Here is a 72,089-nt window from a genome sequence, read left to right as displayed (position 1 = left end):
ATTAATTTCCATTGTTTCCAACACTCACTCCTCTCTTTAGTACGATTTTTATCGAACATGACACCCTCCTTCTATCATAAATAATTGCACTACAGTTGAAATCCCGCCAGTAACTTTCCTTCGCTTTTCCCGTCCTTTTTTTATACTATCACGTTTATAATTTTTTTCATTGCATTTTTGTGTGTGCGCTTTACAACTTGTAAAACTTCCAAGCACCCGATTTCAATGGTTCGATACCCCATAAATGTCTCAGTTATTGTAAACATTCCCAGGAGTTTGTCACCTTGAAAGTCGGTGTTGACCCTAAAGTGCGTTCACCTCTAATTTCTGTGGGAAAGAAGAAGCCATTAACTATCTATTTCATTGCCCGATCCAAAGTTTATTCCTTTGTCTGTCGTAGACACACTCCCCTCCGCTCACTGATTGGTTACTCAAAATTTTATAGCTCTTTGTTCAGATCTAATTGGTTGACAAAATTCAATGTTTATTTTTAGGCCTAGGAAAGGGGAAGTACCAGTCGTCCTAGACGATTTTACGACCTCTCTGCTTTCGTCCCGGAACCTTGATTTAATTTCAACTATTACAGGTGTCTACTGCAAGCAAGCTGGATCAATTCTTTCTCCGCCAGATGTCGTTAGCATGTCCGTTTTCATAAATAATTTGCATATTTTCTTGCAGCTATGGTTTATCTGTTTTTTTTTTTCACTGTGATTTAAAGCCTTTCATCACACACTTCAGCTAATGTGTCGCTTACCAACAACCCATTAGTTAAAGAAAACGCTCATCATAAATCATTGATTGTAGAAATAAAATATCCACTATTGCAACCCTCTAAACTCATCGAACAATAAAATTATTCTATAAAGCAGATTATGCAGAGATTAATAAGATACTGATAGAAACCGATTGGTCAACCGTTATAAATACACCGGATGAAAATACAGCGCTAAATTCGTTTTACGTTATAACAGATTATTGAAGGGTTTATAAGCGTTTTTAAGTTATGAAATCTGGAAAATAACCACTATGGTACACGGCAGCCTTAGTAAAAATAACAAACGAAAAATTAAAAATCTTTACAAAATTGAAGCGCCATTTTCTAAAGATTTTTTATCAGAACCCTCTTGATTATATCTCATTATCATTGCTTGGCTAAAGGCAAAAAACAGTCGCTTTAGCAGCTTACAAAATCTACATTTCTACGATAGAATCCGTATCTGTTTTTTATTAACTGTATCTTATTGCTAACCTGTACAAACCTGTTCAAAATAACCTGCAGGAAATGCCTGTTTAAAACACATATATAAATAAAAATATTGTTGAATTTAATTCACACAGTAAGTAGGTAGAAAATATAAATATAAAAATTCAAAATATTGTTTTTTTTTCAGCCGACCAAATACTATAATACTATATGATTTAAGATTTTCACGGCCAAAAGTATCATGAAAAAATACTTCAATAAGGTATGCGCATACCTTATTGAAGTATTTTTTCATCAAGCAGGGGAATATTTTGATAAAGCTATTTGAATTGACAGTATTATAGTATTTTTGTTATTTGTTTTTGGGGTATTATGCCGTGTTGCGCTGAGGTCTGCAAAGACTAAGTTTCCTCAGGAAACAGATGGAGTGTATAAACTCAGCTGTTCCGGATGTGACAAGGTTTATGTAGGCCAGACAGAGCGGACTATCTCCAAAAGAATTTCAGAACACTTCAGAGCTTGTAAACTCGGCCACCCTGACAAATCGGCAATTGCCGAGCATTTGATTGACACCGGGCATTACTTTGGATTTGTTCCTGAAATCCTGGGGAGACCGAAAACTTATAGAGCACGGCTGATTACGGAGGCCATTGAAATTCATAAAAATCCCGTAAACATTAATAGAGACGATGGAGCTAAGCTTAATAGTTCTTGGTATCCGGTAATTGACGGATACACCAGAGCTAAACGAAGAAAACCACTTTAAATAAAAAAAAATAAAAATGATACGTTAATGTTAGCTCAGAGGGTTGGAGCTGGCAACACGGTATCACAACCTCATACATAAGCTCACATTTTAACACAACCTCAAATAACACATCTGCCCTGATGATGGACACTGTAATGCTGTCCGAAACGTTGGCTAAAGAAGGAGTTAGCGCAACACGGCATAATACCCCAAAAACAAATAACAAAAATACTATAATACTGTCAATTCAAATAGCTTTATCAAAATATTCCCCTGCTTGATGAAAAAATACTTCAATAAGGTATGCTTTGGACGGGTTGTTTCGAAGTATTTGAACAATTCATCAAATTTCAACGTTCATTTCTGGGATCTGTGAAAGTCCAATTCAAGTTCTGTTATTATATCATTATAGGCTAGTTGCTTGACAAAACTGAAATAAAAACAGAACTGGAAAAAATCTTTCACAGAACTTGAAAATGAACGTTGAAATTTGATGAATTGTTCAAATACTCCGAAACAACCCGTCCTTATTATAATGAAATTAATGTACTAAATATATCAACAGCATCGGTGTATTTGTTTCCTAGCTGTTGAATTCGTCGCATAGGAGTGTAATATTGGCACGTTGATATAGAATTGCTACAGTAATTATGGAAGTACTGTCTTGTAACTGACCTGCTTGGAGTATGAAAAGAGATTAGATATAATAAATAACTTTTCTAAACTAACTTAACCTAACCTAACCTAACCTATACTAACCTCAACCTGTACTAACCTAACCTGACCTATACTAACCTTTCCTGACCCATACTAACCAAACCTTATCTTTTTAAAAACTTTTTATTTATTTAAAAATATACCTAAATACCTTTATATAATTTTATTTTATTTTCAAGTAAATGGTAATAAAGTTTCTTCTAGCCACTCGTATAGTATAAGGAGTACCAACATAAGAAAAATGCATCAACGGAAATTATTTTAAATGGCTATCATCTCATCTACATTTTACGTAATTAAAAATTAGAATTCTAAAAACAAAATATGCCCAAATTTCAGATTGTTCCCTTTTATAATAATTAAGATGAATCAAAATGTTTTCTTAAAAAAATGTATTGAGCGTGGCCAGCGATCCCGAATATTGTGTACTACAGTAGTTATTGTGTTATATAACTAACTATAACCCAGGAACCAAGCGAACTCATCAAAAATTAAGTTTTCATATACTTATTTTTACTTTTGGCTCTTTGTGACAGTTAGTATTACTGAAATGCAGATTTTTAAAGGTGATTTATTTAGGTAGCAAACCTTATGAATATTTACTAATAATCTTATGGAAGATGCGTTATTTAATACATCGAGTTATGGTAAATTGTAATTCAATTGCAATACGAAACAACTTTGTTGCATTCATTCTCTTGGATTTGTTTTATTTGTATTCAATGTTTATTTTGAGGTCGGGACATTTAATATCATTAAAATTATAATAATAATGATGATTTTATTCCGGGGACAGGGGTTGTGCAATCTATTGAGCTAATTTAACATACATTAAAATATAAAAAAAGGAAGAACTAAATTACATTATATAACAAATAAAAAGAAAATAAGAAAGTGATATTGAATTAATATTATGTCAGTTAAGTGAACAATATACATTATAATGTGCCTTCCTAATGGTATACATTGTATCATATTGTACTGATATTGTTTTAGTAGTAAAAAAACACTATTTCAGGAAGAAGATTTTTCTGGTAAGACAAAATAATATTAATACTTATTTTGAAGTTGGATTTTTAGAACTCCATTTAATTTAAAGTTATTTTTTAATTATCAATTAGTATTTAATTTAAAAAAAAACTTAGGTAAGGTTAAGTTAGGTTAAAAATATTTTTTATTCATCTCTAGTTTCGCCTTGTTTAGCCTTTTGTATTCAAACTAAGAGTTTGATAATGCTCTAAAACCGTTATTTAAAAAATATTAAATAGTATTATTTTTATGAAATATTTTTTTTTTAATTATAAGATTTGAGGAGTATTTCACCATACTCACGATAACTTTCCATTTTATTGATAAAAAAAAAAAAAAACTAATCAACCTTCACGCCGTTTCCCCGCAGGGGTGGGCAAATAGGACCGACCGCACAAATAACTCGGTCTTGGCACACTCTTCTTTCCTCATTCACATGCATACATCGTCTCGTACATACTATTATTCGGACTATTTACATGGCCACCATTACTTTGTTCATTCGGTCTACGTACCCAAAAAAATCTAAATAATGGTAAAAATTAATATTGGCAATAGGTAGAAAACTTCGCTAACTTATCCAATATATTACGTAGGTATGGCCATTATTTATAGGTTCGAGTACAATTGTTAACTCGTATATGTTTAAAACCGAAAATCAAAAATAATGCTTATCATAAGGATTGTAAAGTATAATCATATAGATGGTGAAATATAATTCATTTCACTTAATTACACACACAAAATTAAAAAAAATAATTGCCTTTGGTAAACAGAATTAAAATGCTGGAAGTAAACTTAAATATTATACACGTTCTTCAATAATTATCCAAAAATACATACACTCATATATAAATGTGTGTTTTCATGTTTCAATTTATGTCTATGAAAAAAAAAAACTTTCTCCAACAACACATAAATACCTGTCACCCTTAATCACAAAAACGTTAACACCTCAGCACAGGTTCTCCTAGTGAGGTGTTCACGTAACATCTAATATCACCCACACACACCACAACCCACAACCTATGTTCTTTATTTTTTTACCTTTTTTCTGTACTTTTTTCTCTATACTACAATATAAACCACTGTAATCATTTTTAAAATGTGTATTCAAGAATAGACATACATAAATAAATAAATAAATATTGTTTAGTGTTCTTCGTGGTTGACGTTGATGGCGAATGCCACTGAAGGCGAAGTGAAGGAACGGGAGACGGAATGGGAGAGTTTTCACACTTTAATGGCCATTAGCTGTTAGCATTAGCATAAGCCGAGTTTCTTACTTTATCACATAAATTTATCCTCGATGTTGCTCATAACACTCTATCTAGGCTATGTGTACAAGTTCCATAAAACTTGCAATCAATATTTCAAAAAAGATACAAGGAGCAACAATTATCAATTTTTGTTATTTGTTTTTGGGGTATTATGCCGTGTTGCGCTAACTCCTTCTTTAGCCAACGTTTCGGACAGCATTGCAGTGTCCATCATCAGGGCAGATGTGTTATTTGAGGTTGTGTTAAAATGTGAGCTTATGTATGAGGTTGTGATACCGTGTTGCCAGCTCCAACCCTCTGAGCTAACATTAACGTATCATTTATTTTTATTTTTATTTAAAGTGGTTTTCTTCATTTAGTTCTGGTGTATCCGTCAATTACCGGATACCAAGAACTATTAAGTTTAGCTCCATCGTCTCTATTAATGTTTACGGGATTTTTATGAATTTCAATGGCCTCCGTAATCAGCCGTGTTCTATAAGTTTTCGGTCTCCCCAGGATTTCAGGAACAAATCCAAAGTAATGCCCGGTGTCAATCAAATGCTCGGCAATTGCCGATTTGTCAGGGTGGCCGAGTTTACAAGCTCTGAAGTGTTCTGAAATCCTTTTGGAGATAGTCCGCTCTGTCTGGCCTACATAGACCTTGTCACATCCGGAACAGCTGAGTTTATACACTCCATCTGTTTCCAGGGGAAACCTAGTCTTTGCAGACCTCAGTAAGTCCTGTATCTTTGTTGTTGTTCCGAAGACAGTATTGATATTTTCCTTTCTCAATAGCCTGGCAATTTTGTCTGTCACATTGAGCACATAAGGCAGGAAGGCACAGCCTTTCGACTCTTGTTCAATTCTGTCTTCGTTTGGTGCAGATTTGGCTCTTATGATTTGCCTTGTCTGACTTGCTGGGTAGCCGTTACGCTCCAGTGCATCGGTCAGCTTCGTAAGTTCCGCTCCGATTTTATGTTCTTCACATATTCTGGTCGCTCGGGTCACCAATGTATGGATAAGTCCTCTCTTCTGCGCTGGGTGGTGGTGCGAATCAGCGTGTAAGTACCGATTCGTATGGGTTGGTTTTTTCATTTATTTATTCATTTTTTGGGAAATCAACAGTTTATATTTTTACAGATTGTACATAAGTGAAATAGCCAAAATAAAACCAATTACGGATTTCCTCCTTGTGACTTTACGTAAGACAGCATTAGAAGAAATAATTAAATTTATGAGAAATGTGAAGTTATAATTATATAAAATAAAAGAATTGTATAAAATAATAGAACAAAATAATACAACAGAAATAAAGGGGAAAAAAAACTAAAATTTATATAAAATAAAGGATTATCGATACATTGGTAACCATAAGAATACAAAAAATATTGCGCATATAAATCATATCATAACCATAACCATAAGAAGACAATGTTGTGCATATAAATCATACCATAACAGGATTATAAATATATAAATACTAGAAACATAAACATCAGAAACATCAATTCAAGAAACCAAGTAAGTAACTGAAAATTACTCAAGTTATTGTGAGTAATTTTCAGTTGTATGTTACTTAGAGCTAAATCAAGAATGCGATTATTTATATTATTACTCTGAGAGTTATATTGTTGCAGATTATTAAATGATAAAAATTCTATAAAGTTAAAATGGGCGGGATTTAATGAATTGATGGGTTCAGTGTACATATAATCACAGTTGTCATTTATTGGTAACCAAAGTAAGTGAGGTAGGTTGTAGTCTCCCACTATAATGAAACTGTCATTATTGTTATCCGTCATAATCTGTGATACTTTGTTTATGTGAGAAGTAATATTTATAAGATGTTTATTGTCAGGTGGGATGTACGAAGTACATATGTGAATTTTTTTACCAGGAAGTGATATAGTTACCCATATGTCTTCCGCTTCAGAATCCCACTCTAGTTTTTGATCAGAAATTAATTTACTTTTGACTGCAATTAAAACTCCACCACCGCGATTTTGATTGAGGTTATGATAATCTCTATCTCGTCTGTAAATATGGTACCGTGGATCGAAAAGTTCCTCATTAAAGATTGAATTGTTAAGCCATGTTTCACTGAGACATATAATGTCATAGTTGTTTAGTAATACATTTTGAAGAAAAATATGTGTCTTGGTTCTGAGACCTCTTAAGTTTTGATAGTATAATTCTAAAGATTCCATTGTAATAAGTATAAAGCGCAGTTAATATAAAGTTGCTGGAAAGTTAGTTGATGGAAATATTGTATGTTTTTAGTTTTTCTAGATCATTATAATTATTTATGCAATGGTGATTTGTGTTTTCATTATGTCTTACATAAATTTTACAATTTTTGATCCAACAGAATTTGAATTTATTAATTTTGGTAAACTCTCTGACCTTTTTGTAGAGTACTTTGTTTTTATGAGTTAAATGTTCATTTATATAGATCCGTTGTTTTCCATTAAAGTTAATATCCTCTGCTGTTAGGCCCCTTCTTGTCCGGATTGCTGCTATGATTTCGTCTTTCTGATTCCTGCCCTTTAGTTTTACTATAATATTCCGCGGTCTTCCTTCAATCTTCTCCTTGGGGGTGACTCGGGTGGCGTATTCAATGTCGTCGCTTACTATATTTAATTCTGAATAGATCCTTTTGATAATCTCCGTCAGGTTCTCTTGTTTTTTTTCTGGTATCCCAATGATCTCTATGTTATTAATGCGTGCGTGTTGTTCGTTAGCATCCAATTGTTTTTGTAATTCTTTAAATTCACTTTGTATTACGGCGTTTTGTTCCAGAGTTTTTTCAAGGTTGTTGTTTTTTTTCGTATCAATTATTTTTCTAGAGTTAATATTTTATTTTTTAATTCCTCGATTTCTTCTTTATACTCGTTTCTGATGATTTCCAGAAATTGTACCTTAAATTCTTCAAACTTTTTGTCAAGAAGTTGGAGGAGTTGGGTGTCGGTAGTATTTAGTGTTTTTGCAGTTGCTCGTGTAGTCATTTTGGCACGAAATATTAATGAGTATAACTTCACTTCACTATTAAAGCTATTAAAATATAGATATTTAGATTTTAGCTAGAATTTTTTATTTTATTTTGAGATATTTCAAGAGTGAAATAAAAACACGACAGCTGTCGTTGAATGTTATTGTTGTATTGCTTTCCTATATACAGTATGCCCTAGGCTACCATCGTGTTTCCGTATCACCTCCACATCTAGAAAGGGCAGGATTTTATCTTCGTTTTCCAGTTCTATTGTGAATTTAATTTTGCTGTGGAAAGAATTAAGATGGTCCAGGAATTCGTTTACTTTCTCCGTTCCATGAGGTCAAATGGCGAAGACATCGTCGACGTAGCGCCACCATACTTTAGGGACAGCCGAAGCTGTGTCGAGTGTGTAATGTTTTCGCCTTTTCACCATTTTCTTTTATTTTTATTTGTTTAAAACAATATAAAATTTTCTTCTCTCTTGGCTATGACCGATATTTAATTTTTTTCTCTAAGGCTTTGCATATGTGTTCGCAGGGATGGAAAATTCCTCCCCTACAACACATAAGCCTCCATGAAAATTGGACCCTTTTCTTTGATATCTACAGAAAGCTACTTAAAGCTCTCTTGTACTATATATCTTCATAGACATATGTACTCAACTAATTAATACGTTATTTACGAACTTGAACGCAAATATTTCCGTATTTATATTGTAATTTTTAATTGTAGAAACTTTATATTGATAATAAAAAAAAAAAAAAAAAAAAAAAAAAAATTAAATTCCATCAAACGTTGTGTAATTTTTTTGATTTATGATATAGGATTTTAATTACCTTCATTTTTGTGGTAACCCCCTTGGTTCTGATCGAGGTGTTGAGTTAAACAATTTTATTGGTCTTTCCATTGCAAACCTAGACTTAAATGAATTCTCTGGATGAGCTAACTTTCCTATTGTAATTATTCTGATTCCCTGCACCCTAACAAAGTCGTAGTTAAACGCTGATAAAAGATATTATACATGTTTATTTGGACAAGTAATTAAATATAACTCAAATGGTTAATTGTTAGTAAATTTGATTTTGGTAAACTCTTGGGTCTGTGTGGCGCCACTCCTTTTTGATTCTGCTGCTATAAGGTACATGTAAGGATTGATTTAGTAGGTTAATGTAATTAGTTAATTGCATATTTGACGAACTCGGAATAGCCCATTTGCTGGCATAATTTGGCTCCAAATCCTCCTGCAAGTAAACGAGATGATCTTGAGTCAACGAGAAATTCGCACAATCCTTTGACACGGCTCTTTGATTGATACCTAAGTTATCGCGTCCCAAAAAGCCTTCCACGTCATCATGTACTGCATTCAAGTTTCCCCTCGAGTCCCGATACCCCCAAATTCCGACCCCTCCTTGGACTACAATTTACTTAGGGCGAACCGGTTTCGTCCTATATACAATCATATACTCACGGTTGGTGTGGACTTACGGGTCGTGAATCCTCATTCCACGTTTAAGAGAAAATGCGAGTGTGGTCTATAAGACCTAAAATGCAAGCTGTATGCAGGTCCGCATTCTCCAGTAAACAGTACATACGAATAAATATATGTATACATACAGTTTGGGAAAGGTTTATAACTCGCAATACGAGGCTATCTACCTCGCATCCCGAGCTCGGATCTCGCGCCAAGAACTCTGCGAAGCTCTAGGTCTGGTAACCGAATATATACGTACTAATAAGGTGATACTAATAAATACTAGTAGAATAAGGTCATATTTGATAGTTTGTTTTGGAGAGCTATCGAACTCCAGGCTTTTGTTTGTTTGGTTTTGACGTTTTTATTTAAGAGAATCGCCATCTCTATTTGATTTGGTTAATGGTCTTGTTATAGGAGCGACCACTGCCTCCTATTGATGAACTGTATTTGTTTTAAATTTTACCTCCAGGGTTCAACATTAATTTTTGTTCATCCTATCCCGTGATTTTCCAATTGTTTCAAGTGGTTGATTGCCACATTAGAGAGTACTCGACCCTCAAATATCTCAGGCAACTGATGGGGTTTTGTATGAGCACCCAATCAATAAAATTCAAATGTTTCGTATAATTATTCGATATAAATCTGGCTAACCCGTGATTTTTCAATTGTCGATTGTGAATGATAAGTATTTGTAAGCACGCAGCTTCCAGCAGTTTCAGGTAACTAATAAAAACTGTGCGATTATCTAATCAATGGTATTCAAATGTTTCATGTAATTTTTTGATATAAATCTGGCTAACCCGTGATTTTTCAATTGTCGTTTGTGATTGATAAGTATTTGAGAACACGCATCTTCCAGCTGTTTCGGGTAATTAATAAAATCCTTTGTGACTAACTAATTATGGCCAAGGTCGTTTTCAAACTATGCGGTTGACCCAATTCTCCAGTGATCCTTTGTTTTGTAAACAAATAATATAAACATCTCCTGACACACTAACCTAAATGTGAGATTTGTTTATTTTAAAATTCCTTAGAAGTCATTTGTGCCTCTTTACTTTTATTGCGCACTATTTATTAAAATATTTTTAAATCCTTTATTGAAGTTAAACTATTTATTTCATTTCCCGAATTTAGTAAATTTACTAGGTTTAATTGAAGAATAAATATACATATATAAGTACACATATCTCGATTATCAAAATATGTTAACTAAGATTACATATATTAATAAATAAATATAAGGTATATGATTCTACATGGTCTTGAATATTAATAAATACATATTTTCTTTTTCAATAATATAGATATGTCCTCGGGTAGGTATTAAAAATCGCTACCATTTCGATGCTTCGATTAATAAATAAAATACATATATATAATTACATTACTCATATATATATTCTTTATATACAATATTTTACTTTATATTTATAAATATATATACAAATATACAATATACATATATTAATGTGTAATTCTTTGTTTTGTTGTTTTAATTTAATATTCAATTGATATACTTCCACTTCACAGCCCTCCTGTGTCTCCTGGGACCTGAAAATTATTTATAAAAGGAAAACTCACCCACGTCAAGGTATTTCCGGTCGGGTAGTACACAACAACCTTGATGAAGAAATCCTACCTAATTAATTGTATTTTTCAACTAATTTCAAAATAAATCTTTTCGACTATTTATTCCTATTTAATTTTTTTATTCTCGCTTGAATCGTATAAATTAGCTGATATTTAATTTTTCTTCCGAACGAAATCCTAATTCAGAAAACCCGTTGATTTAATAACACCTTTCTAGTTTAGGCTTTTGAATGATAGCTGTTTCAAATTCTTTTTCGAAATGATAGACTGATGATTAAAATTCCGGTTAAAACGACAAACACTTTTAACACTGTCGCTATACGCACGATGGATTTTAATTGATCAAATTTTTTTGATTCTAAATTTCTTTTTATATATTTTTGTAAGAAAATTTTTTTCCGAATTGCGCAGACTTTTAATTATCTCGATTCTTAATAAATTAATTTCTTTTCCGAACTGTTAATTTTAGAACAAAGGTTTAAACGTTTATTATTATCGAATCCTTTTTTTTTGTTTTGTGTTTCTTTTAACCTAAGATGAAGTATTTACTATTAATAATTTTAAACAAAATTATAATCTATTTTTAAATATCAATTCACGAGCACATCCACTTTAATTTAACGATAACAAACTTTTAAATTTAATTTGAATGTTTTCACTTTGAATGAAATAATTATTTTTAAATTTTAATTAAATTCTTAATTCCGTAATCACTTTCTGCACTTCACTTAACACTTTTAAGCACTGAGTTTAAATTATATTTATTTTCACTGTTTAACCAAATTAAACTGATTTAACAAAACTTCACTGGTGGGGTTTTCAAAGAAATTTAGAAACTGAATTTAAGACTTTTTTTTACAAAACTTTCTAAGTCCAGGGACTTGTTCAGAATTTAACACTTAGATTATTTCACTAGAATTTTACCAATAGACGTAGTACTGCCACGTAACAACTTTTCAAATCCTCGGCGCGACTCCCTCCTGACTGATGAGTTCCATCTTTTATACCCCTCTCAGGTTCCAAAAGACGTATCTGAATGTCTCTTGATGCTTAATTCTATCTCCTATCAACTCGTAAATCCAAACACCCCTTCCATCAATATCGATCGTTCCTACATACGATCTTCTGTTGTCCGGCTTTGGGTGGCGGTCAATTTTTATCTCACGTCGCTAACTTAATAGGGTCCGAATCGGGTGAGTCTGTGTTAATCGCCCAAGCTCCTTTTGTCCTCTGTTCATACAAAAATGTAGTTAAAATCTCATGATTTTGCGTTCCTTTTTTTTCTCAATTCGCGATAGGTCCGTCCTCAATAACATATATACAGATCTCAATTTTATGCATCTCGTGCGAAAATTGTTCAAATCCATGTCGAAATCTTTACTACGCATTTTTGAATTTCGATTTGTTTAAATTCTACTTAATTTTATTGTTACTTATGTGAGCTTTTCCATTTCCACCCGTACTTTCTATCTCCCTGTCGCAGATTTGAGTTTTTCCTTTATCTTTGAATTTTATTTTTATCCGCGACGTTTTCTTGCACAATTTCTTCTTGATTCTTATGTCATTTCTCATAACTCTTATAATTACTCATTTTCCAAGTCGTATTTATTAATTTCACGGATAAATTCGAATTGTATCACTTTTTTCCACTTGGATTATTCTTTATCTCCGTTCTTTACCCTTCCTTTTATCTTTTCTCCACTTTTCCCGATGTGTGTAGTCTGCTGGGAAATTTCATACTTCATTTATTATTAATTAATATATAGTTTTCCACACTTCCATGGGAGATATACCTAATTAGACTCTGGGATATCTGTCATTTTTATTGCCTGACCCAATCTCCGCCCAATTTTCTATCTTTCTCATACCAGGATTCACATAAAACATATGCATTGACATCTGTTTATGTTTAAAATTTTGGTACTAGACTCGTAAATTTAGTTTAATTTCAAACCTATTAATTTTAATCTCTTTTGTCTAATCTTAATACTTCCATAAGGTCCACGTTAAAGTTAATCGCTTTTCCAATCGTTTATTACCTTAACGTAAATAAAAATCATGTTCAAATTCCGATTGTTTATCCTTCAAAATATACATGAGACCGCCAACCTTTTATCTTGTTTCGATCCCTCCGTAATATTGGGTAACTCTAATATATATCTAACCTAATAATCATGAAAATGTCTACTTTTCCTGAATCTAATCTATCGATATATGTTTAGTTTTACTGTCTTCTTCTGATACTCGATTTCCACGTCCCTGGGACCTTCGTAGCAGTCCAAAATATCTGTATTATCCTTCCATTCGATCGCCGCACTTTTCTAAAATGTGTATTTTTTTTGCGAGATTTTCATTCAAGATTGATTTACCAATATGTCCGTTTCATCTTAAATTGATAACGATTAATTTCCATTGTTTCCAACACTCACTCCTCTCTTTAGTACGATTTTTATCGAACATGACACCCTCCTTCTATCATAAATAATTGCACTACAGTTGAAATTCCGCCAGTAACTTTCCTTCGCTTTTCCGTCCTTTTTTTATACTATCACGTTTATAAATTTTCCATTGCATTTTCGTGCGTGTGTTTTTCAATTTGTAAAATCTTCAAAGCACTCGATTTCAACGGTTCGATACCCCATAAATGTCTCAGTCATTGTAAATATTCCCAGGAGTTTGTCACCTTGAAAGTCGATGTTGACCCTAAAGTGCGTTCACCTCTAATTTCTGTGGGAAAGAAGAAGCCATTAATTATCTTTTTTATTGCCCGATCCACAGTTCATTCCTTTGTCTGTATTTGGTGTACGCCTCTCCGTTCACTGATTGGTTACTCAAAATTTTATAGCTCTTTGTTCAGATCTATTGGTTGACAACCTTCAATATTTATTTTTGGGCCTAGGAAAGGGGAAGTACCAGTCGTCCTAGACGATTTTACGACCTCTCTGCTTTCGTCCCGGAACCTAGATTTAATTTCAACTATTACAGGTGTCTTCTGCAAGCAAGCTGGATCAATTCTTTCTCCGCCAGATGTCGTTAGCATGTCCGTTTTCATAAATAATTTGCATATTTTTTTGCAGCTATGGTTTATCTGTTTTTTTTTTTCACTGTGATTTAAAGCCTTTCATCACAGTTGCCACTTCTTCAAACTTCTCCATAAAAAACTTGGCTAGTACTGGCGATAACGGACTGCCCATCGCAACTCCCTCCAATTGCTCAAATAATTCACCCTGAAACGCAAAGTATCCCGTTTTAATGCAGTGTTCAAAAAGTTTGCAAATGTCTTCCTCATATATCTCCCTTAGCATTGTCATGGAGTCTTCTAGAGGCACATTTGTGAAAAGTGACACGACGTCAAAGCTGACCAGAATATCTCCTTCCTCAGTCTTAACTTTCTTGAGCTTACTAATCAGATCTGTTGAATCCTTAATCCACGATTCGGTTTTTCCAGTTTGCATCTGCAGTAATCTCGAGATGTATTGGGAAAGTTTGTATGTAGGAGCACCAATAGCGCTGACAATCGGTCTCATTGGGATTTCCTTTTTATGTATTTTGGCCACACTGACAAATCGGCAATTGCCGAGCATTTGATTGACACCGGGCATTACTTTGGATTTGTTCCTGAAATCCTGGGGAGACCGAAAACTTATAGAGCACGGCTGATTACGGAGGCCATTGAAATTCATAAAAATCCCGTAAACATTAATAGAGACGATGGAGCTAAGCTTAATAGTTCTTGGTATCCGGTAATTGACGGATACACCAGAGCTAAACGAAGAAAACCACTTTAAATAAAAAAATAAAAAATGATACGTTAATGTTAGCTCAGAGGGTTGGAGCTGGCAACACGGTATCACAACCTCATACATAAGCTCACATTTTAACACAACCTCAAATAACACATCTGCCCTGATGATGCACACTGAAATGCTGTCCGAAACGTTGGCTAAATAAGGAGTTAGCGCAACACGGCATAATACCCCAAAAACAAATAACAAAAATACTTTTGGCCGTGAAAATCTTAAATCATATTTAACAATTATCAAGGCTTTGGTAAACGAAGTTTTTACGGCAATTTCTTAAAATTTTCGTATTGTCAGTCTCAATTGCATAATATTATCGTCTATAAGTTGAATAGACAAAAAAACGTTGTTGTTGACGCCTAAAATTGATAGGTTAATACTAGAAGTGCATAAAACACTATTTTGATTGATTTTATGCAATTTGAAATTAGTTGAAAATTAGGCTATTTATGTCGTTGTATTATTAACTTTTTAAAATATTTCTTCTCCCTTCCTCTAAATATTATATATAGTAAGAAAAAACATAGTTTCAGGAATCCAGTGAAATTTTTTTTTGTGGTGGGTACCTATGTTCTGTGTTGGTTTTCTGGACAAACTGACCTTTTCTCTAGATGTCAGAAAATTCTATTCTAATATTTTGTGCAGGAATTATAAATTAAACAATGTTTTGATGATAAAATTATTTAAAAAATCAGGAATAATAAGAAAAAAAATTATTTATTAAAAAAGGTTCGATAGTAATATTACAAACAAACAAGAAGCAATGGGGTCTTGATAATCTTGGTGCTGGTGCTGGAGGAGGTGTCCTTGATAGCTAAAAATATAAAAATGTTCTTTTTTTTTTACAAATGATAGTTTGAGAATGTTGGAGGACAAATAGATTGATATTGCATTCAATCCATTTAGAATATCAAAACAAAAATCGTTAAAAAAATAATAAAAATGTTGTCTTTAAATTATTCCTACCCTAGTTTATCCTCCTTGTAGCATCGATCCCCCTCCTGTCGCGGTCGTCAATGTACCGGCGGCGATCCTCGCGAATAGAGCGCATGTGACGGCTCCTATCCCTGTCGTCATCACGCCTGGAAAACAAACATATTATTAGGTATTTTTTAAATTTTGAAGTATGTTCAATGTTCATTGATATTAAATTATAAAATTCCAAGAATCTATGCGGTGAATTTCCTCAACAGTAGTAGTGGAAAATCTTACTCCAATATCCTCCTGATCTCTTCCCTGCGACGATCTTCCCTCATGGTGCGCTCGCAACGGGTTCTCCTCTCATCTTCCAAACTGGAATTAACCAAACATATTTAAGGATTCAGCACACCAACAGTGGCCAACACACGTGGTGCCTAAAAGTTTCCCCTATTTCTGGGTACATTCGGGATGTAATTATTTATTAGTAGTATATTGCATAACTTACTCCCTTTCGAACTCCCGCCTCCTTTCTTCCCTGCGGCGTTCTTCGTGCAAAGAGCGCCTGTCACGGTCATCCGTGCGGTACCTCCTCTCCGTGTCATCGTCACTGGAAGCACATCACGATTAGAAAGATTTCCAGAAAGGTACCAAAAGTTTAATTTTAACCGTTTAATACAATGATTCGAATTCGATTAGGCAATGTTAAATACAATCAATAATGTGGCATCATAAAAATAAAATTCAATTCATGCAAAATTGAGGAGAATTAGTTCGAAACTTACTCTCTGTCGCGCCTATCATCATCGTCGCGTAAGGCGCGCATGGCACGGTCGATGATACGTCTGCGGTCTTTTTCACTAAAATTTTCACTTCATTGTTATTAGAAATATCATCTTCATTTCATGAAATCTCTTCATTAATCACCCCACTAGAAGTAACACCGATCTATTTATATAACATATGATGTTAAATTGTTAATGGTATGAAAATATAAATCCCCTAAGGTCAATACTCAAACAATCCATACTCACTGCAATTTATTTTAACCATAGGATTCAGGATGTTAACTTACTCTCTATCGCGTCTGTCATCTTCCCTGCGCCGATCGTCCCGCAAGGAGCGCGGTCCACGGATCACGTCACTCGTGTCATCTTCCACACTAAAATATTATATTTAAATGTTATTAGTAAATTGTATTAGCACCTCCAAAAGAATTTATCTAAACGATTTAAAAATAATATACGCAAGATAAATAATAAAAGGAAATAATGCAGAGTAAATAAAAAAAACAGACAATGAATCAGAAAAAGTACAGAGAAAAATAGAACGAAAGTTTAAGTGATGTGAATAAATTAAGTGGTAAAACCAGGGAATTTTTTAAATAGCTGATCGATAAGTTAAACGGAAGTGTTTATGGAACTTATTCCAGAAAGAAACACATACCTAATTAGTTAAACAATGGATGCATGGTCGATGGATTAAACCAAAGTGTTTTTTAAATCATTCCATTTTTTTTTTGCTTGCCTTTTAATGGGATCGATAGTCCGCACTCCCGCCTCCCGTTTCTCTACTTCTCAGTAAGCAAACCCCAAATAAAGCCTGCGACATAAATAATAATTATGAAATCTTCAACATCAACATCAAAAGTTAAACAAAAAATTTCAAGTTTACTTTTGAATATTTAATATTTCATACAACATAACCTACCACGAATATCTTCATGTTGATGAACTGCACAATCTGAGAGTGAAGATTGAAATGTTTTCTTATTTCTTGCACACAAAATTTATACTCTGAAGATATTAATGTTTAAATTTTTGCACTTTGAAGAACGGAGCAGTCAATAAAGAAAATATAAATCTCTATTTTCTTTTTTTGTTTTTAATGAGTTTTTATTATTCACAATGTACATTTGTTACGTATAAATTTTTTATAAAATTAGCGACCGGTTTCGACACGTCCGTGTCATTAACTAGCTATTTTAAAAAATGTCTAGAAATTGTTACATAGTGAATGCCAAAGAAATACAAAAAACTCTATTTTCTTCTTTACATTGTACGTCTAATTGATACCACATCTCTTGCCTATCAAGCAGGTAATAAAAATTGAATCAGAGGGCTTGAGTATGATTTACATATTTATCAGTTTCGTAGTTAAAACATTTATTTTTTCAGTAATATAATTGTAAAATTACTATTTCGCATTGTTTTTCATGAGACCTTTATGCACCGGGACTGGTTTAAATAAAATTTTAACCAATATCATTTCTATGTTTTCCGGTGACACACCGTGTTCGAAATATATTATTATTTTTTTAAATTTCAAGTTTCATTTTGTGATCACCTTACCTGAGATCTATTAAATCGTCTATATGTTTCAAAACCAATGGTTCTTTCATCAGGTATGATTTATCCTGTCGATGAAACCATTGGTTCTGAAATATGTTATATTATCATAGAACAGTGTTTAAGAGTTTTCACGATTATTTGATTTAAAATGTATATCTTATTCTATCTATCACCTATCTACATACTTCATACGGCAATTTGTCTCGTATCGTATATGATTTGTATCCTAATTTTTTTTGGATAAAAGCGGAGATATCGGGATTAGGATTGATCAGGATTAAATCAGTCGTTGCGACCGCTCGTTTTTACTTTTCCTCTTTACCTCCAATAATTTCTTCCTTAAACCTCTTCCTTAACCTGCTTTACAACGACGCTCATCCGGAGAGTAGATTTTGTTTTTTAGTTTTATACACTATCTGTATCGACACGGGTGTTCTTGCGAGGTGTCACATAAAAATAATACTGATATTATCAGCCGTTTTTTTACGAAAACCGCCCAACAGGAAATGGGGAAATACCCACAGAAAGTATTTTTATTTAATGTAAATAGTTCATGTGTAACTTAGGAATATTCAAGAGAATAAAAATATTGTTTATTACGGGTAGGTACTAAAAAACCAGTACCTCTCGGTATTTTTTTCTTCTTCGCGAATATTTGTTTGGTTGGTAGCGCCCGGGAGCGGGAGTGGAGAGCGGGGAGAAGAAGGCAAGATGGAGTAAGATGTTAATTGGTCGGCCTAGTGGCCGGAGTTCTTCATTTTTTTCTGGCGTTCTCTACAAGAGCCTATTGCTGGTGAAGTTTCCTAGGATTTATGTTAATTCCTGAGAGCCTGTTTATGTTTGGTTTTTGATTAATTTTCGCCCGCGATGCTGTGCGGCGAATTTTTTGAGCGGGTCGTCCACTTGTCAGTGACCAGGAGTCGAGAACTTTAACTTAAGGTGCTGGAATTGGTTGCGAGAGATCAACAGATCGCATAGCCTTCCTACGTTGCTGTTTCTGATCGATGAGTTTCTTGCTGGACGGAAACCCTGTTACATGTGGAAGTGAAGTCCTTCTTAATTTATGGGAGTTGAGGAACTCCGTCGTGACTCCCTTGGGGATCAGACATTTGAAAGAAATGAAGTAATTCTCTCTCTATCTTTCTCTCATTTCCAAAATAATTTTTAATACTTTAAGAAGAATTTAGACTCTTATTTTATTTGCACTTTTATTTCGAAATTTTGTTGGCAATATTTGCCTAATAAACTTGTTTCTTTGAGACATTTTTTCATTTATCAAAAAAGTTGAATTCATCCTCCTTGTTAATAGAAAACTGTTTTAGCATGTCCCTCGTGTCCTTAGATGATTTATGATTCATGATTTCGGTATATGTATTAAACACACGTAAAAAGGTCAGTGATAGTCAACTATCGTGACATTTGATATCATTGCATGCTATCTAAATGCAGACACTTTGCATTACACATGGGTTACTTAACCCTTTCAGAACAAGCTGATACGATCGTGAGAGTACGTTTATAAAAAAATATCTCTCGAAAACGGTTTTAAATATCCGAGGTATTTCGGCCCATTTTTTATTATTGCATTCAACGTTGGGTTACCTATTGTATAATTTTGGATCCAGGTAGAAATTTAAACCACTTATTTCGCCAGAAATGTTTATTGCAGAAGAGGAAGAAAATTATAAATCAACCTATTTATTGACTTTTAGCAGGGGAGCATTTATGGCGACATCTATTGAAAAAACTATCAACTTATTTATTAACTTCAGTCCGTTGGAAAGGCAGAGACATCTATGCAAAGCCAACAAACTCCAATTTCTAACATAAACTCCCCCCGAAAAAAGGATTGGAGGTCATTTTTTCTGAAACAAACCCCAAAACATAAGAATAAAAATTAAGCAGCTAAATATCTACATATATGCCAAAATTAATTTGGAAGAAACAAAAATAGTAATTATTTACTATTACTGTTAATACAAAAAAAAATTGATTAACAATAAATATTTGAAATAATAGGTAACCTATTTCTAAGCATAAGTTTAAACATAAGACTACTCTAAAAACGAAATGACAATTTCAAACTAACTAAAATTATACAAATTAATTATGAGATTAAAATTATTACTTTCGTTCAAATCAAATTCATGCAATTCACTAAGCTATTCTATACTATAATTTAACAACTAAGATAATTCCAATAACCTTGTTCTAACAGAAATCATAACAATAATCAAACATAAAACAAATAATATAGACAACACAACATGGAGCGCTGGTTTCCTGGTCATCCTTCTTAAGGGTTTGTGTTTTTCTATAGTTCATTACCACATTTATAATTAGTTTCTTCAGATGTATTTGTGTAGTTTGAAATTACATATAGCCAGCAGGCTATCTCGGTTTATAAGCGTTCATTTTTAAAGTGTTTTTTTTTTTTTCTTGGTATATACGGATCTACAATCCTTTTTTTATTTTGTACATTTTTTATCAAACTCGCAAGTTTTATTGTTATCCACTTTTTTATGCACTGTTTTTACCTTTTATTTATTATTATTTCTTCCTTATCTTCTTTTAATTTATTATTATTATTTTTTATTTTTATTTATGATAATACACAAAAATTTTATATTGTTTTTATCACGAAACTTTTTATATTGTTTTGCACAAAACCTTTTTTTATTTTGCGCTTACTCAGCGTCTGGTCCGTTGGGTGGGGGTGTCGACATTTTCAACTCCTCGTTGTCATCTATTGGCAACAGACAGATCTTTGATATGGCCCTCTGGATGATGCCTTTCGACGTGATGATGGTCGCCACGCGAACTCTTCCATCAGCGCCAGGATGAACGGCGCTCACACGTCCCAGCCTCCAGTAGCAAGAAGGGACGTTGTCCTCCTTTATTACGACCATGTCGCCAGACCGCATCTGCCTTTGATTCCTATTGGTCCATTTGCTTCTGGTTTGAAGTTCTGCTAAGTACTCCTTCCGCCACCTCGACCAGAAAAATTGTACAATCTGGATTAGTTTTTGGTAATTGTTTAATCGATTGAATGTGATATGTTCCAAATTTTGTTCTGGAATCGCCGCCAAACTAGTTCCTATTAGAAAGTGACCGGGAGTCAAGGGATTAAGGTCATAAGGATCATTTGATAAGGGAGACAGTGGCCTGGAGTTTAAGCAAGATTCAATTTGATACAACACCGTATTAATCTCTTCATAAGTTAATGAAGCGATACTGGTTATTCTTTTTAAGTGATGCTTAACTGACTTTATCCCAGCCTCCCAGAGCCCCCCAAAGTTCGGCGCACGAGCTGGTATAAATTGCCATTGTATTCCTAATGTGGATAAATAATTATCAATTTTATCATTAGACATATTTAAAAAATTATAAATTTCTCTTAGTTCATTATTAGCCGCTTTAAAATTGGTTGCATTGTCCGAGAACATTTTGCTTGGTCTACCACGACGCGAGATAAACCGTTTCAAAGAGTTTAAAAAACTCTCTGCGCTCAAGGACAGCACAGCTTCTAAGTGCACGGCTTTAGTGACCATGCATACGAATAAGCAAATATATGATTTAACGCTATGTGATTTTCTGTGAATACCCGACTTTATTAATATTGGTCCACAGTAGTCCACTCCTGTTATCTGAAATGGCCTACATTCAGTTATTCTTTCAGCTGGCAGGTCGGCCATCAACTGCTGTTCGGATTTGGGATTACATCTATAACAAATTATACATTTTTTTATTATTTTTTTTACAATATTCCTTCCCTTAATCGGCCAAAATTTCATTCTAATCAACGCCAATAATGACTGCGTTCCCGAGTGTAAGTTCAAGTAATGATAGTGTTTTACAATTAACTCTGTTAATTTATGATGCGAAGGTAACAAAATTGGGTGCTGCTGGCCCTCGGTTACCATTTTACCTTTGGAGAGCCTTCCCCCCACACGAATTAGATCCCTTTCAATGAAAGGATCTAATGACTTTAGTGCACTATTCCTAGGTATATTACCTCCATTATTTAAAACTCGAATTTCGTCTCTGAAACAGTATGATTGCGCCCGAGATATTAATTTGTTTACTGAATTTTCCAACTCACTAACTGTCAATTTACTATAGCGGCGCTGCGAAGGGTTTCTACAATTAAAAATAAATCTATTAAGGTATGCTGTTACTCTCTGTAATTTGGAAAAATTGGAATATCTATCAAAAATGTCCCAGTCCTGTTTCACAGCAGACAACAGTGCCGAGCTTGTTTTGATCTCTGGTGGATCAATACAAAATGAGTTGGAATTTGGCCAGCACGCTGAATCCAACGTCAGCCAATCTGGACCATGCCACCAAATGCTGGAAATTAATAACTGTGAAACGCCGATTCCTCTGGAAAGCACGTCTGCTGCATTGTCTTCTGACCGTACATGGTTCCATTGCTCCGGCTGACTGGCTTCCTGGATTTCCGCCACTCTATTAGCAACGAAAGTGTTCCATCTTACCGGATGATCCCTGTCTTCGGGTCGCACCAATATTTGACTGTACATTTTCTCAATGTCGGCTGTTATCGCGTACTGGTGTTTTCTGAAACATATCAATTGTGCGGCTAAATCTTTCTGTAAAACAGGTCCTATCATGAGAGCATCGTTTAATGATATACCATTGGATGATTTTGCTGAACCGTCAAATACCACTCGAGTCTTAGTGGTAGTGCTCGATTCTTTCAATACTGCATGATGTGGCAAATAAAAATAACAATCTTCATTAGAAGGTGCTTCGCACTGGGTCATGTGACCCAAGTCTATATATTCCTGCATGAATTCTTTATATTTTTTCATCAGGTCAGGATTTGAAGAAAATTTCCTTTGCAAATTGCAAAGTCTTTTTTCCGCCATGGGCAGCGTTTCTCCCAACTGTTTAACACAGGGGCGCTGTGGTAAGCTTACCATGAAACGACCATTGTCATTCCTTTTATAAGTGTCCTTGAAAATCTCCTCGCACGCTCGCTCCTCATGGCTCCGGTGCTTCACCGGTTGGAATTCTTCTAATTTCCAGAAGTTTTCAATCTGTTTATGGATTATATTTAATGATAGTTGACAAGATTTTACTGGCCTTTTTATTTTTGTTGTGACGATGGGTCCTGACACCAGCCATCCGAATTCAGTTCTCTGTAATATGGGTCCTGAGTCTCCATTTCGAAGTTGATCTTGCTTCATAATTTCCCAAAAGATTTCCGCTCCGAGTAGCATATCTATGGAGCTTGTTTCATAGAAGGCAGGATCCGCTAACTGAAGACCATCAGGTATGTTGGCATCCTTTCTCTGAAAAGAAATTTGCGGCAGATGACTTGTTACTTCTTTCAAAACGAGACATTCTATGTCTCTTTCATACGGTGAATAGTTCGAGAAAATTCTTAAATTTATGCTATTTTTAATATTCAATATTTTGTTTTGGATTCCGGTAATCGGTATGTTTGCCCTTTTGGGTTTTAATTGCAACCTTGTTGCAAATTCTTCTGTTATAAAATTGGATTGAGAACCACTATCCAATAAAACTCTAGCCTTAATCAAATTTCCGTTATTATTCAACACTTTAATAACGGCGGTAGATAACAAAACAAAACTATTAGATATTTTCGTAGAGTGATTTGTAACTAAAGGTTCATTATTTGATGTTGATGGTGAATCCTTATCCTGAGACTTCGAATTATCTGTTTCCTTTTTTAAATGCAACAAAGTATTGTGCGAGTTATTTTCGCATATACGACAATTGTATTTACTTTTACATTCTTTTAGCTTATGACCCAAGCACAAACATTTCAAACACGCATTTACTTGACGTATCTTTATAATTCTATCCTTAGTATTTAATATTAAAAATTTTTTACAATTATAAACCTTATGATCGCCTTTGCAAATAATACATTTTGTCATTTGAGGCGTTAAAGAAATCATAGCTTCTTTTCGGTATTTGAAAGGAAAAGTTTTATTTTGATTAAATTTTCCTTCAGTAATCCCAGCAAATTCTAAAATCTGAACTCGATCTGATAAATATTTTATAAACTCTTTATATGTGGGTAGATTCTCTTTTGTGGCAAATACTTCCCAATGATGTCGAGTTTCACTATCTAGTTTTCGCGACAATAAATATATTAACATGATATCCCAATTTTCGGTGGGTATATTTAACTTATTTAACGATTTTAAATGTAATTCGGATTCATCGATAAGATTCCTTAATGCTACGGAATTTTCAAATTTTATTTCAGGCAATTTAAATAATGCTTCAACGTGCTTATGTATAATAATTTTTATATTTTGATAGCGAGAAGTTAACATTTCCCATGCAGTATGATAGTTCTCCTGGTTATTTGGAAGTGAGGTTAATAATTTAGCTGCGTCACCTTCGAGGCATGATCGCAGATAATACAATTTTTGAATAACTTCTAAAGATGGATTATTTTCAACTAAAGCAACAAAAGTATCCCGAAAATTCAACCAATTTTCGTAACTCCCATTAAATTTTGGCAACTCAAGTATAGGCAAACGTATGTTATGTGATGTTGTATTCTGAACTTTATTTAACAATTTGTCTTTAGCCTTAGCAACAAGATTATAATATAAATTTTCAAATGCTTGCCTTTCTGTTTTGGTTAATTCTTCCGGCGAAATTGCTTCTATGTTATCTTGTAATGAGTCGAAAGTGTCTAAAATTGGTTCAAGTTTCTTCAATCTGACTTCAATTTCAGATTGCGACAAATTATCACCGTTTATATATTCATTGAACCTAGTTAATTTCGCCTTGCAAATTCCACGCTGGTTAATCAAAGTTTTGAGATCCATTTTTAAATATCAAGAAAGGAGGTATTCACAGAACGTATTGTCAAATGATAATCACTTGTAATCAATCACTACACGTGCACTGTCCTTGATCACAGAACTTTACTAACTAACCGATAAACAATGAATTTTATCTGAATTTTATAAATGCAACAGCTCGATGGCTGTCAAAAAGAAAACAATTTGACACTATTGTTATTCTCTCCACAATCTCCACCGCGCATGCGTCAGCTTGCTTCGCGGCTGGGTTGGTGTTTTTACCGACTCGCGGTAACTTTCGAAATTTAAACTAACGGATTTTCAAATATAACCGCTCGTAATAAATCTTTTAAGAAATTTAAAATACTTGCTTTGTATTCTAACTTCTTTTTATATTGTTGTAACAATTATTATTGCTTACTACAATTTCGATGATGGGTATGAAATCAATTCAAACAACACTTGGTAACAATCAGCCCGATTCAATTTTAAAACAAACAAAGAAATACGGCTGTGTAATAAATCATGCTCTCCTGCCTGGGAAAATAAGGTAGGTATATGGGATATGGTCACTTGCCCGTTTTTCTGAAGATCCCCTCTGATGTTGGATGTTGAAGATGTTTGCTGGTTCTTTTATCATCCGCGATTCAATCGATAATACGGATGCGGCACGAAGGTCCAATGTATAATTTTGGATCCAGGTAGAAATTTAAACCACTTATTTCGCCAGAAATGTTTATTGCAGAAGAGGAAGAAAATTATAAATCAACCTATTTATTGACTTTTAGCAGGGGAGCATTTATGGCGACATCTATTGAAAAAACTATCAACTTATTTATTAACTTCAGTCCGTTGGAAAGGCAGAGACATCTATGCAAAGCCAACAAACTCCAATTTCTAACACCTATTAATACAAATATTTACACCACCACTAGCATGCGGGTCAGGACTAATCTTATACATTTCATTCCGATTTTCTGTGATAAATATTTTCGATGTGTAACAGCTTTCTCATCTTTTTAACCATTCAATGAGATAAAGTCACTCTAATCACACCAGATATTGATTAGATATTAATTTAGCTATGTTTGAGCACGTAATGGCATTGTGTTTGGGTATGTTTTTGAGGTGAAACTTTTTACGCGCGTTATGCAATTTCGAGGACCGGAGTAAAACCAACTCATGACCGTCATGAAAAACCGTGATCATTTCGCTATAGGAGCCTAGCCAATATTATATACCTACTTTAGGTCACTCTCCAAACTCAGCTTTGCGGTCTAGAGGCAGAACGCCCGATTGTCGTCGTGAAGAACCGAGGTTCGATCTCCGCTTTAACTATTTTTTTTTTCTTTTTGTGATTTTTTTAATAATAATTTTTTTAAAAGTGATAAAATGCTCTCGTGCTGCGACTTTTAGATATTTTGACTATATGATATTTTGGTCGAATACGTAATAACCGCGGTCTAGAGGCAGAGCGTTCGACACTCGTTATGCAGGACCCTGGTTCGAATCCCATATTTTTATAACTTTTAATTTTTTTTATCAACGATTTGTAATAATGTAGTAAAAAATTAGATAAATTTATTAATTTAAACTTAATTTACTTTACGGTACCTATATGATATTTTGGTCGAAATATAGCTTACAAATCGAGCCGGTAGAGTCGCTCGGTATTTTGATTAATTATTTTTATTGATCAACGATTTGTAATAATGTACTAAAAAATTACATAAAATTGTTAATTTACCTTTACTTTAATTTACGATACCTATATGATATTTTGGTCGAAATATAGCTTACAAATCGAGCCGGTAGTGTCGCTCTGTATTTTGATTAACTATTTTTATTTTGAATCATTAAAATTACTAATCAAGGCCGATAACGCCGCGTCGCGCAAAATATCTCCCCTCGCGGTCTAGAGGCAGAGTGTTCGACACTCGTTATGCAGGACCCGGGTTCGAATCTCATATTTTTATAACTTTTAATTTTTTTTTTCTCCTTATAAATATGTCAATAGACAGAAAAAAAGAGAGAATGAATTGAAAAGAGAGAGAGAAGAATAATAAAAGCTTCACTTCCGTCGTGCGTAGGCTTGCCACACACTGTATTTTTTATTTTTATGGTATGATTGCACATGCATCAAATACAAAAAAAATGAATCCAAAAAAACATAACATACTTTTTGGACTTGGTTTTGGTAATTTTTTGGGGATCAGGCAAGGAGGCGAATGACAGAGGTTATGAGGTCACAGCGTTTATTGAGTCAGTGTAGTGAGAGATAAATCCGGAACGATGCTCATGCAGTTGGTGAACTTGATCGATGGCGAATTCCCCGGTTCCAAGATGTACACCACATCGGTGGATGTAGTCAGCGGCGAATCCTCCAGATCTTTGTTCAACACCAAACGGCGACGACGGTGATGGAGTGGTCATTTGGTAAACATATGTGTGGATGCATGTAGGTGGTGTTCATCACTGGTGAAGACTTTAAGCCTTCCTGTTACTCCAATGTGAAATTAGAGCCAAAGATGCTGTGGATCTTGACGGCGGATGATGCGGGGCAATGGCGGGAGTCGGTGCAGCGTGGAGCGGGGGGCGGTTGCCTCACCGTGGTTTATACGGTGGTCCGGCTGGCGACTGACGGTATGCAGGTGGAGTTTGGATAGGCGGTGCGCGGCACGGGAGCCAGCGTAGCTTTGCAGAGGATACACCATAGGGGTATAACTCGGATCCAAATTTGAAACCGAAGAAAAGACACGGAAATTTCTATGGTTATTTTAAGATGTCTTCACAGCCTACCAATGAAAATCCGCAGTGGTTTGATTTCTCACTCTCTCCACCATAAGACCCGTGTAACAGAAAGAGAAGCTACCCGCTTTACTTCCCCGGAAACGACGCCAGCGCAATTACCATTGAAGTGTTGAAGTTCGCCATTGATTTGGTTGTGAACGTAAATATTCTTATCTGTTTGGGTGAAAATGCCTCCCGATAAAGTTAATAAGCCGTGTTGTGTGAAAGACTGCACTGTAGACATTCTACTCGACATAAATATTCGACCCACGAAAACTTTGAGAGTAATAGCTTCCGTGAATGAATTATAATTGTTTTATTTTATTCTTGGCTACATGCAGGGATTGTGCAATCAATATTGGGATTAAATAACATTCAATAAAATTTGAAAGTTAGTTGTGGTAATAATGTTGCTGGTAATGTAGTGTGGTAATAGTAATAATGTCAGTTGAGTTAAAAATATAATAGCGCGCTTAGCTAATTCCACTTACAGGTAAAATAGGGTTCGACAAATGACAAAATTTGTGCATTCATGATATTTGACCAAATATCTTCCGAGAAATGTCTAGTGGTGAAAATCTTCTCTTAACCCCCCCCCCCCCCCCCTTCCCCTTCCCATAGAGAGGTATTCTTCCACTTTTTTGACCGATTCTGCAGATCTTCATTAATTATGAATAAATGGTTTTTGGTCTTGTACTTTCTGTATTGTGGTACAATTTTACCTATACTATAACGTTATTTTTTAATGATCTTTAACACCCCGTCCAAAAAACTGTTTCAAGTAGAAGAAATTTCTGGTAAGTATTATCAAATATATATATCTTTTTAATTGAATTTGTAGAACTGCATTTTAATTTAACGTTTTATAATTGTTAATAACAAGTAGGTATCAATATTTTTGATTTACTTGATTTTACTATATTTACATAAAAGATTATTGTGCGTAGAAAGCTTTGTAAATGGCTATTGCGTTTCTTATTTTCAACAAAAAAAATTCTGGAATAAACTCTTATTATTATTTATTATTAAAGAAAGGAGCGAAAAACAAAGAAATGTAATAATTATCAAATGACACGATGCTCTGGTAAACGAAGTTATTATGGCAATGATTTCAGAATTGTCGGTCCCGATCTGTGTCTGTAATTCTTTAAAACTACTGTGATTGATCCTATGCAACTAGAAATGAGTAGAAAATAGGCTATTTACATTTTTTTAATTTTTTTTTAAACGTTGTTTTCTGATCTCCAAATATTAAGAACAGTTAGAAAAAAAAGGTTTTGGGAGTTTCTATGTAGTACTTTGGTTCCGCGTTAGTTTTATGGAGAGACGGACAAATTATCTAGGAATCTAAAGATAGTATTCTAAAATTAGGTGCAGGAATTATAAATTGTACAAAATTTATAATGTTATGAAATGACAAAATAATAAAACAAACAGGAATAATAAGGAAAATATTTATTTATTTAAAAAAAAGTCCGAGTTCAATTTTAAACAGTGAATTTAGGTAAGTATAACATAAGTTTAAAGATTTTTAATTAATGGCAACAGAATGGAAAAGTGTTATAAGTAAGGTTTATTCATTGTTCTTCGGAAGATACATTTCTCTAGAAGCAATGGGGTCTGGCAAAAGTCTTGGTGCTGGTATGTCGGGGTAGCTGAAAACAGTAAAAAAATCTTAAAACATATCAAACTTCAATTAGATTTAAATGTCATTATATCTCCTTAGAACATAAACAATTATAATCGTAATATTTATTGTCTTTAAATTATTCCTACCCTAGTCCATCCTCCTTGTAGCATCGATTTCCCTTCTGTCGCGGTCGTCAATGTCCCGGCGGCGATCCTCGCGCATAGAGCGCATGTTACGGCTCCTGTCCCTGTCGTCATCACGCCTGGAAAACAAACATACGATTAGGTATTTTTTAACTTTAAAATATATTCACTGATAGTAAATTATAGAATTCCAAGGATATATCTATGCGGTGAATTTCCTCAACAGTAGTAGTTGAAAATCTTACTCCAATATCCTCCTGATCTCTTCCCTGCGACGATTTTCCCTCATGGTGCGCTCGCGACGGGTTCTCCTCTCATCTTCCGAACTGGAATTAACCAAACATTGTTAAGGTTTCAGCATACCAACAGTAGCCATCACCTACAAGTTTCCCCTATTTCTGGGTATACTCAGGATATAATTATTTATTAGTAGTATATTGTATAACTTACTCCCTTTCGAACTCACGCCTCCTTTCTTCCCTGCGGCGTTCTTCGCGCAAAGAGCGCCTGTCGCGGTCATACGTGCGGAACCTCCTGTCACTGGAAGCAAATCATGATTTGAATCTTTCCACAAATATAACAAGTTAAATTTTAATCGTTTTACGAAAATTCGATAAAGAAATTTTAAATACAAACTATAATGTTGGTTCCATAATGCGTTTAATTAGAAATACGAGTATATATAAAATTTCATGACAAGTTGAAAAGAAATAGATCGAAACTTACTCTCTGTCGCGCCTATCATCATCGTCGCGTAAGGCGCGCATGGCACGCTCGATGAAACCTCTGCGGTCTTCTTCACTAAAATTATTGAATATTTTCAAGTTAGAAAAAAATATTGCTTTTATTTATCACTCTTTTACGCATGCATTCGTTTGTAAATTTCAGGATATGTAAACTTTCGGAAAAGATTCTGGAAATTCCACTCTTGGTCTCCTGATGCAATTGTTCTATATGCATAAAGTCACCTAGTTGTGTTCGTAACGCTTCAAGTTTTTTTACGTGATTTAAGATTTTGGAAAGTATGTAAATTTTTTGACGAAAAGACAATTAAAATCCCCAAAGTTCAATACCCAAACAATTTCTACTTACCGCAATTTGTTTTAAGGATTCAGGATGTTAACTTACTCTCTGTCGCGCCTGTCATCGTCCCTGCGCCGATCGTCCCGCAAGGAGCGCGGTCCACGGATCATGAAAGTGTCATCTTCCATACTAAAATATTAAGGGAATGTAATTTATTAATTATATGCAAAAAAAAATTGTGTAAACGAATCAATTAATTAGTTAATTAGTATCAACTATTATTAATTAGTTTCCGAAAAGATTGGATTCTTCAAAATGTGTTAAATGTATATTAAATTAAGTGGTTAAACAATGGATGCATGATCGATGGATAAAAAAAAATCTTACCTTTTAACGGGGTCGATAGGGAGCACACTCGCCTCCTGTTTCTCTAATTCTCCCTCAGCGGCATTGGCCAATGCTGCCAGGAAGAAAACCGAAAATAAAGCCTGCAACATAATTAACAATTAGGAAATCTGCAACATAATATCAAAAGTCTTAAAAAATGTAAAATATGAAATGGGAATAAATTTTATGTTAAATGAAATAAAATTTAATATTCCATTTCTGCAAAACCTACCACAAATGTCTTCATGTTGCTAATCAAGGAACCTACTGTACAATCTGAGGGTGCAGATTGAAGTGCTTTAATATTTCTTGCCCACAGTATTTATACTCTTAAAATATTCATATTTAAGTTGTTGCCCTTTGAAGAATGAAGCAGTCAATAAATAAAATGTTTATCTGTATTTCCTCCCCTACATTGTATGTCTAATTGATAGCACATCTCTCGTATATCTAGTATGTAATAAAAATTGAACCAGAGAACTTGAATAAGATTAACATATATTTTATTTTATAACTAAAATATTTATTTCTTCAGTAACAAGTACTTTGTAGCACCGCGGCACCGTTTTAAAATAATGGCACGCTTAGTTTGGCCAATACCCTTGATATAAGTACATTAGACTGGGGCGAAAAAAGTAAATGACTGCACATCACCTTTCAAAAGTGTGTTGATATGCTACTTTCCTGAGTTGCCATGGAACCTTTTTATTCTTATTACCGGAAGCACGTTTTTCACACTCTAGCTATTCGAAACGAAAAGTATTACTTTTTTCGGCCCAGTATACATATTTCAGAACAAATGGTTACACATGAAGGAAAAACGTACTGAACGTACTTTGTATCCTGTTGAAGGAACCACTGGTTATGAAATATGTTTTATCATTAAAAATCATTAAGTCTCATTCCTTGCAATATTGGTGTGAAATATTGTTCCCGTGTGGGAAGTAGGAAGGGGAGCGTGGCGGCTGTCAATGTTGCCCGAATCTTTCCGACCGCGAACGAACTCAACGAACGAGTCGAAGGTGATCGGCGACTGCGCCCTACACGAGTTTTTAACATCAATAAGTTAGTTTACACGATAACTAATAATCGTAAAACCCTACTTACCGATGAAAGGATATACCATTGCTTTCGTGATATCTTATAGTACGACTTGTACAATATCTCAGCGTGAATGCCGGCATTTTGAAGTTATCGACGGAGACCTATGGCTGGCGAGCGCTTATAACCGACCTAACCAACTGATGCCCGAGATATCTCACATCGGACAAAGTTTCGAAATGTGTGGCCCATACTTTGAACGCCAAAGATGACTATTTCTATACACCTCATTGTTAAAAAATATTGTAAAAGTGTTTTACTATTTATTTAAAGATAATAAATAGCCTGCTATCTGGAAATGGGGAAACACCCACAGAACGCATTTTAATTTAATACTATCTGTTCGCCATGCGTTGCTTTGGCTCACTGTGCCTGTTCAGATAGAGAAACAATAGTACGTTTTGATTTTACGCCCAACAGATGGCGCAGTTTTCACCTGTCCCAGGTGACATCGACATAATACAGGTATATAAAAACACACGCGTATTAGAATGAAACGTTGTGTCAAAAAAAAATTTCAAAGCAATCGGTGAAGAACAAACGAACATCTACATTTTTATTTGTAAAGATAGACAGATAAACAGTTCATCACACAATATCCACAAATATATTATTTTATTACTAAAATGTACTTACTACCTGTTTGTTCTGATGTGAATGAAAATAGTTGATTTGAAAAAAAAGAGTTATTATCTTCTTATGAAATAGCTCAAATTTATCAGACTTAAGGGGAGTATTTTCATTGCAACAATAACATTGGCTGTTATCAGTTGTTTTATTTTGATTTAACATTCCGAGCGTGTTTATCCAACATCCACACGTTGGCCAAAATGACCCCTCATTTTTAAACCGGCCGTTAAGTTACATTTCATATAAATGTATCCAACACCCAAGCCATATCTTAGCCTATGTGTGAAATTCAAACTCTCCGTTACGGGCGTATTACTCTAAGGACGGGTTGTTTCGGAGAATCTGAACAATTCATCAAATTTCAAAGTTCATTTTCAAGTTCTGTGAAAGATTTTTTCAAGTTCTGTTTTTATTTCAGTTTTGTCAAGCAACTAGCCTACAATGATATAAAAACAGAACTTGAATAAGTCTTTCACAGAACCCGAAAATGAACGTTGAAATTTGATGAATTGTTAAAATTCTGCAAAACAACCCGTCCTTATAGACCAAACAGCCAATATCAGCACAGCGGTAAGACCACGTGATTGATGTTATTCCAAACATTCGCTCGTTAGCGCCAAAAGCAAATGTCTTCACTTGTGATTTTGCTATTTACAAAGTTATTTTAGTGGTTTTCCGGGAGATATCAACACACACAGTGTCTTACGATATACGCTGTAGAACCACCATCATGACAGGCAGTGGTTTATATGGTAAATACCTACCATAATGACAGGCAGTGGTTTATACGGTAAATATCTACTATAATGACAGGCAGTGGTTTGTATCGTAAACACCTGCCATCATGACAGGCAGTGGTTTATATTGTAAATGCCTACCATCATGACAGGCAGTGGTTTATATTGTAAATGCCTACCATCATGACAGGCAGTGGTTTATATGGTAAATACCTACCATCATGACAGGCAGTGGTTTATACGGTAAATACCTACCATAATGACAGGCAATGGTCTATATGGTAAATACCTACCATCTGCCAATTTGCCAAAATACAACACAATCATGATGGCATCATTCTTCTCACAAACTGATTTTTTGGTAAACTTTTATTTTTTTATTTTTTTTTTATTACAAGATAATACATTACAAAATGATAACAAAGTAATAATGTATTGTTCCCAATGAGTTTATAAAACTCATTTCGGGAAAGACAACATTAGAAAGGACAAGGCAAATAAATAAAATACATTAAAATAAATACATTAAAATAAATAAACGCAGATATTATTATGGAGTACCAGAGAAAGATTGTGTTAGTCATTAATGAAACTGCTAAGGAAATATCTTTTAAGAGCTTTTGTCAATGTTTTTTTGTTAGTTGCCGGAAGTTTTAAATTACTAGGTAATGCGTTATATTGTTTATGTGCAATGTATTGTTAGGATTTAATTCCAAATTTGGTCGTGTAAGTAGATGACGATAAATGTATTTGATTTTGTGATCGTGTTTTGATCGATTGGTGTATGTCAGAATTAAAGACTGGTTTAGTGTTGGTGTGTGAGGAGTGTTGAATTATTTGTAGAATGGCAGTTGTGATGTTATTCTTTGGCAGGACTGTAAAAGGAAGTATTTGTGTCTGTGAGTATATATCTTTGACATGTGTATCCCATGGCAGATTATATATATTACGTACGGCTCTATTTTGAATTACTTGTATTTCGGAACTTTTTTTTTGGTAATGGTTCCCCAGATACTAACTAGATAACTCAGGTGGGAGTGTATCATAGCATAATATGTTGCACGCAGTAAAGATGTGGGAAGTACACCTTGGAGTCGATAAAGTACACCGGTTATTGGGGAAATTTTGGATTTTACATTATCAACATGGGAGTTCCACGAGAGGTTAGAGTCTATGAGTAACCCCAAATATTTCGTTACTTGAACATGTTGTGGCTTTTCATTTCCAAGAATGATATTCATACCCATGTTATCTTTTTTTCCGAAAGTAAGGTAATGGGTTTTTTTAACATTGAGTCTTAATTTGTTTAATCGAAGCCATTTAGCCAGCTTTGCGAGATCTTTATTGATTAAAGCTTCAAGTTCCTTCAGATTTTTACAATGGTAGTAAATAACAGTATCATCAGCGTAAAGTTGAAGTTTTCCCGAGATGCCACATTTAGTTATATCATTGATGTATAGTAAGAAAAGTAGAGGTCCAAGAATCGAGCCCTGTGGCACTCCACATGTGATTTTTCCAACGTCGCTTAGGTTCCCTCCGTTATCGACAAGGCAAAATCAATCAGCTAGGTAACTTCGGAGCAAATTTAAAGATTTCCCGACTATTCCCAAATGTTCCATTTTTTGTAGAAGTATTTCATGATCTATCGTATCAAAGGCTTTTTTCAGATCTATAAATATAGCTGCCACATATTTGCCCTGGTCTATGTACTGCTGAATGTTAGAAATGAAATCGAAGGTGGCACATTGGGTATTGGAGTTTTTCCGAAAGCCATATTGCTGTGGTGTTAGGATATCGTTGCTAGAGATGTATTTTATCAGTCTATCTTTGATAATTGACTCGAACACCTTTTAAAATACCGATAAAATCGATATTGGACGATAGTTAGAAATACACTTCTTGCAGTCTTCTTTAAAAATTGGTATAATTTTTCCTAGCTTTAACTGGTTTGGAAATATTCCCGAGCCTATGGAGAAGTTGATAAGTTGGGTTAGGTGCCCTGCTAGTTTTTCTTTACAGGTTTTAAGAATGTACGGTGTTACTCCATCGATTCCTGCCGCTGCATTCGACCTAAGTTTCGAGATGACCTTTATTACCTCATCCTTATTCGTCCTAGTCATATATAAGGATTGCCGTGCCTTTGGTTCTACATATATTGTATTACAGTCATCCGGGAATGACGGAATGGCAGCTGCCAATTTTTCTCCAACTGACAGAAAAAATCATTAAAAGCCAACGCTATTTCACGGGGTTCCCTAATTTCACAATTATTTACGATGAGAGATTCAATTGTGTTGGTGGGTTTATGTACACGGTTAGACAGAATTGAGTTAATGGTTTTCCAAGTTTTTCTTGGGTTAGTTAGGCTTTGTTGAAAGCTATTGATGTAATATTTGTTTTTCAGACTTTTCCTATAATTAGTTATTATGTTTCTTAGTTTATTTTTACGTATTGCAAGAGTAATATTACCCGGGTCTTGTTTCCACTGCTTGTGAAGCTCGTTTCGTTCCTTGATTAGAAAATTCAGTTTAGAATCAAACCAAGGTGCATTTAAATGTTGCCGCCTTCCTGTTTTTACGTTTGGTGTAGTTTTACCTACTTCTAATGCATTTTCGACATAATCATTAAAATCTTTGTAACCGTCTTCAGGTTTGGTTGAGTTGATAGCAAATTTGTTAGTCGCAATATAAGATTTTACCGCCATACTGTTGATGATAGGTTTAGTAAAGCGTGGTTAAGTTCTATTATTAAACCATTTTTTTTAAATTATTCTTAAAGTCAACAATTAGTATATTGTGGTCACTAAGCGGGTCATCTATATTCGATATGGTTGTTAAAATGTTTTGTCTGTTTGATATAACGTGATCTATAATAGTGCTGCTTGTATCAGTGACTCTCGTGGGATATGATTTATTTTGTACTGAGAAATTGTATGTTAATAAGGTGTTGATAAAATTTAAAGAAGAAGGTGTATTTATAGAAGTGTCAATGTTGAAATCTCCGAGTATTAATGTATCTTGTCTGCCTTTGATCAGTATTTTTTCAAAATGTGTTAGGAAATCGTGCATGTTGTTTGGGTTAGGTTTTCGATAAATGGCATAAATGTTGACTGGTTTCCTATTACTGCTGCAAACACTAATACCTAAAAATGAATTTTCGTTGGAAAAATTTTCAATGATAGAGCACTTCATAGAATCCAGAACATATATGGCCACACCTCCTCCTACTTCATTTGGGCGAGAAGAAAAAGCACTGTAAAAACCATTTAAGCAAAATAACTTTTCTTTTCCGACATCAAGCCACGTTTCAGTGATGACAAGAACATGAACAATATCGCATTATCTTCTGACCTTTTCCTCAATTTCGTCAAACTTGTTTCGTATACTTCTGGCGTTCATATACATTATTCGCAGACAGTTCTTCATGGGAGTATAGTCATCGATAGTTAGGCACGTGTGTTCTTGTATATTACACTCCATAGTCTATTTTAGCTAGGTCCTTTTTGAGGGCAGCTATGTAAGCTGGGCAGTTGTCCCTATCTCCGGTTGAATGGTCAGCAGGCTTACCAAATCTGGTGCATGTCGCGCAAACTGGTTTGATGGCTGCATTTGGGCACGACTCACGGGTGTGTTTTTCTTGTGCACAGTGTCCACATGTAGGTTTAGTATCTCTGCAATATTTGTATGAGTGTCCAATCATATGACATTTAGTGCAGACAGTAAGGCCAATAAAATCTCTGACGCGGCAGACAGTCCAGTTCACAAATACTTTCTCCTGTTCAATAAGTAATTTACGCACGATAGCTGGCATTTCATAGATACGATGACAAGTGTTTCCTGTGCGAGCACCAGCTAAGTGACTTAATTTACAGCACGCAATAGTTCCCTCAATGTCTTGAATGTTGGGAACCCCAGTTAAGGCGATCCTTAAAAATTCTTCGTTAGTCAGGTCCCGCGGTACCCCAAAAAATATTAGTCTCGGAGATCGCTTGGTCGGCAGTCGGGCCTTAATTGTGCTTGATTTGTCGAAACAGGGTGCATTTAATAGTTTTTGTTGCTCGCCTGCGGTTGCCGTGTTTATCAAGATACCTTTATTTCTTATCTTTTTTATTCCCGTTTTTTACAACTGCCGTTTTTAATACGCATTTTTTAAAGCAAAACTTTCGGTTATATAAATGACAATGGAAAACAATTTTTTACGTTTACGATTTTGGAAAATAGTGCTATTTAATATTATTTTCGTAAATATTTTTATATTTTAATATTATTTTACACTCGTAAAATCCCTTGTATTTGACATGACATGGCAGAAATTGAAGATTTATCCATAGTAATCTATCGCAATCCGAACTCCGTGTGTGGTTTCTAGGAATTATAAATATACTTGTACGTGGGTGGACTCCCAAACTATATTCTTTCGCCTTTCGAAAACACTCGCCATCTTAAAATACACAATGTCCGAAAACGGTTGGTGAATGCATATCGCATTTCAAATCTTCGATTTGAGCTTTTCGAGTAAATCGAGTCCGAAGTTGGAATTTTTAGGTCAAATTTGAAAATAAATTTTTGTTATTATTATATATTTTGGATTTCACCTACTTACACAGCAAATGACAGTATGTTCATAAACAGATGATTATACAGCATAAATATAACATGACGCATCATAAACATAACTGAACTGGTGACAGTAGGTAATTATAAAATTAAAGATAAGATTGTAACATTTTTGTGGTAAATTATTAAATTTAAATAAAGTTCATCAAATAATATCGTTAATTATAATGGTTTTTCATTATGGGAAGTGGTCAACTGATAACAATAGTCTGTGGTTTGACCAACTGATGTGCAGGGCTTATATATTATATATATTTTACAAAGATGATGAAATATAAAAAAAAAATATTTTGTGATAAATCATTTTTATTCACACAAAGTTAAATTGCCGACGACCGATTCACGTTAGAACACAAGTTTGTCGTATATAAATTACAAACAACCGATAAACGTTGGAACACAAGTTTGTCGTATATAGATTTACCGTGGCACACAAGTTGAATTTACGATGGAACACAACTTTATCGTATATCAATTAAAAACGACTGATTTACTTTGGCACACAAGTTTGTCGTATATTAATTACAGACGACCGTTTTATGTTGGAACGAAAATCGTATATCAATTGCAAATGATCGAATTACGTTGGAATACAAGTTTGTCGTATATAAATTACAAATGACCGATTAACGTTGGAACAAAAGTTTGTCGTATATAAATTACAAACGACTGATTTACGTTGGAAAAAAAGTTTGTCGTATATAGATTTACCATGGCACACAAGTTTAATTTACCATGGAACACAACTTTATCGTATATCAATTACAAACGACTAATTTACGTTGGAATACAAGTTTGTCGTATATAAATTTAAAACGACTGATTTAATTTTTACACAAGTTTGTCGTATATTAATTACAGACGACCGTTTTATTTTGCAACACTATCGTATATCAATTACAAATGACCGAATTACGTTGGAATACAAGTTTGTCGTATATCGATTACAAACGACCGATTAACGTTGAAACACAAGTTTATCGTATGTAAATTACAAACGACTGATTTACGTTGGCACATAGGTTTGTCGTATATAAGTGAAAGGTAAAGCGTAACCAGGTTATTTTTTCACAAAAACGGCCTGATCTAATTAGGTATTATTATTATTATTATAGAGACATATTTATTATGGATAAACTAAATGAGTCAAGTAACGAACTTATCAGTTGGAATATAATCGGTAGTTGCCGGACAGGAAACCACAGGAAATGTGACTCCTACAAAATATTTAAATGTTTTCCTTCTCTGCATGAGTCTGATTATTGTTCCCGAATATTTTTACATGCGAAATTTTGTCATTTCTTTAAATTTTTCTGTCTAGAGCTAGTGAGACTATGTCATCCTCAGTTGGAGAATATTGTAAAGCGAGAGTACAGGAGGGGGAGAGAAAGGCGGGAAGTACCTGACTATTCAGATCTGTTCACCAAAACGGCTAAAGCCAATTCATTCGATTATGAATGGTGGTACTTAACCACGTGTTCAGCACTGAGCCGTATTTGGTAATCAGATCTGGATAGCCAGGCACTTCCCCACCTTCCTCTCCCCATCTCCTCCCCACCCCACCATCTTCAGCCTCATAACATTCCCCAATTGGGGTGCCATAGTCACAATGGCTCCAGACTGTTGGGAGCAGTTGGGACTCTTGTGCGGTATTCACATAATAATAATTTAATAGGTGTTCCTAATGGATAGCATCTAGAATTCTTATTTAATATTGCTTTCAAGTCCAGCCCTGAGCCAAACGGCGCGCGCCTGGCGGGAGTCAAAACCAGTAGACGCCTAGGTCCTAGGCCCTAGATAGTAGGTACTAAGTAGTGGGTAAGGTTTTAACTAAAGACTCCTAGGCCCTAGATAGTAGGTAGTAGTTAGTGGGTAAAGTGTTCACTAGAGACTCCTAGGCCCTAGATAGTAGGTAGTAGGTAGTTAGTAAGGTTTTTTTTTTATTTTTTTATTTTATTTATTGTTTTGGTGTTTAATTCGTAGAACTCCATTTATTTTTTTAAAATAAATTTAAAATAAATCAAATTTAATAATTTTATAATAATTATTAAGTTCTGCAAGTATTTCTGTTATTTTTACAGTTTTTAATGTGACAGCTGTTTCGGCTTTTGAGGCCATTATCAAACTGTGATAATGTGACAGTTTGATAATGGCCTCAAAAGCCGAAACAGCTGTCACATTCAAAACTGAAAAAATAACAGAAATACTTGCAGAACTTAATAATTACTATAACATTCTTAAATTTGATTTATTTTAAATTTATTTAAAAAAAAAAAAAAAAACATTAGTAAGGTGTTCACTAGAGACTCCTAGACCCTAGATAGTAGGTAGTAGGTAGTTATTAAGGTGTTCACTAGAGACTCCTAGACCCTAGATAGTAGGTAGTTAGTAAGGTGTTCACTAGAGACTCCTAGGCCCCAGAGAGTAGGTAGTTAGTAAGGTGTTCACTAGAGACTACTAGACCCTAGATAGTTAGTAAGTTGTTCACTAGAGACTCTTAGGCCCTAGAGAGTAGGTAGTTAGTATGGTGTTCACTAAAGACTCCTAGGCACTAGATAGTAGGTAGTAGGTAGTTAGTAAAGTGTTCACTAGAGACTCCTAGGCCCTAGATAGTTGGTGGTAGGTAGTTAGTAAGGTGTTTACTAAAGACTCCTAGGCCCTAGATAGTAGGTAGTAGGTAGTGGGTAATTTTAGATTCCGAAAATACTACGCTAGTATTTCCGGCATCTAAAATTACGTGATTTTTTGTAAATAATATTTAATTTCCAATATTTGAATAACTTAATTTACGTGTATATAGAATTCATCAAACAAACATAAATGAAATCCATGCCGCGACTTCAGGACGTTAAATTCTTGCTACTGAGGGCGGACAAGCCCATTTTGCATAGTCCCCGTATATTTATTGTTACATAATATTAATATTTTATAAACAATATATTATTTTCTTTTATTATGTTACCGAAAATATTATATTACATTCGGTTATACACCGAAATGCCTCAGCACGGGTAAGCCACCCAGTGAGGCAAACATTACTGGATAACTCTGAAATGTAAAAAATATTGTACCAAAATAAAATATAAAAAGTTACTTGCAAACTTTTGGTGTCCGATTCTCAGTACCATGATATGGAATAATAATAATAACATTGTATTTATATAGCGCAGTTGTATCATTTCACTTTAAGGCGTCTTAACCAGCGGCCGAGAATTCAACTTTCGTCAAAAGACGGTCTCGCGATCGGACGTTTTTTTAGAACGAGATAGAAATACCGTATTCATTCCACTGCGAGCCGTACACCTCGCGCAGCTGTTGAAGCCTACAAGCCTATTTTCTCTGAAACTTGACAACTGTGCATATTTAAAGTACTAATCATTTCTAAAAATAATGTATTCTTCTATATTGGTGAAACATGCAAAAAACCTTTACTTAATTGTGAAAGAAGTCAAATTATAAAAAACAGAAAATTTCACAAATAGATATAAAAATAATCGTTTGATTAAATAAAAAAAATACGTAAAAGAAATTACTGGACAGTCGGGCCGGGAATTACACAACCTTTCAGGCTGAAGCTGTGGCCGTGACTGAACTGTAACGGTGTAAGTACTTTAGCACCTGCACACGAATACAGTTACTAGCGCCCAAGAGTATTGAAGAAACGAACGGCGGAGTTTGCCTTAGCGGGACAGAAGTTGGATATTTCCAAGCGGTATATTTTAATTAATTCTTAGAAATACAATAATAAAATCTCAAATTTTTCTCGAGGGATTCCTCGCGAGGTTACTAATTCATCGTTTACAAAAATAAAATCTGGTGCTTTCAACTCATCTGATAGTTGAAAAACGTTTTATAAAATTTGCAAACCGTTTTACATAAGATATTTAATGGTAAGGTCCCATATTTATTAATTTTAAATATAAATAACTTGCATATCTGGGAATCTCTCTAGAAACATTTAAGATTTTAGTCATACGTACATCAGAAATAATTAAAATGTGAGGGTCGGGGCAAATCTCCGTTATCAGGGTATTGTATCACCTTAAAGTAAAATCTTCAGTTACCTCCTTAACTTATTGGCTTCATGCAGCTATATTTTACGCTAGCAATTTCTATGAAATTAAAAATGTAATTATTATAATCTGACCGACTCTCTCTCCGTTACTTTATCACATTATTTTTGCGAATTCATCACATTTCTTTCTTTTCTTCTAAGCCCTTGCATTTTTCGTTAAGTTTTCTGCATATTTTTGATAACTTCCGCTCTTTAGTTATATAGCCCAGCCAGCCGCCTTTAATTATATAGTCCAGCCAGCCACCTTTAGTTATATAACCCTGCCAGCCGCCTGTCCTGCTAATTGATGTTTGCTATTAAATGTTCCGGTACTGGAGTCCGCCCCTGCCCCCCGGTTGTGGTAATATATTTATATACTGCGTCATCTTATCCGCGATATATACCAGAGTCCAAACGGCTGTCGTTTCAGTCGCTCTCGTCGCTCCACAAGACAGTACCAGTCACCGATCCTCGTTCTATTAGAATCGTGCTTGAACTAAACCAAACCAATAGTGGTCCATTATCGTATTGTTTGTTTCAAAGCAATTCCCGTACCCAGTTTAAGGCCTCATTTTCCAAAACCACTGGAGTCAGACATAACCATCAAGCGGTAAGTTATAATCCACTAATAATATGATTAGCGACAGACACCTAACATAGTAGCGTCACGGGTGGCTCTCTGATATTGGGCGTGGTGCGTGCTGTTAAATGTCACGCGCACCTCACAAAGCTAACATTAAGGTGACACAATACCCTGATAACGGGGATTTGAATTATTTGTGATGTACGTATTACTAAATTCTTAAATGTTTCTAGAGGGATTCCCAGGGATCCAAGTTATTTATATATAAGACTAATAAAAACAGGACATTACCATTAAATATCTTATGTAAAACGGTTTTCAAATTTTATAAAACGTTTTTTAACTATAAGATGAGCGGAAAGCACCAGATTTTATTTTTGTAAACGATGAATTAGTAACTTCCCGAGGAATCTCTCTCGAAAAATTTGTGATTTTATTTATGTATTCATAAGAATTAATTAAAATATAACACTCGGAAATTTTTGAAAAAACTTCTTTTATCAAAAAAGAAAACTCGCCGTACGTTACTCCAACACTCTGAGGCGCACGTAACTGTATTCGTGTGCAGGTCCCCAAGCACTTACAGCGTTATTCTTTAGTAACGGCTACAGCTTAAGCCGGAAAGGTCGTGTGACTCCCGGCCGGTATGTCCAGTAATTTCTATTACGTATTTTTTTTATTTAATCAAACGATTACTTTTAAAGTTATTAGTGAAATTTTCTGTTTTTTATAATTTGACCTCTTCCACAAGTGAGTAAAGGTTTTTTGTATGTTTCACCAATAAAAAAGAAAACATTATTTTTTAGAAACAATTTTTACTTAAAAAGTGCAAGGTGGTTAAGTTTCAGAAAAAATTTGGACATTGTAAAAAAAATATGAAAACAGTTTATTTAGTAGAATTTTTAAAATTTTTAAGTTTCTTTATTTTAATAGTTAAATATTACGTTAAATATTTTTTTCAATTAAAAATTCCGCTGTTGTGTGTGATTGTTATTTGTAATTGTGGCGCCTAAAAATGATTATATAGTAGAATTTTTTTTCATGTAAAAAGTATTTCAAATATAATAATTATAAATAATGTACATTTTTTCTTTTTACATATAAATTATATTTATTTGGCTTTCAGTCACGCCAATTTTTGGGCACAGAAAAATTGGAAATGAATGTGAAGAATTCAGACATGCCATAAATACCTTTCTATACTAATATAAGATTTAAACATAAAATTGCTTTAGTTTAAATTGCAAACAGATTTTTCAAGAATTCACAGGGTCTGCCCTAGTATAAGATATTACACAAAGTAGCTGGTATAAAATTTCAAATAGTAAAAAAGTTTTTTTCCATAAAACAAAATCCTACACCGATAATTTTTCTCGATACAGACAAATATTAACTATAAAGGACCTAAAGTCATTCGAATATTAAAAAGAGTTATTCATCTTTTAAATTGTACAATCGTGTAGATTGTCAAATTATTTATTGTAGATAGAATTGTAGAATTATTTCCCCAAGTTACTGCACTTACTTTCGTTAAAATGATATTCAAAATTAAGGGAAAATTTAACCAATTTATAATAAATTTGTTTGCTAATATATACGTACGTTTCAGTTAAATATGGGAAAACAGAAGACAAAATTAGTTTTATCCCAAACAAAATGACGGCACCAAGGAAAATGTTTAACGTAATGGAGACGGTACTACATAAATAAACACTTAAAAGTAAATTTTTGGGCTAAATTTTCTACAGAACATAATTGTAAAATGTCAGGTTTATTAATTTTATATATCTATAAATATGTAGGTTTATACATGTATACGCACTCGATAAACTTCCAGCGATTCCTGAGCTTATTCAATTTGGAGTATAAGAAGTACATTCATTGTGGTTTCCGATAACATATTTTTTCCACTTCAAAAGAAAAACAAAGCATTGGACGGTGAAGGATTTTTGATATCAAAATACTGTTATAAAATTTTACCCATTAAATCCCACCTATGTATTATAAATTCCTCTCGTCCTACAATGAGTTATGTAACTCATCGGGATTGCTCTAGCAAGAAATAAAAAAATAGTTAAATCTAAAATCTGAGATGTAAAAAAACTGTAATGTACAAACTATTTTCTATGTAGAAGTTTTGTTAGTAAAAATATTATATTTTCCTATTTTTGTACTGTTTCGTATGTGAAACTTATAACTTTGATATCAAACTATCAATGTAAAATTGTACCTATTAACTCACACCTATGTATTGTAAGTTCCTCCCGTCCTACAATGAGTTTTTCAACTCATCGGGATTGTTCTATCAAGAAAAAAAATAATAACCAAAAAAGGATTTGTGATTTATGATTATTTGGGATACCTTACATACTGCAGATGATTATATACTGTACGTAGATACCACGATTTTCAAAACACCATGCAATTCATTAACTAATACCAACAATAATGAAAATTATTATTATCATTTTAAATTTATATTTATAAAACTTGTCCGTGTGAAATCAAACCATGTCACACTGTGCGAAATTTTGACCAGCGCGGGGCGTAAAGGAAATGTTTTGGGCTATTGCCGCGCTAAGTAGTAACGGCCATAACTGATATTATTTTGACGTCTTATTTCGCATTAACCAGAACTAGACTCCAGAACGCTTACCGCAACCGAAATATAAACATATCGTACTTCTTCTTTCCTATTGTAATCTATATTTAATTTTTGACTTCGAAGTATACTTTCTCCTGATGAGGTAAACTTCGTTCATGAAACATGTAGTGGTTGTATATAATAAAGTGATGTAAACAAAGTTATTTGTGTTCTAATGAAATAAACTTTAATAAGATTACATTATTTTATCTATTTTCGTTGTATATCAATGCATATGTACATAAAAAAATGTAAACAATATATTTATTTATTTATTGGACAATTTGTATAGCGCCGCTTTTGTGAGATATCACTTCAGGGGCGCTATATTGTAATAATCTAATTTACAATATATACTCACCCTCTCTCTTTGAATGACCTAATATCTACATATTAAATGTAACTGTTGTTAGTATCACTTAAACTGGGCGAAGCCCAACCAAGTGCCGCCCGCAGGGCCTAGCAGCAAAAAACCCGCGGAGCGGATTTTTAACTGCCATTTATCTGTTGTAAAGTTATCTGTTGTTTATGTTTCAAAAAAATACTTCTAATTATATATTTAAATATCTGTGAGAAAAACTAGTCCCGTATTCCGCAATACTAAAATATGTATAAAAATTTAAATTCAATATCAATTTAGAATGGCTGTATTTACTTAAAATTACTCAAAGAGTGGTACGATCAATTGTACATCAAAGCCAATCTCTATCATTAGTGTTCTAAAATATAAATTATTATAGGCGCCTAAACGATGTTTAAATTCCATAAACTCAAACAACAGCAACGAAATAACAAAACAGCAAAATCGGTTCAAACATAAATGAAGCATTCACTTGTAGACCATAGATATATTACTCACGTCGAGCGGTTGTAATGTCGGTTCAGCAAATTCAGTCGTATCAACCAACCGGTATATTTAAACATATCGGTGTATTATTCGTAATAATCTATAGTAAAACTTATATATTCAAAATCAGTGTTTTTTTTTAAAGCTATATGAATACATATTTTCTAGCCATAGTATATTTCAATGGAGTTCCTTATTATATGAGTGTATGTATATGTTTAAAGTCCAAGGGATAGCGTTTTTATTGAGAGTGAAAAGTATTACAAATGTTTTGTCAGTATTTAACGACAGTAAAAGTTTATCGAATCCATTTTATTGATATTGATTGAAGTGTATGTATAACTCAACCATTCTCTGAGCTTCGTTGTTTCGCAGAATTAGAAAAAGTTCTGTGAAGATTTTTTTTTTAAATAAATTTAAAATAAATCAAATTTAATAATGTTATAATAATTATTAAGTTCTGCAAGTATTTCTGTTATTTTTACAGTTTTTTAATGTGACAGCTGTTTCGGCTTTTGAGACCATTATCACACTATGGATATGTCCACTGTGAAGTGAAGATTGTTCTGTGAAGATTCTTGTTCTGTGAAGATTCACTGTTCTGTGAAGATTCTATTCAAGTTCTGTTATCATATCATTATCGGTCAGTTGTTTCAAAAAACTGAAATAATAAGAGAACTTGAATAGAACCTCCACAGAACTTGAAAATCAACTTTGAATTTTGAATAACTGTTAAAATTTTGTGAAACATCCCGTCCTCAGTTAATTATGCTTTTTCATCGGCATGTGAAATAACTTTTGATTTAATAGGGATTTTAAAATTGTCTCTGACGTACATAATTAATAAGATAGGTCCCAATGCAGTTAGTTCCCTGTGGGATGCCAAAATCCGTGGTCTGCGAACTGCTCAGAATGACATTTGACTTCAACAATTGCTCTCTATCAAATAGATCATTTTTGATCTACGTTAAAGCATTATTTCGTTATAACAATGATCGCCAGTTTGAATATAAACTTAAAATCTGATAAACTGTCAAAAGCTATTCTTTAGTCGACAAATGTTCCAGTGCATTTTTGTATTACGTGAAGATCTATAATATATAATATTTCAGATGTTAAATCCACAAGTTCTCAAATTTTATTTCCATGATAGCATCTATAGTCCTGAAATAATTTCATCGTATAGTTCCTATCTACGATAAGTCCACTTTCGTGAAATGTTGGCAAATTGATATTTTTTAATTACAAGGTTTTTTAAATAAAAACTAGAGAATTATGTATAAGGTGGGCTTTGTTGTCAAACTACGGATGTACATAATAAGATAAAACCATTAATTTCATAATAGTTTAGGAGTAATTACGTAAATAATGATGGACTTATCGGCATTTGAAAGTAACTGTCAAATTAATCGTATATAGGAACTCACCAGCCTGTACTTATCGGTGTTTGTTTCTCAACACCGTTGAAATGTGAATGACAAATATAGGGCCAGCAAAAAAATTGATTTAAATGAAAAGAAAATATTTAATGTTTTATTTTTTTTAATAAAAGTTAGTTAAGAAAAGTGCATAGAAGAAAAATTAAATAAAATACAAATGTACTTACGTAATTTTTTTTTAATAATTTTTTACAAAAAATATGATGGATTAGAATGTGTTTACAAAAAAAACCTAAAAATATATTTTTTATTGTTTTCCTAAAAAAATAAACAAAATATTTTTTGTACTCTAAACAAAAGTAAATAATCATTGCAATACTTAAGAATTAAACAAAACCAATTTATTGAATGAAACATAATATTATTATAAAAAGTAAATGCAGATATTTTATGATTACAATTTTTCTGTATTTATCACAAAATATTCAAAAACTATTGTGCTTATCAACTAAATTATAGAACAAAACACAAAAATATTATATAAAAGGAAATGCAGATATTTTGTGATTACAATTTTTCTGTATTTATCACAATAAATTCAAAAGCTATTGTGCGAATAAACTAAATTATAGAACAATATATATTATTAAAATGATCAAAGAAATGTAGAAATTTAAGGATGATGATAATTTTTTTTTGATAATTATTTTTTTTTGTATTCATCTCGATAAATTCAAAAACAGATATTTTATACAAAAATCGAGGATTTTCAATTATTAATTCTTAATAAAAACTCGTGGTTTTAAACAAAAACAAGTGAATTATTTTTATTAAAAAAACTTTTGTTAATTGGCCCATAATATTATGTACCTTACTTATTACATGAAATAAATAAATAAAATAAAAACTTTTGTTAATTTGTTAATAGTATTGTGTACCTTACTTATTATTAGAAATAAAATTAAAAAACTGTAATAAAAATTAAACTTGAAAACAATAAATACAAACTTTAAAATTATTAAAAACAACTGAGCGAAGTTTTGAGATCACCTAGTAATGGCTGACTCTCAATGAATGATTCCACTCAAAATAGGAGATTTTTAAGGACCTATTACGGCTATCCACGTGTTTTTTGCAAGATTCCTTAGTGATAACTCGCTTTCTAGATGTATTACCCGCCACTTGAACAACATTTGTGGTTAGATCGGACATTATTTAGCTGTAAAAACGTATAAAAAGGCAGACACTTTTACAAAACAACTGCTTCAGCGGCCATGTTAGAATTTGAGAAATGCTTCCCCCCCATTGGCTGCCTGGACGAAATCTTTCTCGCTCATTGGCTGCCTGCACGAGCGGTGGACTTATCGGCTTTTGGAAGATTCTGCTCCGTGGATTTATCGTTGTTTGGAACTCATTGCGATTTTTAAATCCACTTTTCGTAGGATTTTACGGCCGTTTTGAACTCATCGATATTTGATTATTGTGCTAAAGAGCCGCTAGAGTAAAACTGCTTCATTAGTTCATTTTTGGAGAAAAGTGGACTTATCGTAGATAGGAACTATACGACTCAAATGTTACATCTATGATAGCATCTCGAGTCCTCAAATCTTTTTAAATCCTTATTGATTTGCGTTAAAAATATAATTTTGTTTTATAAATTTAATCAATTGTTTTATCATAATTTTGTCAAATATTTTTATTTGATTGGGGTCAACAGATTTAAATATGGGAGTAATAATAGTTTTTTTTGTAATTTATGCGAAAGTTGTCGATTTCGAAACTTGTGCTTATGACGTGTGCTAGTCGTTTACAAAATGAGTCGCTTTTTTATTTTTATATCCAGAGGAATAATTCAGTTTTAAAGTATTATTTCTTTGAAATTGTGTTCAGATGTTTTGATTCAAATGTTTCTGGCTTTCACCCTTCAAGGGTGTTCTAGGACATCATTTCAAATTATATAGAGAATGAAGGTATTTTATATATTAATTTTGTCAGGCATATTGCCGTGATACTCAATTTTTTCCATTTTCACAAAAACACTGGTACCGACTATCAAACAAGAACTGCTCGTCCAAAATGGCTGAAATTTTGGTGAGTTCCTGACTAATTATGGGCATAAAAATTCCCCAACTTTTGTTGACAAGTGCTGCCATCTTCATGTTGAGGTCGGAAACTTTTCAAAGTTCCCTTGTATTTATTTATATATTTACGCCCTTTAAAAGGGATTAATGAACAGTTGTTTAGATAAGTACATATGCATGATATAAACATATTTAATATATTGTAAAAGAAAGTTTAAAGTTCTTAAAAGCGTGTTTTACATAATGTGTTATTTTTCATAGTTAATATTTAAATTATTTTCTCTTTAAAGGTCTCCACCTTGGGCTCCCCAGAAGCAAGTTCTAAGTCAGCAGTAAAGGTAACTAAATTTGTTTATTATTTGACGACCTTTTGCCCTAGTGGGCTTTTGCGAATTTTTTCATAAATTGAAGTTTACTTTAAGCTACAGTGTGTTAGTTAAACAGGATACTGTGTAGTGTATAGTGTTTATTTTATAGTGTGTAGAAGCAGGACACACAGGATAAAAGCAAATGTGTATAACAAATCCTGAAATAGTACATTAGTTTCATACGAATGCATGACATATTATAGACTATCTTGTACGGCTAGCCTTTTACCCGTTGCAGGCAACTAATTAGAAGAATGATGCTACTTTGAATTTAACTCATTATTGTTAGTAATGTGCTTATTTTAAATTAATTATCGCATTCCAGTAAGTAGGATTCTACATTTGATTGATCGCAGTTATTATTCACAGTTTTTTCCTTTGTGTTTAATATAGATATCAATGCTTTTCTATCTTCGTCTACATTAGTGAGTGTGTTAGAAATTTTCACTCCTTTAATTACTTCAAAGGCTAGTAAAATGCTTCTTTGATATTTATATTTTTAACTTTAACCTTGAGAAACGTATCTGATCTTCATTGAAGCGTATTCAGAACAAATAGATTTTTATTTTAAATAAAATAATTAATTGTTTTTTTTTTCATAACTTATCATTGTTTTATTTTAAGTAAGAAAGTCGTTTCCTAATATCTCGTCATATTCTATGTTGATGTTAGATATAACATGAAAAACGTGATTAATTTTTTCATTAAATTTAAGTTCAATAGTTTGTTTCGCAGGCGGATTCGTTTTTTCCGTTTCCTAGAATTTTTAGTTTATTATTTATGCTTATTTTGCGAACACTATTTTTATCGAGTACATCTCTTTTTATGGGTAATATTGCTGCGCCTGTGTCTATCAAGAGACTACAATTTTTATTATTATTTCCAAACGGTATTTTAACTTATGGCAGATTTAATAGTCTTTCTCTGTTAATGTTTAAAACACATATAATTTACAGCATATATATACCATCTTATACATTGAGTTTAGTAGGGTTAGTTGTAATTGTTGGTTTGGCATCGGTCATGATCTTTATTCCAACGTCGCGATGCATGACGTGGATCAAAATTTACTTTTATCGAGAGATTTTCTTTCTTCTAGTGTTGAAATTAAGCAGTTCGGTTTGTTGTTTTCGTGTTTGCGGACACCGTATTTTCGGTTTGTACTTCTCAATTTGTAAAAATAACTTCCAGTTGTATGGTTGGTTGCATTCCGAGAAGTTGCTCTCTTGGAGGGGTAATCAGTCCCTCCTAGGTAGTCCTCGTATCAGGTTCTTGCAGATAAGGTCTAGATAACTTTGGTTCAAGGGCTGCAACGTGTAGTTGTAGTCCTCTTGGAATCTTCTGCTTCGATTTGAAGTTCGGCTCCGAGTCCCAGTGGGTGTAGAACGGTTCGTTTAACTTCAGGTTATCGATGATTTTATATTGATATCAAATCCCTCTGCAGACACCGATGGTGAGATGTCTAGATTAGTGAGATATAGTTTATTTTAGCTCTTCCTTCAAATATTTTCTGAGATTTGTTAGATATCGTAGGTGAAGAGGCTGCTTTCGGGATTATCTTCAGATGGGAATGCATAGTAAGTAAGTTTTATTTAGAACATAATCAAGTAATTTATTTAGCTCTTTAGTATTTTAAATATTTTCTCATATAAGTCCCAAATGACATTGAAATTGCCATGAATTTTAAGAACATCAACGAGGTTTTTGAAATTCAATATAGATTTCTTATTTTTAAAGTTGAAACATCGATATTTCTAAGCAATAAAATTATAATAAATAACATAAAAAAAATGTTTTAAAAACTTACTGAAAAATTTACTCGAAACGTCAATAATATGTAGGTAATGCCATATTTAGAAAACATTTCCCTTTGTTCACAAAATTAAAAAGAAAACTATCACTTCCCTTTTTAAGCATTTCATACAAAAATATATATTAAAAAATGTATAAATGAATTATTTTCCGACAGAGGAAATGTCCAAAAATATTCTTAGATTTTGCACTCATTTTTGTATCAAAACAAATATTAATATCGTAAAAACAAGTTCACAGATTCCTGCATAAGGCATCAATATTATTTAAAAACATCACAGTTTCTTTATAAATATAGTAATTTAATAACACATACTATGTGAAATAACTCAACTTTTTAGCGTCGACTAAAATCAGATGTTTTCAATCACGAATGCACGGACAGGAACCTTTACATATTTCCATTTATAGAGTCCATAACTAAACGAATTATTAAAAAACCAAGTTTAATGCACAAAATAACTATGAAAAAGGATAAATAAAAACCGTAAATATTAGTTAGAGTTGGAACGCGTTGGTTTGTGTTAGAGGAAAGGCGTATTTATCGTACCCAGTAAAAGTACCGGGTATTTTCATGCGATACTTTGTACTTGTGACAAATCTCCAAAATACTCACATCTATTTTATACTGGGACTAAATATTTTAAATAGGTACTTTTACAAGGTATTTTTGATGGGTATTTTAAAGATTGATTCCGTCAGATTGATTGTACACAGCTGAACAAGGCCATAGTGCTATTGGTTGATGAAGCCATTTTGGTCCGGTAAACCACAAAGGGTGTGATATAATGTCTGCTGGGAAAAGCCCTCTTGAACCAGAATTGGCACAATTTTCCTTTGAGACAACATGCTTCCAAACAGCATTTGGTGTATTTTCCAGTATTTGTACAACCCTATTAGCAACAAATGTATTCACTAAATATGGCGGCGTTTTTAACCACGCTAGTACAATAGTCGAATCTGTAAATAGAAAAACGTTTTCTATTTGTTCGGCAAATTTTACAGATGACATAATATACTTTACAAGTTTCGTGAGGAGAACGGACCCACATAATTTTCGACCTTCGATTTCCCCATTAAAATGTGAGTGGTATTGCTACTACGCTCTAATAAATATACTACTGCAGAGTAACCTAATTGTGAAGCGTCACAGAACTCTACGAGGAAAAGATGACTTGTCGTCACTGTGTTATAATATCTAGGAATATTCAATGTTCGAAGTAATGAAAGCTGACTTACAAATTTACTATACGTATTATGAATATGTGGTGGAACATCACGATCGTCCCAATCGACACTTAACTTCCATAGTTCCTGTAATAGACATTTTACAAAATATGTCACTGGGGTGATGATCCCAAGTGGGTCGAATAAACGAGCTACCGTTGATAAAATTGTTATTTTTGTGCATATCTCATTTGAAGGTAGATCGACCTTATAGGTAAAATTATCAGTCGTTGGATTCTACTGAATGCCTAATATTTTAACAATTTGATCAGTTCCGGTGTTATTAAAAGAATGACCATCTTGCTGGTGCTCTTGCGAAACATGATCCAAAAGTGAAGGTGTATTAGATTGCCATTTTCTATGTTCTAATTTCCCAAGATTTAACAATCCAATGATATCTTGTTTTAGTCTGAGGGCTGTGCTAATCGTTTCTGTCCCTGTTACCAAATCATCTACATAAAAATCATCGCATAGAACCTTGGCAGAGTCAGGATACTTTGATCCTTCATATTGTGCTAGCTGGCGAAGGGTACGAATGGCAAAGAATGGTGAACTAGACAACCCGTACGTTACAGTTTGTAACTTGAAATCAATAACCGGTTCATTCTGAGATTCTCTCCACAAAATATTTTGGAATTTACGCTGAGATAGAATAATTAATATTTGCCTATACATCTTACAAATATCAGCTGCATATTATGAAAACGAAAATTTAAAATCATACGTGGATTTTCAGTTTGCAATTTTGGACCGTTAAATAATAGGTCATTTAGAGATAAGTTATTTGGTTGGGTATTTGCCGACCCATCAAAAACCACACGTAGTTTTGTAGTTTTACTGTCAGGATTCAAAACACAATGATGAGGTAAATAGAATGCATCTAAATTCCAAGGTACCCGTGTCATGTGTCCCAGACACTCATATTCTTGTATAAAATTTCCGTAATTAATTGCTAACATGGGATCCCTTTTAAAACGAATTTACAGTTTGTTCAATCGCGATTCCGCAAGTTTGAACGAATTTTGAGAAGGCATAATTTCAGATTTTGTTAATAATGTTACAACATATCTACCATCATATTCTCGATAGTGATTCGAAGCGTAGATTGTTTCGGCTGAAGGTGTTTTTTTCCCAAAATTTTCTAAGAGTATTGCTTAACGAATTTGTTTCAACAAGCAAAGACGAAGGCGTTTGAAATGACGAATTTTCCATCTTCCCCATTATAATGTAACCGAATACACTGTTTACAGCACATGGATAGCCGTGAATTATTTCATGGCCACTATTAAATATATCCAAGTATACGTCGGCTCCTAACAAAAGGTTTGCCCGACATGTAATATGATTCATCAGCTAATTTTAAATTTTTAAATTGTGACACTCAATGGTAAATCATATGACGGGTGATTAGAAGTGATTTCTGTAATCACGACAGTTTGACATTGAAGAATAGGCCCTTTTTTATTTCGAGGTTTTATAAAACATTTTGTTTTTCCATGACAAGAATTTATACTAGAATTGCCTAAGCCATTCATTTCATTTGTAAAGAAAATGTGCACCTTTACATAATGGACAATGAACGTTATTATCCTTATTGGCAAATAACAACGTTTTAAACGAACCTTTTTTCTCTTTTGTAGTATGTGGAGATAACATTTCTAAAATACGCGTTTTATTTCTTAGAAAATCGAAAATTGAATCCCACCCTGGAATCTCTTCACCGTGCAATTTGGATTCAAATTGACGTTTAGTTGTCAGATCCATCGATCGTATCATAATATGACCAACAAATTTATCAAAGATATTTTCTATCTTCATCGCCTTTATAGCGGCGCAATTCTCTTGAAACGTACTGAGTAACCGCGCTATACCTGACGCTGACTCGTGTTGTAAAATTTAGAAATTAAGAATTTCATCAACATAATGCGTGAAAAGAATTCTAGAATTTTGGTATTGATTTACCAGAATATTCCAGGCAATGTCATAATTCTCTTCGATATGAGGCAATGATTGTATAAGTGCCAGTGCCGGCCCTGTAATTACTGATAAAAGATAATGGTATTTTTCTACATTAGTATATGCATTGCTGTCATGTATAAGACTTTTAAATAAGGAATGAAATGAGCACCAACTTTTAATGTTACTATCAAAAGTGGGTAGCTTTATCACTGGTGCACGAATCACCGAATTACTTGCCGTTTTAGGAATTGAATTTTCATTATTACTAGTGATAACGCTTTTCATTTGCATGATCTCGAAATACATTGAATCAACATTATTCGCAATGATTCCTAGTTCTGACATTTCTGTAATATTGTCTAACGACAGTAATTGTTCCTCAATCTCGTTTTGAACTGTTTAAAATTCTTGTAACCAATTTTTTATCTTTTCACATCTAGCAAGAAACGTACTTTTTTTCTTAGTATCATCATAAATGCTCGCTATAAGCTCTTGCGTGATACGAATACGAGAAACTATTCGCACACGTCGGGCTTGCAACAAAAGTACTTTTTTCTCAGCCATTGTATTGAGAAATTAATTTGCACAAACAGTGCCGAGTGAATACAACAATTTATTTTAAATATTAACAAATTTGTAACCGGTTAAGTTTTTATTACTACCTACAGGCAATTTTCGCTAACAGCACGGCTGATGCGAATTTCACACATAGATCAACTTTTATGAACAATTTAACCTTGAAATAATTAAATTATCAACAATTTTTTCAATTAATATGAATTATTCAGGCTCGAATGACCAATGTTGGGGACGGAAAAGCACCGTCGCAACGCGGAAATGCAATAGCAGTGGAAAGTTCGGATATGCCGACTTACCCTTTTCTATTCTTCCACGGTTTTCTATCCTTCTTTACGCTGGTTCATACACAAATCACTAAATTTCACCACAATGCGCGAGCTCACGATGGCTTTAATTTTCGACACGGTCGATAAAGGGGGCTCCGTAATCAAACGTTGTTGACAGGACAATTTTTTCAACTCAACTAATGTTCAACTAAGTCGGCATAGGAGAGGTAGGAATTGGGTCGATGGGCAACAATAATTTCATAAAGGAGATCAAAAGGAAAGGTGTAGGTAGCCCAATACTAGGTGCCAACAGGTGTTACTTAATTCAAAGGAACTGACAAACCTTGCAGTCATTAGGCTGCTTTACTTTAGCTTAGTGCGTAGCATTCTCGAGAGTGGATCTCAGGTATGGGGGCCAGAGGACACTGTCTATGTACTAATGGTCGAGAAAATTCAAAAGAAATTTTTACGATACCTCTATATGAGAGAGTTTGGTTTTTACCCATGGCTGTTTCCAACAGCATTTATCTCGGGAATGCTGAATATCTGCAGCCTTAGTTCCAGACGGGACGTCGCATTATTGATGATGGCTTACAAGCTTCTGAATGGTTTAGTATCAATTCCAGACATTCTGTCAAAAATAGGACTTTATGTCCCGGATAATTTCACGAGAGGCCGCCAACACAGGCTTTTAATTCTTCCCAGGTCCAGAACTAACTTACCAATGGTGATGCCCCTGGGAAGACTCACTAGGTTAATTAACTCCCTTCCAGCTAACTTGGATATTTTCCATATGTCCTACAACGACTTTAAGCGCGAAATATTGTATTTGTTTTAACTGTATACTTATGTATAATTTTTTTCTCCATATTTTGTTTACCGCTTTTGCATATGTTTTAACTGTATACTTATGTATAAAATTTTCTTCAATAATTTGTTTACCGCTTTTGCAATGTATTGGTTTTTGTACTGTTTTTGCAAATAAATAAAATAAATATGTAAATATGTAAAATATGTTACATTGAATTTTTCTCATTTCAGCCAGTAGGAATATTCTATCGCATTCGATTTAGTAGGGTGCTACTTCAAATTTATCGCATTACAGTGAGTAGGGAGCTACTTATAATTTTTCTGATTTTAGTTATTAAGGTGCTTCTTTGAATTTATCTTCTTTCAATAAGTACGGTACTCTTTTGAGTTTATCGAAGACCAGATAGTAGGATGTTACTTTGAAGTTATTGTGGTCCAGTTAGTAGGGTGCTACTTTGAATTAATCAATTTTTAGTTTGTAAGGTGCTACTTTGAATTTATCGGGCGCTATTTTAAAATTTCACCAATTCGCTTTCAATATATTTTTGTTTTGAACATGGTTCGATATTAGGAATTATTGGTCTTATTTAGTTTAGATAATTTCATGAAAGATGCTCCAAAATATTACAGAAAATCTTATTATTAACCCCTCTGGCTAATTTGTTCGCTTTTGTAAACAGTTCGTATAATTGTTGTGTCTCCCTTACTTTCATGGTGAGAAATATGATCTTAGAGGTGTTAGAAAGAGAAAATTCCACGCTTCATATTCAAATCTAGGCGTTAACTACATTAAAATTATATTTTACACCTCTATAAACCAAAGGTTCTGACCGCATTTTTAAAGAAATGTGTGAAATTTCGTGAATCCTTTTTTATTATTTTCATTTTAATCGACGAAAAAGTGACGTAATTATAATGTTTATAATTGAAATTAGTGTTCTTTTTCGTTATCAGTTAATTAAGTTGTCTTCAAATGAGCATTTAAAAAAAAATTAAGTTTGAATTAAAAATTTCAAAGTTTTCCAAAATTGTATGTTTATTTACAATAAATAAATGTAATCCTCTATTTATATATATTGCAAAGCCGAAAAACACACACACTCTGACAACATATGTCAGAGGCCTGAAGGGTGCAAGGTTTAATTTACCTAATTATATTATGTCAGCTTTTCTCACAACCGTCTGGAGCCAGGTAGAATATGACATCCCCAATTGGGGTATGTTGTGATGGTGAAGGTGGTGGGGGAGTACCTGGCTATTCAGATCTGGTCACCAAACATGCATTTCAAGCAACGTATCAATGATATGGTGGTCTTACACCAGGGCGATACTTACAGACAGCGAATCTGCCATTCTGGAACGTGCCACAAATATGAGTTCCTTAAATTATTTTAAATGATTAAATTGTAAAATATCACAAATTAAATTGCGCACGCCGGAATTTGAATCCGGAACCTCCAGATTGCTAGTCAAGAGCTTTAGCCCTCGACAACAGAAGACTTAGAGGAAGACGTTACTGAGTTTTTTTTATGTCAATATTAAGTTTTAATTGTACATTTCTTGTTATATTTCAGTGACTAAAGCCGAGGAAATGTTCCAATTCCTGAAACGCGCAGATAAAAAGGTGGTCAAGGCTGGCGAGAAGGATGCTGTGTCAGACGAGGCGCGAGGATCGGACAAGGACTTGGAAGGAAGTGACTCTGATTACCAGAAGGGGTCTTTTGAAGGTAGGTTTTATTTTGGAAGTACCTACCATGTACAAGGCCCGCATATACTTGTAAGATACAGATGGCAAGAATGATGCTGTGTCAGACGAGGCCTTTAAACCGTCTTTAGTCTCGAGGAAGAAATTGTGTATTTACTTACCACGGTAGAATAGCACTAGTGCTTTACTTCATTAGGCTCCAGTGCATGTACATGTATTTTATGTTCTTTAGCGCAGTGAAGGCATCCTGACATCTTTGTGATATACGGTCGAAGCGCCGGCTATGGTCGTTTGTCAATGTATATTTATTTATTTCGTTTTTCTAACTAGAAATAGACGGTAACGTAAAAAGTAATGACGCTTTTATTAAATGTAGGTTTTTTTAAGATAAAAGTTTACAATCATGACGTATCTAATGCATGGTAATACTATGTGTTTCAGGAACAGGAAAAGCCATTATAAAATTAGACAAAAAAATTCTGTTGACACCTACGCGACTGGAACAACTGGTAGGTGCCCTCCTCGATTCCTTGGAGCCGTGTCCAGATGACCTACTGAATGTGGAGCCACACCCAAGCAAAGAAACCCTGGCTACGTTTGCCGAACTTATCTACACCAAGAAGAATAGCGGAGAAAAGGATGCAGACTACGGGGCTAGGATACTGTCGGGTAAGTTACATGACTGGAGACTTCTGACGACCGCCAACAATTCCTATTGGACCAATGGTTACAGCGGTGCCGCCTTCTATCACACGGGCTTGCAGCAAGTCGTGGTGGCCCATCGCGGAACCGATCCTTTATGCTCTGGAGCAGTGTACACAGACTTTATAGGAATCTTCGGCACAAACTATACATCGTGTATGAATTCCGCTATAACATTTGTGGATTCGATACGTCAAGTCATTCTCATAGCAAACAATCAACACAATACACACTACACACTCACACTTACGGGTCACTCCCTGGGGGCGTGGCTTGCTCAGATAACTGCATTCTCTGTCAAGTATTTAGCCATTCCAAGTGAAGAAAGTCAAAATTGCTTAGAAAAGAACCCCGGGGTCGGTATACACGCGAAGACCGTTGGTTTTGATAGTCCGGGGGCCCGGAACATGTTGGACCGAATACTGGATGATCATTACAATAGGTATAAGATGAATGTACCCCGCTTAGATGGGCTGGACATAACTCTCTTCCTGTCGGCCCCCAACCATATCAACACTTGCGGTTTGCACCTAGGAAGGATGTATCGGATTCATAATAACGTAGAGAACTTCACGTGGATTAATAATACCATCACGTATACTTTAAAGTCTCATGCAATGATTAATTTTTTAAATGCTTTTGAAAATGATAAATGTTTAATCGGTGAAGTCTTGGATTGGGCTAAGCGGACCAAAGAGTACAGAAAACTTTTTAAGATCTTGAAGTGTAAGAATAATTACCACGGACAAGCACAAGTTACTAATTCTCAAGCCCTAAAAAAAGATTTGCGGTATACGGTGGCAGAACTCACAACCCAAGAAAAGGTAAATTATTTTACAGTTTTTTCAGAAGTGGAATTGAAAATGCTTTACAGAATGAATATATTACAGGAACAAAGGAGCGAATTGATAATTCTAAATAAATTTGTCGAAATTAATAATCTTGGTTATAATAAGAGCACCAAATTGCTCCCCAATTTTGTTTTGGATCATTATAACCGAACAATAAGTTGCGAGTCATTGGCGGAACTCTGCAGGCGCCTGAAGCAGCTGATGCGGTGGCTGAAGAAAGACTTCACGCAGGCAGTAGAGGATCAGATTAAAGAGTTAAAACAATATACAGACTTCATCTACTACGTGGAGGGACAGAGCTACCTCGATTCGTTGCCCAAGTGTTGGCTGAACTTTACGGGTTCTGACGGTTTCAAGAAATTCCTAGTTTCCGATGAGGAGCGCGTTCTCTGTCTAGTCACGAGTAGTAAAGATGTTGCATTCAAGATGAGCCAACTTCGGAATATCCTTCATCAAATCAGCGATGAAGTAGGAAGAAGCAGTGACTCCTCAGGCGGGTCCACCAAATGCATTAGTAAGAAACTATACACATTTATAGGATGGTCCCAGCTGCAAAAACTTCTAAATTATGGTTGGCCCGTTGAGAAAGACTACTTGATGGTGGTAGACTGCACTTCTTCCTCCGTTAGTGAATGTAAAGAATTAATTAAAGACGTTTGTTTCAAATCACTGAAACTTGTATTGATTGTTTCAGAGCCAATGGTCACATCCGATTCATCGAAATTCAATAAAACAGTTCACTTTTCCAGCCATATTAATTTTTCGGATCTAACTCCTGACTCACAAAGAATAATGTATGATCGAGAAGATGTTATAACTATTGGGGGAAAAGAGTATAGTTTTGAAAGTTTCCTAGGAGAAGACCGTTCAGTTTGTGAAATAAATCAGATCCTAAGTTCTGAAAAATTGAAAAATTTCGCGACTTTCAAAAACTATGCTATCGACATAGAGGACACGCGTCCCACCTACGGCGATATGCAGATGCCTTTCTTTAAATTAAACATAAAAATTAGTATAGAATCCTTTGTTAATTATGTAAAGTCACCCGACACTGACATCCTGGTGGTGATGGGTGGGTTGAGCCGCGAGGTCCTGGAGACTGAGGCCGGCTGGGACCAGCTCAAGAGGATGGACATCATCCTCACCGAGGGAGATGCGCTACTTACCTATAGAGATATCTGTAAGCAGAACCAGGATAAATGCATTTACCTGTTAGAAGTGTTAGGCAGAGATCTGTACTGCAAAGAAATATTTGATAAACGTTTTTATTTAGACAGGAAATTTCTTCATAGAGCATTTATTGACGTGAAGGAGTTTGCAGAAACTGAACATGCCGATGACCTATTTGTTATTAACACTGAGGCAAACAAGACGTTACTCATAGAATTGGTAGAGAATTGCATTAAAAAGAAAGGGTTCAAAGATAACATACTTATTGCGTCCCTAGAAGAAGAGAAGAGTGTTATTCAAAAATATGTTAGTAAACGTATCCATTTTGTAAAAATTTATCAGAGCGAGCAAGGCTATAAACTAGAATGGCGATATTCCCATGGGTCTGTGGAGAGCCTGATACCTCGTATGTCCATAGACTCCCGTGAGCCGATAACTGAAACAGATTTGAGCAAAACAGACAGAAACTTGGTTATCATAGCTGATGAGCCAGGCATGGGGAAAACAACTTCCCTCGCCAACTTGTCAAGACTCGTGGATGCACCATGGGTTATCTATTTAGAATTAAAACACTTCCAAGGGCATATAAGAGATAAATTATCAGATCCGCTCACTCCTAAAAGCGTAGCAAATTTTTTGCTAAGCGAGTGTCGCTCTCAGGCTGACAGTTTATTAAAGTATTTGTTAGGAAGCAAGACACATTCCAAGAGGGTCATATTACTGTTAGACGGATTTGATGAGCTGGATGATTTTGTTAAAGATAAAGACAAAGAGAGTGCTAAACAGAAGATAATCAAGCTCCTTATTTTCTTCAAAAATATACCAGCTGTCCAAATATTCTTGACAGCTCGCAAATATTTAAAATTTTCATTAGAAGTGGAATTATCTAATTTATGTACGTTATTTGTACCGTTTGACATAGAAGAGCAACAGAACTTTTTAGTTATGATTTGGCGTTCCTGTCTCTCTCCTGAGCTGGAAGATTACGGAGTGAGAGAAGAGGTACAACTAAAGGAGTACGCCGGAGAGGTGCTACGACAAGCAAAGCGAGTTCTCGGTTCAGACACAACCAGCTTCATGGGGGTTCCCCTGCAGCTTAGGATGCTGGGGGAAGTATTCAGGCCGACAAGTGATATGTTGCATCAGTCTCGGGAAGTTTTATTTAAAAAAATCAACATTGAAACTGCGTCAAATCTTTACAGTAAGTTTATTTCGTTAAAATATGAAATATACTTTAATGATAAAACATGTCTAGGAGCAGCAGCGGATGAACTTATAATAAATTATTTAATTGACAGTATAACCGAAATGCACGGTCAACTTGGATTCAAAACATTCTTTCCGGATTTTTATGTTAAGAACTTTGACGCCATTGAAGACAAGTGGCTAAATAAATTAAACAGAGTTGGTTTGGTTCAAACAAACGGTGACGGAGATTTCCAATTTGTCCACCGTACTTACGCGGAGTACTGCTGCGCGGTAATGGTGGTCCACTGGCTCCATCAACGAACGTTCTATTGGAGGTATGAACTTTTCAAAGAAGTACTTTTCCCTCAAATATTGCTTCATCCGAACAGCTGGATCATCAGACATTTCATGAATTCGCAATTAAATGAAACAGCAATGTCAGAGAATGCACTTGAATTAAACGCCAAATGCATTAGTCAACTGTGGCTTGAAGACAGATCGGTATTTAAGAATGAGGAACACCAAACAGCTCTGCACATTGCAGTCAAAGAAAAAAACGAACACATTGTCACATTTCTAATCAGTGGATTCAGAACACAAGAAGCCTTAGTCTATTTTATGACACAATATAACTTTACTTGCATTACAGCACTGAATTTGTTAAATATACCAAAACTAGGTGATATGAGTGGAGATGAGTTAGTATTGGACGAAATAACAAAAAATATTTTACATCGTATCGGAACTTGTTCTGATGAAACTCAGGAACAGATCTTTTTTGCAAGTTTATTTAACAGAAGTTTAGCAGACATTGTTGAAACTGTGGAAACGGATTTATCTAGTCCGGATATTGAAAATTCTCATAAAACTGTGGTAAAGTTATTTTTAAAACATTTATTTTTTATCAATTTCAATGAAGAAATTGAGATAGAACCCATTGCTATTGATTTATTTTGTCAAATTATTACCTCAAGTTGTATCTCAGGAATAATTAATAGAGTAAAACAAGTTCAAGCAGTAAGACAACCATTTCTAGAGGCTGTTTCAAATAATGATATTGAATTGGTTCAAAATATATGGTTTGAGGAAATAGAAAATTATGTTGAAGGTTATTGTTTATTAATGAACATACGCGAAGATAAGTTTTATAGGACAACTGCCCTTCACCTTGCTACAGAGTGTGGCCACCTCGATATGGTTAAACTACTCGAGGAGCAAACTATTGTTCCCTTTACTGAATGGATGACACGGAGGGATGGCAGGGGCTTTACTCCTTTAGATATAGCTGCTGAGCGGGGTGAAGTAGATATTGTACAGTACTTAGTGGAGCGCGGAGCAGACATTCATACACGCAATGAATGCAACTTCTCTGTTCTGATGCTTGCGGCCCGGGGTAGAGACTTACAAACTGTAAAGTATCTCGTTGAAAAAGGTGCTGACATCAACTTTACAGAAAATAATGGTTTAACTGTACTACATTGCTCGGTAATTTTGGGATCTTTCCAGTTAGTAGAATACCTCCTGCAGCAGGGGGCGGACCCTCACAGGGTAGGCGGTGCTGGAGAGAACGCACTAACTGTGGCATCGCGGTTTGGGAACTTGGATATGGTGCAGCTGCTGCTGGAGAGGGGAGTGAATGTGAATGCGGATGGTGGTAAAGCTTTTAGTGTGGCTATTACGGTGGGTGATTGGTCTATAGTGGAGGCTTTAGTAAATAAAGGAGCAGCCGTTAAAGAAAGTCAAATAGAGAAAAATTTACCCGAATTTAAAGTAAAATATCCGAATTTCGAATTTGAAGAAGAATAATTTTTTTTTCTTTTATTTTGTAGATTTTTTTTAAACATTACATTTTTCAACTATCAGTTATTTCTAGTCATACAAATTATACAATGTGAAAAAAAAAATATAGTTTTAGGAAGTGTTTAGAAATTCTTTAAAGAATTCTCGCCCCCTTTCAAATATCCAAGCTTGAAGACCTATAGTCAAAAGGGATATCTTATTAGTTGATTTTATATCGGTGCTCAATGCGTTGTATATTTTAGGGGCGATGAACCCGAAGTAGTTCTAGTTTTTGGGACATCGCATCTCAGGTGTGTACTTGACATATCATCATGTTGAGTATCGCACAAGAGTCTCAACTGCTCCCGACCGTCTGGAGTCAGTGAGACTACGGCATCCTCAAAGGTGTAGTGGGGAGGGGAAGTATATTATAGTATTCAGGTATAGTCACCAAACACAGCCAAAGCCATTTCAGGCAAAGTTTCGATTTTGAATGGTGTTCTTTTGCCAGGGTGATACTAAAATGGTATACAATGAGTTCCAATTTAGAAAATGACACCTAAATTCAAAGCAAATCCGAGTTGTAGAGTTCATTGAAGCAGAGTTACAGACAGACCTAGATTGTCCAAAGGGAGTGAAGTTGAAAAAGATAACTGATTTCTTTATTCAGTTGTTTTATACATTTGTATTTTACAGTGTCTTACAAAAGTGAGTAGTGTTCAGTTTGATTGTAAGAAAACTGTCATTATTACAATTTTTCAATATTCAAAGGTTTATCATAAATTTGTTTTTCTAACTAATTTAATTTAAATCTTTTTGATGTACCTCATTCCTTATTGCTAGTCCTGTTACATAATGGTCGGATATTTGATTAGTTACAATACAGTGTTATAGCGGTTACGTATTGCAATATGATCAATACATGATTTTACATTTTTTCCATTCAATATTTCATTCCGAGTCACATCTAATATTACACTTTCTAAAGCATTTTAACTGAGTACATTTAGATATTCTGTAATTACACTATTTTTACTATCCAATATGTTTATGTTAATGTCACCATAGAACAATACATTTTGTTGATAATTGTTTCAAATAGTGTTGAATCTTCCATGGCGTAGATTTAATAACTGATCAAATTAGCGTTCAGACTTGAAAGGTGTTTTGTTATTTTTTTTTAAAATTCTATATCACTATCAGTTTTATTTGTGATTTTGCCTTCACCTTCACTTCTAATTAATACTTTGGCCATTTTCTACCCAAATGTATTTATATTTAGGTTTCAGTTTTTGTTTTGTACTGTATAAGAGTCCTTTTTCAAGTAAGATTTTCGTTAATGTATATTCTGCCGTTATTTCAATTTTTGTATATGTCATTGTTCGTCAGTGGAGTTTTCCTCGAAATATTTGACGCGTGAATTTAATAATTACGTTTGCTGATTTGGAGTCTGTTCTTTCGTAAATTCTCCACACCTTTTCAATGTTTTCATTATTTATGTTCAATTTCTCTGCGATTATTTTGACGGTTTTTCCAATAATTTCGTCTTTTTTCATCTCAAGACCAAATCTTTCCACGTTACAATTTTTCTCCGCTTGTTCGATCTCTTGGATCCGGTATTCTAAAACACAATTAAATTTTTCAAGGTAGGTATTTTTGTTCATTACTTCGTTAAGTTAATTTTGATTTTCTTTTAATTTAATTGAGTTGAAACAATTGGATAAAGAATTCAAACACAAACAGACTTAAGAACCCTTCGGTACCACCGGCCCTTGTTATAAGGCCATTAATTATAAGTATTTGGTATGGATGCGTTATTTGAGCAAGCAAAACACACAAGTATTATTGGTCGGCGAGACATATTACATTTGATGTACGTGTAGGTAAAGCACAGACAGACACAGACACAGACAACAGGTGTTTTATATTCATAATTAAATTATTATATTAGTCCCTCTTCTGTTAATGCTATTGTTCTTTGAAAACTAATTTCCCTTTTCACTCATTTTTATTCATTTATTGTCTATTGATTTATGTTCTTTATTTGTATTTGTGCAAGAGTATTGTATTGTATTGTATCTGTATTTTTATAAGAGTAGGTACCTATCCTACATCTGATAATAAAAATATTATTGAGGCAAATTGTATTTAATAATGCTCACTTAGTTAACAGCATAGTCTCTGTAATGCGAACACAACACGTTAACCATTAAAATGGCTAAATCGGCCGTTCAATTCTTGATAATGTTAATTATATTCTTGCAACCATAAGACAATTGAATTTGAACCAGAAAAGATGCCTCAAAGCAGCTACCGAGGCTGAGGGAGGTGACCATACTGTATTTGGTAACTACAGACCAATAGTATCTTACCACCACTAGAAAAAAGTCTTGTAAAATATATTCAAATAAAATTAATAAGATATTTAGAAGATTTTTCTATAATACTAATCGATACTAATCATATAGATACTAATCAATACGGTTTCAAAAGAGTACAGAATTGCTGCTTCAAAAATTTGCCAACATGATAAATAATGATTTAAACTGTAAAAAACATACATTAGTCTTACATATAGATTACTCAATAGCCTTTGATACTATCATGATGATCATGGTAATTTACTTAAAATACAAGTAATTATAGGAATAAGAGGAAAACTACTAAAACTTTTTGAAAATTTCTTAAACAACCGATGCATGAAATTAAAACTCTTTTAGACATGTAAAGCACTTCGTATATTCGGATAATACTACTTTAGTGATTTCTAGATGTGATTTGCAAACTTATATAAACCTTTTACAAAAATACTACATTGAACTCTTAAAATGGTCTCATGACTCTGGCTTAAAAATTAATGCCAAAAAACTAAATTTTTACACGTAAGATCCCCTAATGTTAAGGTGTAATTTAAACCAAAAATAAAAACCCATACCTCAGATTGCTTACACGATGGTATTCCCACAATGTGTACATGTGAAAACTAGTTAAAGAATATGTTTATTTAGGTGTCAATATTGATTACTTTTTCATGTGGGATATACAAATAAACAAAGTTTTGCACGAATAAGATCAATTGTAAGCAGATTGTACAAACTAAAATTTTTTGTTCCAATCTGCACACTTCGAATAATGTATTTATCTCTAGCTGAATCTGTTGTAAGGTATGGAATAACAGCTTGTGGATTTTCCTTTAAAACTAATATCGACCATGTTCAATCCGTGCAAAATTCATTGGTTAAATTATTAGCTGAAAAAAATTAATACAAAGAAAGGCATAGGCAATGAGAGTATTAGTCTCTATGTTCCTGATGGTTATCTCCGTCACCGACAGCATAGACTGTTTTATCTCCCGGCCTGCAGGACCAACTTGCCAATGGTCATGCCGGTTCGGAGAGCAGTCTTGCTGTTGAACAGAATTAATTCGGATATCGACATATTTAGCATCGGTGAAGCTGCCTTTAAAAGGCAAGCTCTATTGATGCTGGTATGGTTTATACACCGCTAACTATTATGTAATACCATTTTACAAATGTACTTAAAAACGAAATAAAATGTAATTTTGTAATGTTTTTAAAGGAATAAACAAATTGAATTGAATTGAAATAATATTACATAATTCTATCAGAGTCTCAAAATTCTTTCAGTGAGAACAATTCTGTGGTACAAAATTATATTTCAGCACATAAATAACCTTTTATATATAAACAGGCTAGAACACAATCATAATAATCGTTTTAACTTTAATGAAGGACTTATTTGTACCTAAGCATATAAATAAATATGGACAAAGAACGTTAAACTATATGATTCCTAGTTCTTTTAATATGTTACCTACTCAATTTAAAAGCTGTCGGCAAAATAAACAATTGGTGAACTTACTGAAAACTTGGCTTACTGAAAGAATTAATTTGTATAAGCTTATAAAGATATATAATTCTAAATACTTTTAAATATGTTATTTATGTTTTCATAATTTTCTTTTGCTTTATTTCTGTAAAATTTTTAATTCTTATTTTTACATAATTGTAAAAATGTAATTTTACAATAATAATTTTACCGCGACTTTTTTGTCTTATATTTGTAAAGTGTGTATTTATTAATAACAAAAAAACACTTCTATAAGCACATCATTATTGATGTTTGAAATAACTCATTTCTATTTACTTTGTAACTTGTTTATACCTATCATTGTTATGTATTACTACTACTGTTGTAATGCCTGTAAGTAGGTTCTTTAATATTCATCAATAAATGTGTATCTTAAAATATCTTGTGTTTTTATTACATGTATGTATTTGGTGCAAGTTGTGCCTTTGTTACTCCCGTTTTCCAATACAAGACTACAGTCATGTAAGTTACCGTGGCAGCCACCTCTAATCGAATTGTTATCTTTGGAGCACAGGCTAGTGAGAAACCTACCCAGGTGGAGCAAGTTGTTCAAGCCTCCACACAGCATTCCCAAAGGCGACATAAGTGCTTGGTGATCATGCTATTCAATACATCAGTATCCAATGATGGAGGGATTGAGGATTGAACCGCGACACCACACTGGGAACAACAACATTGGACAACTTGGCCAGCTAAATAAAATTACAGTCAAATTAAATCCACAGACACAAATATAATAATTATATTTAATATACATACATAAAGTAATATTGACAATTAAGGTAACTAAACGTGTATTTTAAAAATAATTTCATTTACAATAAGAAGAGATCAGACAGTGGACCTATTTAAAGAAATGAATTAATATTCTTTATCCAGTCATACACATTGAAAAATATACAGAAGTTGTACCTCGCAGAGCGGTAGATACTCTCAGTACCTATCGCCCTGGTGAAACATTGCTTGAAATGGCTCCAGCAACTCTGGAAAGTATAGTATTTTATTTATTGTTTTTGTGTTTAATTCGTAGAACTCCATTTATTTATTTTTTTAAATCTAATTTTAAAATCAAATTTAATAATATAATTATTAAGTTCTGCAAGTAATTTTTGGTTTTTGTTATTGTTACAGCTGTTTCGGCTTTCAAGGCCATTTTCACACTATTATTAAATTTGATTTTAAAATAAAATAACAAAAAAAAATAAAAATAAAAAAATATATACATATATATAGTATTTTTTATTTGTTCCCGCCGGGGTTTGAACTCACGATCTCTGAGTCGGAGCCAAAAAGTTTACCGCTCTGCTATGAAGGTCTAATGAATGCAGTTCCCATATTTAATAAGACTTTTATTTATTTTGCAATAAAAACACAGCATAGCATCCTGAACACAATATGATCTCTAGAAATGTGAACTACACCCATTTCAAATAAAACTGACCTGTTCAGTTGACTCCTAGGCCCGAGACGGGTCAAGGATTGAATATCTGTTCAAAAAGATATTTGAAAATGTTGCGGGACGGAGAAACACAGCAGCAAATCATTTTGGCGTTATTCTTGGTAATACTGGTGTTGATGATTAGGGCATGTAGAGAGTGACGTGACAAATGACGCGGAAGTGAATGTTAGAACTAGAGGAAGACAATCCGGTTAGTTGGGAAATGGCACTAGGAACTGATGCAAATCTACTGCGATAGGGAACCATTGTCAATGATTAAGATCTATGTTGATCAAAAGATGAGATCACTGAGACGTGCGCGTGGAAATATTACAAAGCAATGGTAGGCCGATGAAAGCGTGATGAATAAGATAGAGAAAGGGACACTCAGATGATCAGATTTGGGAATGTTCAGCGAATGTTTGAAGAAAACGGAGCTAAGAAGATATACAATTCAGAAGTAGACAGGAAGAAGTCGGTGACATTACAGGGAGACAATATAAACTAATTAACCATCACGCCGTTTCAACGCAGGGGTAGGCAGAGAGGGCGAACTGCCAAACAACTCGGTCACACCACACACTTCTTGCCTAATTCACATACATAATTCACATAATTCACATACATACGAGACAAAAAAAAAAAAAAAATTAAAAATAATAATAATAATAATAAAAAATAATATTGAAAAAATAATAAGAAAAAATAGAAGTAAAAAAATGAGTAATAGAAAAATAAGTGTAGTACTATATGTGTTGGAGAATTATGTATAAAAATATGAAATGAGTATTTCGTACTATAATAAATTGTAAAATTTTGTAATTTTGTTAGAATTTGTGTGCAGTATGGTTTGTAAAATGCATTAGATGTTTAGAATATTTCTAATATCTTTTCTTTGTTTTATCATCAACCAGTTTACAAATTTACAAATTATTTGGTAAGACGTAAGTTTTAGTTTGGGTTAGGAACATGTTGAATATGTGAGGAGCCAGGTAAGATTCATGTCTTTTAGCGATATTTGATTTGATATACGGTACTTGTAATTGTTTGTGTGTAATTGCTCTCGTGTTTTGCGAGTGAGTTATGTGATGTGGTAATTTTTTTATGCAGTTTTTGTAGATGATCTTCTTTATGAATAGTTTATCAATGTCTAATAAGTTATTTTCAATCATTAGCTGTTCTGTCGGATGTTGGTAAGGCTTTCTGAACATAATCCGAATTATTGATTTATGGTTAATTTTAAGGGATTTGAGATGAGTGTCTGCTGCTACTCCCCATACTGAAATACCATACATTAGAATACTTTGACAAAGTGCAAAGTATATATTTTTTAGCTGATTTAATGACATAATATTTCGTATTGTTTTGAAGATGTATGATAGTTTCCGGATTTTTTTTGTTATTAGGTTAATTTGGAGATCCCATTTTAGATTATGGTCAACAGTTAAGCCGAGATATTTGATATTATCCGCATAATCTATTTTGTCACAAGTACAGCGTGTGTTATTTGTGGAAGTATTGGTGCAGGGGTGAAGATGTAATTGTGGGCGACTATCTGGCTGACCAGCTTTTGTTTTACTAAAAGTTAAGTATTTTGTTTTAGAAATGTTGAGTGTAAGAAGATTATTCATTAGCCATTTATTTATTTCAGTCATCCCTGCTTCTGTGTGTTTGTAGACCTTTTCCCATGATTGTGCTTTGAATAAAATTACAGTGTCATCTGCGTAACTGATTACTTTGTACTCTATTTTTCCAAGGTTTATCTCAGTTAGACTATTTATGTAGATGAGAAAGAGTATGGGACCCAAGACGCTGCCTTGCGGTACTCCATACCTGTTACCTACCTTGTCACTTTCGTGTTTATTGATTTTTACTATTTGTTGTCTATTTTCAATGTAGTTGATGGACCATTTTAGTGGTGGACCAGTTATGCCGATATTTATGAGTTTTTGCTGTAGTCATTTATGTGAGATTGTGTCGAAAGCTTTTGCTAGGTCTAAAAAAGCCCCTACCACCTTTGACCCGCCATCTAAGTTTTTGACTATGTAAGTAGTTAGTTCCGATAAGGCATCTTCTGTTCCCATTTTCGCTCGAAACCCGAATTGGTTTTTTGAGATCAGTTTGTGTTTATCAAGGTATGCGAGCAATCTTTTTTTCATAGTTTTTTCTAGTAGTTTGGATAGTGAATTTAGAAAAGTGATAGGTCTGTAATTTAAAATCATAGTTTTGTCTCCCGATTTGTGTATTGGAGTAATACAACCTATTTTTAGGTGATCGGGGACAATGCCGAGGCTAAAACTTTGGTTGAAAATATGTTGAAGAGGTATAAGTATGTATTCTCGCAGATTAATCAGTATATGATTGGAAATGTTGTCTGGTCCCACCGCGCAATTTGGTTTGAGAGAAATAATGAAATCCGAGATTTCCTTAGTACTTACTTTATGTACATTAAACGTATGATTTGGTTGTATGGTAGAGCATAGTTTGGCTAGAGAGTCTTCTGATGTGCCGTTTTTTAGAAAAAGTTTTTCAGCCAGGGTAGAGCCAACTTTTGCAAATTGTGAGTTAATGAAATAATCTGATTCACTTGATTGTGCCATGTATTCCTCGGGCGTCCCCGACTTCTGCTACCATTCGCATACGCATCATATATTCTCCTTACACTCCTTTCTTTGCTCATTCGCTTTACATGCCCAAACCATCTAAGCGTCCCTTTCTTAATCTTATTCATTAAACTTACATCAGCCTTGCACTCTTTGCAGATCTCATTTATACATTTCATCAGATACATTTCTCACATGA

General features: G+C 33.9%; 3 protein-coding genes across 4 annotated transcripts; 1 reads left to right on the top strand and 2 right to left on the bottom strand.

The window, feature by feature from the left end:
- Positions 1–20,257: 20,257 nt before the first annotated feature.
- On the bottom strand, positions 20,258–25,793 carry LOC149426763 (uncharacterized). Of its 2 annotated transcripts, none has more exons than XM_089633097.1 (2): positions 24,719–25,764; positions 20,258–21,808 (listed from the first exon to the last, which is right to left on the bottom strand). In XM_089633097.1, the coding sequence occupies exons 1-2, from the start codon at positions 24,919–24,921 to the stop codon at positions 20,773–20,775; spliced, it is 1,239 nt and encodes a 412-aa protein (XP_089489223.1). In that variant the 5' UTR covers positions 24,922–25,764; the 3' UTR covers positions 20,258–20,772. The 2 variants fall into 2 exon arrangements, 1 of the variants encoding a protein (XP_089489223.1); XR_016302390.1 differs by lacking the exon at positions 20,258–21,808 and adding an exon at positions 22,743–23,400 and having other exon boundaries at positions 24,719–25,793.
- Positions 25,794–29,257: 3,464 nt separating this feature from the next.
- LOC149426762 (uncharacterized) lies at positions 29,258–31,117 on the bottom strand. Its single transcript, XM_089650659.1, has 8 exons — positions 31,103–31,117; positions 30,871–30,971; positions 30,589–30,672; positions 30,187–30,261; positions 29,911–30,000; positions 29,706–29,786; positions 29,464–29,579; positions 29,258–29,342 (listed from the first exon to the last, which is right to left on the bottom strand). Exons 1-7 carry the CDS (start codon positions 31,115–31,117, stop codon positions 29,465–29,467), a joined length of 561 nt encoding a protein of 186 aa, XP_089506785.1. The 3' UTR covers positions 29,258–29,342; position 29,464.
- An 11,344-nt stretch (positions 31,118–42,461) lies between these two features.
- LOC149426761 (uncharacterized) lies at positions 42,462–68,142 on the top strand. Its single transcript, XM_089633084.1, has 4 exons — positions 42,462–42,618; positions 49,833–49,880; positions 58,138–58,290; positions 58,710–68,142. Exons 3-4 carry the CDS (start codon positions 58,155–58,157, stop codon positions 63,983–63,985), a joined length of 5,412 nt encoding a protein of 1,803 aa, XP_089489210.1. The 5' UTR covers positions 42,462–42,618; positions 49,833–49,880; positions 58,138–58,154; the 3' UTR covers positions 63,986–68,142.
- Positions 68,143–72,089: the final 3,947 nt, after the last annotated feature.

Source organism: Hesperophylax consimilis, chromosome 1 (assembly GCF_061612785.1).
Source record: "Hesperophylax consimilis isolate HC1 chromosome 1, BYU_Hcon_1.0, whole genome shotgun sequence".
NCBI lineage: Eukaryota > Metazoa > Arthropoda > Insecta > Trichoptera > Limnephilidae > Hesperophylax > Hesperophylax consimilis.
This window is presented reverse-complemented; position numbering and strand designations above follow the sequence as displayed.

Bases quoted from the DNA above. Each gene is read 5' to 3' on its own strand.
- LOC149426763 (XM_089633097.1), bottom strand. From the start codon at position 24,921: ATGGATCTCAAAACTTTGATTAACCAGCGTGGAATTTGCAAGGCGAAA. The intron at 21,809-24,718 runs GCAAGCATTTGA...AATTTGTTATAG, and splicing joins GAATTAACCAAAACAGAAAG to ATGTAATCCCAAATCCGAAC.
- LOC149426761 (XM_089633084.1), top strand. From the start codon at position 58,155: ATGTTCCAATTCCTGAAACGCGCAGATAAAAAGGTGGTCAAGGCTGGC. The intron at 58,291-58,709 runs GTAGGTTTTATT...TATGTGTTTCAG, and splicing joins CCAGAAGGGGTCTTTTGAAG to GAACAGGAAAAGCCATTATA.
- LOC149426762 (XM_089650659.1), bottom strand. The intron at 30,262-30,588 runs GTAAGTTAACAT...CAATAATTTTAG, and splicing joins GATGACAGGCGCGACAGAGA to TGAAGAAGACCGCAGAGGTT. The intron at 29,787-29,910 runs GTAAGTTATACA...GGTTAATTCCAG, and splicing joins AGGCGTGAGTTCGAAAGGGA to TTCGGAAGATGAGAGGAGAA.